The sequence below is a fragment of the Gossypium arboreum genome, chromosome 6 (assembly GCF_025698485.1).
Source record: "Gossypium arboreum isolate Shixiya-1 chromosome 6, ASM2569848v2, whole genome shotgun sequence".
In the NCBI taxonomy this organism is placed as follows: Eukaryota; Viridiplantae; Streptophyta; class Magnoliopsida; order Malvales; family Malvaceae; genus Gossypium; species Gossypium arboreum.
In genome coordinates, this window is record NC_069075.1 from 133,887,629 (window position 1) to 133,959,717 (window position 72,089).

General features: G+C 33.9%; 3 protein-coding genes and 1 long non-coding RNA gene across 9 annotated transcripts in view; 2 read left to right on the forward strand and 2 right to left on the reverse strand.

Annotated features, from left to right (window-relative positions):
• The first annotated feature begins 300 nt into the window (after positions 1-300).
• LOC108489948 (synaptotagmin-5-like) lies at positions 301-12,424 on the forward strand. 2 transcript variants are annotated; one of them, XM_017794716.2, is made up of 12 exons: positions 301-672; positions 749-904; positions 1,019-1,139; positions 1,610-1,731; positions 2,044-2,145; positions 2,766-2,840; positions 9,326-9,405; positions 9,740-9,890; positions 9,997-10,227; positions 11,019-11,315; positions 11,606-11,719; positions 11,881-12,424. In XM_017794716.2, exons 1-12 carry the CDS (start codon positions 568-570, stop codon positions 12,037-12,039), a joined length of 1,713 nt encoding a protein of 570 aa, XP_017650205.1. In that variant the 5' UTR covers positions 301-567; the 3' UTR covers positions 12,040-12,424. The 2 variants fall into 2 exon arrangements, with proteins under 2 accessions (XP_017650205.1, XP_017650214.1); XM_017794725.2 differs by lacking the exon at positions 2,044-2,145.
• LOC128294084 (uncharacterized) lies at positions 4,203-7,168 on the forward strand. Its single transcript, XR_008284309.1, has 2 exons — positions 4,203-5,889; positions 6,003-7,168. It is a non-coding gene; the product is annotated as an uncharacterized LOC128294084 (long non-coding RNA).
• A 475-nt stretch (positions 12,425-12,899) lies between the features above and the next one.
• On the reverse strand, positions 12,900-19,544 carry LOC108489962 (bifunctional purple acid phosphatase 26). Of its 3 annotated transcripts, XM_017794751.2 has the most exons (11): positions 19,360-19,544; positions 19,212-19,234; positions 18,270-18,497; positions 17,574-17,774; positions 17,192-17,303; positions 16,310-16,536; positions 14,989-15,127; positions 14,413-14,633; positions 13,850-13,971; positions 13,570-13,731; positions 12,900-13,328 (listed from the first exon to the last, which is right to left on the reverse strand). In XM_017794751.2, the coding sequence occupies exons 3-11, from the start codon at positions 18,441-18,443 to the stop codon at positions 13,253-13,255; spliced, it is 1,434 nt and encodes a 477-aa protein (XP_017650240.1). In that variant the 5' UTR covers positions 18,444-18,497; positions 19,212-19,234; positions 19,360-19,544; the 3' UTR covers positions 12,900-13,252. The 3 variants fall into 3 exon arrangements, with proteins under 3 accessions (XP_017650240.1, XP_017602766.1, XP_017650232.1); XM_017747277.2 differs by lacking the exon at positions 19,212-19,234 and having other exon boundaries at positions 19,235-19,544; XM_017794743.2 differs by lacking the exon at positions 19,212-19,234 and having other exon boundaries at positions 19,360-19,543.
• Positions 19,545-71,997: 52,453 nt separating this feature from the next.
• The window catches only part of LOC108459059 (translocase of chloroplast 90, chloroplastic), a 4,343-nt gene continuing 4,251 nt past the window's right edge, over positions 71,998-72,089 (reverse strand). For all 3 annotated transcript variants that reach the window (XM_017758433.2, XM_017758426.2, XM_053029883.1), the window contains one exon: positions 71,998-72,089. This exon is cut by the window's right edge and continues 2,660 nt beyond it. The gene's annotated coding sequence lies outside the window, so the exon portion shown is untranslated.

The window sequence follows — 72,089 nt, forward strand, 5'->3', positions numbered from 1 at the left end:
TAGCAATGTTGGAATACTTTTGTGAATTTAAAATGTAAAAACTTTTTGATATATAGTACTGAATCAGAAAAGGAAAAAGAAAAATCAATTTATCTTTATCTTGATTTAGACATTTGATTTATTTATTAGTATAATATTCAAAACCCTTACAATAATAAAATTAGTACAAAGCAGAATGTAATTGGATTTGCCGAAACGTGGCGAATTCAAAGCAAATCTTTGGAACCCGGCAGACCCCACCATACAAAAATCCAAATCCAACGTGTCGGAATATGATTGATAAAGATGTTCCAATAAGCCAAAACACTACCCAAATCACCAAAAAACTGTCCATCAACTTTTTGTCTGTCGGCAACGACCTTTCTTTCATCACTTCTCACCCGATTTCTCCGCCACGCACCCTTTCATTACATCTAATTAAAACTGTACTTAATTAATATCCTTTTATTAACCTTTTTACGCCTTTTCTTATTATTACTGTACTCTCTTTTTCTTTCGTTTCTTTTCTTTTCTTTCTTTTTCAAATCCCGATCATATCCTACAGTAATTTTTCCCTCTGTTCGGTAAATGGGATTCGTTGTCGGAGTGGTGATCGGGTTTGTCGTCGGCCTTGCTATCATAGTTCTCTTTGTTCGGAACGAGAACACTCGATCCAAGCTTCGAAATGATCTCGTTAGTTTTTTTTCTTTCTTCTCCTTCCTTCCATTTATTTCGATTTTTTTTATGAATTTTCGTTTTTTGGCCATAGGCAACGACGGTGGCTGCTTTTGCGAGAATGACAGTGGAAGATTCGAGAAAGATCTTGCCTGCAGATTTCTACCCATCTTGGGTTGTCTTCTCGCAGCGCCAGAAGTTGACTTGGCTTAATCAGCACCTTACTAAGATATGGCCTTACGTTGATGAGGTACAAAAACTTTGTTTAATGAATGGACAGAGGAGCCAAAGTTGAGATTTTTACTCTTTTTCTTTTTTTCTTTTTCTTTTTTTTGAGAAAATTTGTTTGAAATTGGTGTTATAGGCAGCATCTGATCTGATAAAGACTTCGGTGGAGCCGGTGCTTGAACAATATAGGCCGATTATATTGTCTTCTTTGAAGTTTTCTAGGTTTACTCTTGGCACTGTTGCACCTCAGTTTACTGGTTAGTTTACTGAAATATAATTCTCACTTTTTTGAAAACTTTGATTTTGATTTTAAATTTGTTATTGAGTTACCATTATTTTATTTATTTATTTTGGTTTTGATTTGTTATTTTTTAATGGATTTTCGTTTTTGCCATTTGAATTAAATGGATGGCCATTAATCAAACATAATTGTTATATGTAACAGAAAAATAATGTATCTTTTTCTTTTAAATACTGGTCCCCTTTAAAAAAAAATCAAGTACACTTTTTGTTATTTTTGTTCTGACAAACTAGACTTGCATAAAACCTAATGGAGGCTCAATGTATCCATCTTGGCTATGAACGAAATGAGTTTTTCTTTTTTCTTTTTAAATCATACATACATATATATTATGATGCTTTTATGGGTGAGTTTCGAGTGAAAGATTATAAATTTGGTTGAATCTTTAGAATTTTTGATAACCTTGTGAGCAATGTCATTCTTTAGGAGTAAGTATTATTGAAGATGAAGCTGATAGCGTTACAATGGAGTTGGAAATGCAGTGGGATGCAAATTCAAGTATAATACTTGATATCAAGACTTATCTTGGTGTATCACTACCTGTGCAGGTAACGTCCATCCTAGTTAGTTTGCTTATTTGCTACGGTTTCTTGCTTGAATGCCCCATTAAATGCCCTGTTTAGGTCATGTATTCTTGCTTCTTGAATCTAGAGCTATAATGTTGTTCATCCTTATTTTAGAAATTGGTCTGCGTGCTCTTCTACCAAATTCCTGGCCTGCTTGCTCTTTCTTGTTGAGGCTTTACATGCCCTTTTGCAATGGATTTAATCTTATAGAGCAACATCATGGCTCTCAAGTTGTTAAACTTTTTCTCCAGAATGACAGTTATTGCCGTTTAATTCCTTTTTCCTTTGGCTTAGGTGAAAGATATTGGATTTACTGGAGTTTTCAGGTTGATATTTAAGCCCCTGGTGAATGAGTTTCCTTGCTTTGGAGCTGTTTGTTTTTCTTTGAGAAAAAAGGTGTGTTATTTGTTTCCAGTAATGCAAATTAGTGCATAGTGAGCACCCCGGTTTACCCATGGAGAAGAGCATTAATTGTAGACATAGAAAGAAATGAGACTGAGAAACAAGCATACTTATATACATTTAATTACAGTGTTCCTGGGAGGTATTTGTCAAAGCATATAATATTTACATGAATGTATTTTTTTGGTACCCAAAGAAAAAAATGGATTCTGATGCTCATATGACTTCTAGTTTGCTATTTATTGAAGTTAATAGTTAAGGTCTTAGCACATAGCAATTCAATTGTACTTGCTCAGATGTAAGCATGTGTTTGTTGGGTTGGCTCCCTTTTGACACTTATAATTGATAGATTTCACTCTTGTTTCTAGTGTCACTTTTTTTGTTGCTTGATCTGGTTGCTAAATAGGAATCATAAGGTTTTTGTGTGTACAATCTCAATAAAAACTGGTGCACACCAGTGGCTTCAGTTGAACATAATATCCCTGATATCCCAATTAAGTGATTTTGATCTAGGCTACTGATCACTTGGGTTCATCACAAGCACATTACAGAGAGGCACCTGACATATGGAAGTAGTCGATATAGTTAGGTTAATGTGCTTTTTTGGCTTGCAGAAAAAGTTAGATTTCACCCTGAAAGTCATTGGTGGTGACATATCAACTATTCCAGGACTTTCTGATGCTATTGAGGTTTGTGTGACTTTTGACATTGGATTATCCTTACTACTTCAGTTTGTTCTTTTGTACTGTATCAATCAACTTCGCCAATTTTTCTTATTGTCTTTATTTTTGCATCATTGTTCCACAAACAGAACTTTTGCTTTAAATTTTAGTTTGAGATATCTGCCTTTTGTTTTTGTCTGCTCAACATAACAGTATGTCTTGGACATTTAGTTTGTAAATTTTTTCAATATGTTATGATAGAGGGCAGAGAGGAAGACTGGAGTAGACCATATAGAACAAGTGTTGTGGGAGGTACTGGTGGTGAAGCAAGAAGACTGCTCAGGAGGGCTAGAAGTATGGTGGCTGAAATAAGTTCATAGAGTTGCTGAGGATTTTGAGAGTTTAAATTACAAATGGTAGTGGGAAGTTTTTAGGATATAGTTATATGAAAGTGATATAAAACATGAGTTATATGGTCATGGCTTTGTTGGTGCATAAAGGAAAAAAATCAGTGCCTTGACCATCAGGTCTCAATTAGAGGTGTCCATGGTCCGGGCCGAGGTCTTGTTCCAAAATATTTTCAAGCCCTGGCCTGTTTTTGGGCTGGACCACCCAAAAAGCTCATTTTACTATTCAAAAATTAATAAAATATTGAAAAATATTTTTTTTAGTTGCTATTTTATATATTTTATAATTAAATTTTAATTTAAAAATACTTTTTAATTCTTTAAATTGAATTTGGGCCGGGTCAGGTTGGCCCGAAGTGCAAAAATCCTTGTCCAAGCCTGGCCCTTGGAATGTGTGGACCTACCAAAATATCAGATGGTTGTTCTATTGTTCATTCTGTTATGCCAGTTGTTCTTGCAGTTTTCATGGTATGGAGTAACTTGTTATCATCTTGGATTTGGACAGTGAAGGAGTGGTGAATTATTGAGAATTTCCTTGATGATAGCCAACCTTTTGCATGCATAAGGATTTTATTACTAGGGATGACTTTATTATTTAAGTTACTGTTAGAGTTTCTTTAAATGACGAACCTGAAACATCATATCAAGATTGTTTGTTTGCAAGTCTTCTAGATTTAACAAAATTTCCGTATTGGTCAAATCTGTTCCTGTATTATAAAACCAAATAAAAGTAATAACTTGTATCCAGCTTATAGGAGAAGCTTATAGGAGATCGGAATTTGGTTGCCCCTGAAAGATTTCAAGAGAGCTTTGAATAAAATTGTACTTCTCTTATTAACTAAAGAATTGAACTTAAATAGAGAAAAAAAAAGTCCTAATCCTAATTGGGAAAATAGTTCCTTATTCTAATAAACTACTAAAACATAAAAGAAAATAGTTCCTTATTCTAGTAAACTACTAAAAGATAAAATAAAAATATTTCTAGAATATGAATAAAACTTATCTATCCAAATAAGATTTATCTACCTAAATAAATTTAAAATATATACATATTTCAACACCCTCCCTCAAGTTGGTGCATATATATCAATCATGCCCAACTTGCTTACAAGAAAATCAAAGCTTGTCTTAAAGAGTCCTTTGGTGAGTATGTTAGCAATCTGTTGTTTTGAAGGAACAAACGGCATGCACACTTGGCCTTCTTCAATCTTTTCCTTGATAAAGTGTCTATCAATCTCAACATGTTTAGTTCTGTCATGTTGGACTGGGTTGTGAGCAATGCTAATGGCAGCTTTACTATCACAGTATAACTTCATTGGTGAAGTTATTGGTTTCCTCTGCTCTTCCATAATTCTTTTTAACCACACCATTTCACAAATTCCTTGAGCCATTGATCTAAACTCAGCCTCTGCACTACTTCTTGCTACAACAGTTTGTTTTTTGTTTCGCCAAGTCACAAGGTTTCCCCAAACAAATGTACAGTATCCTGATGTAGATCTTCTGTCTGTTATTGAGCCTGCCCAATCTGCATCTGTATAAGCTTCAATTCCTCTTTGTTCGGATTTCATGAAGAATAAGCCCTTTCCCGGTGAACTCTTCAAGTATTTTAGAATTCGAAACACTGCTTCTTCATGTTCCTCCATTGGGGAGTGCATAAATTGATTCACTAAGCTTACTGCAAAAGCTATGTCTGGCCTTGTATGTGATAAGTAAATTAACTTACCAACTAATCTTTGGTACTGCCCTTTATCAACTAATCGACCTTCTTTATTTTCAAATTTTATATTTGGATCAATTGGTGTGTCAGCTGGGCGGCAACCACTCATCCCAGCCTCTTTTAAAAGATCAATCACATATTTTTTCTGAGAGACCACAAGACCCTTCTTTGATCGAGCAACTTCCATTCCAAGAAAGTATTTCAAAGGACCCAAGTCTTTGATCTCAAACTCCAATGCTAGTTGCTCCTTGAGACGTCTTATTTAATCCACATCATCTCCTGTAAGAATGATATCATCGACATAAACTATAATAACAGCTATTCTACCTTTTTGTGAATGTCGATAGAACATTGTGTGATCAGCTTGCCCTTGTGAGTAACCTTGTTTTTTAACAACTTGAGTGAATCGTTCAAACCAAGCTCGAGGAGACTGCTTCAGACCGTATAAAGATTTCTTGAGTTTACATACTCGAGTTCCAAATTTTTCTTCAAAACCTGGAGGAGGATCCATGTAAACTTCTTCTTCAAGTTTTCTATTTAGGAAAGCATTCTTCACATCTAGCTGCTGTAAAGACCAATCAAGATTAACAGCAATTGATAAAAGAACTCTGACGGAATTTAATTTGGCCACTGGAGCAAATGTTTCAAGATAATCTATCCCGTATGTTTGAGTGTACCCTTTTGCTACCAACCGGGCTTTGTATCTATCTAAAGATCCTTCTGGTTTAAATTTGGTTGTGAACACCCATTTACAGCCCACTGTTTTTTTCCCTACAGGTAATTCCATTGTTTCCCATGTACCTGTTTTTTCAAGAGCACGCATCTCCTCTAAAATAGCCTCCTTCCACTCAGGAACCTGTAAAGCATCTTTCACATTTTTTGGTATTTGGACAATATCAAGACACGAAACAAAGGTTGAGAATGTCGAAGATAAGGCTTTATAGGATACAAAGTTAGACATGGGATATTTGACAATATTTTTAACACCTTTTCTTTTGGCAATTGGAATATCTAAATCAGAAAATTCATTGGCTGGATTATGAGCTTTACCTGGGCCTTTGATAGGATCTTGCGGGTCGGATTCTTGGTGATGAATCTGGTGGATTCCACTTTCTTGATTTCGATTTCTTCTTGAGTAAACAATTAACTCCTTTGTTTGTTCTTTATTTTCATGATCAGACTCTACACCTTCATCCTCCTTTTCATTAACATTAACATCATTAATTTTTGTGTTAATTATAAATTCGCCTTCCCCATTATTAGAATCCCTATGTTGTATATTCTTAGTCTCTTCTTGATCAATTATAGAATCTTTTTTAGTATAATTCCCTCCCTGAAGATTAGAATCAAAATAAGATTGTGTTTCAACAAATGTGACATCCATGGTAACTATAATCTTCCTATCAATTGGATCATAACATTTGTAACCCTTTTTATTAGAAGCATAACCAACAAAGACACCTTTTTTTGCTTTAGGATCTAGTTTACCTTGGTTGTGAAGATGAACAAAAACACTACACCCAAAAACTCGGAGGGATAAATCTGTAATCAATTTAGAGTTAGGAAAGTTATCTTTAAAGAGACTAAAAGGAGTTCTATAATTTAGAATTTTATTGGGCATTCTATTAATAAGATATGTAGCTGTTAACAAGGCTTCGCCCCAAATATAACGTTGTACTTGACTAGTGAACATCAAGGCTCTAGTTACTTCCAAAAGATGTCGGTTTTTTCTTTCTGCAATCCCATTTTGTTGTGGTATATTTGTACAAGAACTTTGGTGGACTATTCCATGTTTGGTTAAGAAAATACCTAATTGGTCGCTAAAAAATTCCCCACCATTGTCAGTTCGAAATACTTCTATTTTCACACCAAATTGTGTTTTCACCATAGCATAAAAAGACTGAAACACATTTTTAACTTCGGACTTATCTTTTAATAAAAACACCCAACAAAGTCGAGTATGATCATCAATAAATGTGACAAACCAACGTTTTCCTAAAAAAGTCGAGACTTTTGAAGGTCCCCAAACATCACTATGAATTAACGAAAAAGGTTTGGAGGCTTTATATTTTTGAGGTGGAAAGAATGATCGATGATGTTTAGCCAATTCACAAAATTCACAATGATATAAAGAAGGACTTTTATTTTTAAATAGATTAGGTAACAAATATCTTAAATAATAAAAATTAGGATGTCCAAGCCTATAATGCCAAATCATAACCTTATCAAAATCGAAAACAGAATTTAAACATAAAGTAGTTGTTGGTTGACTTAGATGGTCGTCTTCAAGAAAGTAAATTCCACCAAATTCTTTAGCATTGCCAATCATCCTCCCCGAGACCATGTCCTGAAACTTACACATAGAGGAGTCAAATATAACATGACAATTTGAGGACTGGGATAATTTACTGACCGATATAAGATTACAAGCTAGATTTGGCACATGTAAAACATCATGTAAAACCAAGGAAGATGAAATTTTAACGAGTGCCTTTCCGGCTATTGCCGAGAAGGACCCATATGCTACTTTGATCTTTTGTTTCTGCGCAAGGTGTGTAAGTTGAAAAAGAAAATGACGCTAGTCATGTGATCACTAGCTCAGAATCAACGATCCATGTGTTTGTTTTACAAGGCTTGACTTTGAAAAAAAAAAAAATCGATTACTGATTGGGCAAAAGAGGAAGAAGGATTATTGGATGAGTTAGGAATAGAAGAATTCATCCGAAAGTGTGGTGATTGAAAAAACTTGTGTAGATGCTCTAATTGTTCCTTAGTGAATGGAGACCCTTCCAGAGAACTTTGGCCCTCATAATTTCCATTAGTTGTTTGGAAAGCTCTGCTATCCCCTGATTGTGAACCACGACCATTGCCATTCTTTTTCCTTCCATTTGTCGGTTTCCCATGGAGCTTCCAACACGTTTCACGAGTGTGCCAATATTTTTTGCAATGATCGCACCAAGGTTTTTTCTTGTTTTCACTATCATCATTATTTTTAATAGTTACAAGAGCAGAATTATCATCATTAGCTTCAAACCCTGGCTTTAACATTACTTTTCTCCTTGTCTCCTCTCTTCTAACCTCAGAAAAAATCTCACGAAGTTTTGGAAGCGGTTTTTTCCCTAGGATCCGAGATCTCACTTCATCAAATTCTTTATTTAAACCAGCCAGAAACAAATAAGCTCTTTCATTCTCTTCTTTTTTCATAGCTTTTACACCATCTCCGGGACACTCCCATTCATCATTATAACACTGATCCAGTTCTTGCCAAAGAGACATCATCTCATTATAAAAAAGAGTAACTTCTTTTTCCCCTTGCCTAGCTTTCCACAGTTTTATTTTTAACTCAAAAATTTGTGAAGCGTTTTCTAAATCTGAATAGGTGTCTTTCACAGCGTCCCAAACATCTTTAGCAGTTGGGAGAAAAAGAAAAGGTTTACCTATGGAAGCTTCCATGGAATTAATAAGCCACGCTATTACCATAGAATTTTCTGACCTCCACTTGCTCATCTTTGGATCACCCACCTGTGGTTGCTCAACTTCTCCATTTAAATGACCTAGCTTGCCGCGCCCATCAATTGCTAATTTTACGGACTGCGACCATTCCAGATAAATCTTGCCATTCAACTTGTGAGATGTCAGTTGAAAAGAAAGGTGAGACGCCTTTGTCCCTTGAGTCATTGTACTCTCAGTAGTTGTTTCAACTGTAGAACTTTCTTCCTCTGTTTGATTGCTGGATCTCTTATCTCCAGTGAAGGCTGTTTTAACCATGATGTTACTAGAGATTTTAACCTAGCTCAGATGTCATGAAAGATTTCAAGAGAGCTTTGAATAAAATTGTACTTCTCTTATTAACTAAAGAATTGAACTTAAATAGAGAAAAAAAAGTCCTAATCCTAATTGGGAAAATAGTTCCCTTATTCTAATAAACTACTAAAACATAAAAAGAAAATAGTTCCCTTATTCTAGTAAACTATTAAAAGATAAAATAAAAATATTTCTAGAATATGAATAAAACTTATCTATCCAAATAAGATTTATCTACCTAAATAAATTTAAAATATATACATATTTCAACAGCCCCTTCCTTAGGATAACAAATAGATAGAAGGATAACAAATAGACAGTCCAAAGTGCGTATGTTAACTTAGGATTCGGCATTTCACTTGCTAGTTTTGCAACATTTTTTGAGCACTGAGATGATTAATCCAGCTTCTGTTAAACTTTAAATGTGCATATGCCTTGCATACAAGTTATAATTGATTTCTGTGGTGTCCATGATTCACATAGTGATACGCTGGGGTAAGTAGCCATTATTGAACTTTGGGAGATGGAAAGTGTTACTAATATGTTAAGGAGATTAACCTATTATTATATTGTTTCCCATGCAGAGCACAATACGGGATGCTATAGAAGATAATATCATGTGGCCTGTAAGAAAAATTATACCGATTTTGCCTGGTGATTATAGGTATGTCCTTTATTTTTCCTTTTTCTCAATAGATGATAATATAATGCAATATAGAAAAGAAGGAAGCTGAATTTTATCTGAAACTGTTGTTTGTAGAGAGGTTACTTGATAATATAAATGTATTTTCACTTGAATATAGATACTGTGTGTATCCCACAGAGAGGATGCAAGCACCTAAGAATTGGTTGATTTATTTAGGCTGTGGTGTCATTCTCTCCGCGAGCACCTATGATTTGGTTGATTTATTTAGGCTGTGTGTCGTTCTCTCTCTCACTCAACATCTAATTAGTGAAACATCTGATGGTAAAAGAAGTTGATGTCTTTCTATTTTCAGTGATTTGGAGTTAAAGCCAGTTGGAATACTAGAAGTGAAGCTTGTCCAGGCTCGGGACTTAACAAACAAAGATATTATTGGGAAATCGGATCCCTATGCTGTATTATATGTGCGCCCTTTACCTGACAAAACAAAAAAAAGTAAAACAATTGTAAGTTGTCCTTCCCCCTCTGCTTCCTCTTTGTTCTTTCCATAGAAAAGGAACTGTTTCAAAAAATTTCCAGTAGGTTCTGAAGAAATTTGTGTTTTATCTCCAGAACAATGAGCTGAATCCTATATGGAATGAACACTATGAATTTGTCATTGAGGATGCTACAACTCAGCACCTGGTGGTAAGAATCTATGATGATGAGGGGGTTCAGGCATCTGAGCTCATCGGATGTGCTCAAGTACTCTTAAAGGATCTTGAACCTGGTAAAGTGAAGGATGTCTGGTTGAATCTGGTTAAAGACTTGGAGATCCAGAGAGATACAAAGTACAGGGGGCAGGTGAGGACATTGATTACCTTCCTTTAGTAGTATAACTTCTGATTTATTGTTGGCTTGTATATATGTTTTCAGCAACTTGGACATTCCTAGAGTGGCTTTTTATTCTTTCAAATGGTGATGCATGCCGAGTAGTTTTAAAGGGTTGTATATGCAAGGGTAACTGCAATAATATAAATATCCTTTCTTATAATTTATACAAATATGTGCTAATTCCTGGAATTCTGGTGCTTGGATTCAACTATATTAATAATGGCATTCGGCATAGTTTATGCATAAATTTAATGGAATTCCTATCAACATTAAAACCAAATTTCCTTAGTTCATGCCTCTGCAAATGAGTAAAGTTATGCAGTTGGAGCCACTCTCAGGAAGATAACCTTAAAAGTCTTACCCTTGGTATGCACTAGGATTCAATCGTACTCAATATGCTAGTTACCATTCTTCTTTACTGTAAGAATCTTCTCCAAATTGTCCTCCAAACCTCCTTTGAAGAGCTGCGGGTCAAGATGATATGATCTTCAGTCTCTTCCTGCTCATCATAGAAATAACATGTAGTTAGAAAGACTATAGCCCCAATTCTTAATATGAGGAAGTCTACTTACCTATCCAAAAGAAAAAGCCAACAAATGAACCTGTGCTTAGGGAGAGACCTGGTTCCAAACCAGATTATGCCAGCATTTTTTAGCCCCAAGTTTATTCATTCATTTATTCACTGTGAAGTATTTCCGTATTGTATTTGTATGAAATGGTGATACTTATGTTTTGCTTGTAATTGTTATGTTGGTTTTTAGGTGCACTTGGAGCTTTTGTACTGTCCCTTTGGCATGGAGAATGGTTTTACAAACCCCTTTTCCTCCAACTTTTCAATGACCTCCTTGGAGAAGGTCATTAAAAGTGGAGCAAATGGAATAGAGGCAACTGAAAACGAGAAAGCAATCACACAGAAGAAAAAGGAGGTTATTATTAGAGGAGTACTATCAGTCACAGTGATATCTGCAGAAGATTTACCTATTGTAGATTTAATGGGAAAGGCTGATCCCTATGTTGTGCTCACGATGAAGAAGTCGGAGGCAAAACACAAAACTAGGGTAAGATTTTGATTGCCGAATGGTGTTGTTCCCCCTCTCTATTTTTTTTGTTTATTGTCTAGTTGGGGCTTGAAGGAGTCAGTACCATTTAGCCACTTCTTGCATCTTTGACTCTTAGTTATGACAGAGAGCTTGCCTTTTGTATTTCCTAATGCATGGCATTATAGCTAATTTTTAGTTTTAGTGAACCATCCTAAAGGACCTAGAATCTTAGAGAGATATATGCTTTTTATCCTTCAAGAATGGGGGAATAAAGAATCTTTGGTCCTTAAAGTTGTTCTCTTTGTCAGGTTGTGAATGACAGCTTGAATCCAGTTTGGAATCAAACTTTCGACTTTGTTGTCGAGGACGGATTACATGATATGCTAATTCTTGAAGTCTGGGACCATGACACTTTTGGGAAGGTAAACTCCTTTTCTTATGGAACCGTTAAATCATTCTTGTTTTTGGGTCATACAAATTTTGTTTGGTTTCTAAATCAGGCAATGCAGTAGTAAGTATCCAGCTTCATTGTTGACCCTTGAACTCTCCTTATCGCATAGTTTTGTTCATTTCAATGTTGCAGGACTACATGGGGAGGTGCATTTTGACATTGACTAGAGTTATATTGGAAGGAGAATACAAAGACACTCTCCAGGTAGAGGGAGCTAAATCAGGGAAATTGAATCTGCACCTTAAATGGATGCCACAGCCGATTTTCCGTGATTCAGGTTCTGAGTTCTAACTAGAGGGAGGGAGCCAGGGCCTGCAAATTTGGGTTCGCGACTCAAATATGCCAAGGCTGCGACTTTATTGCAGTTCATGGGGTTGGCCATGTTCAGTTTCTTGGATACGGTGAGCCGTAGATCTCAGAAAAGTTCTAGTACCCAGGTATATATTTGTAGGACCTAATACTCAAAGCTGTATATATATAAAAAATTTTACCGGCTGTATGCTTTGTGTAAAGATCGAGTTGGGAATGTACCATACGATCAAAACCATTTCCATAGTTTTACATTAGAAAAGAGGGATTTGCCCAAAGGCTATAGCTTGCACACTGGGTACAGTCAAATCAACTGAATGCTATCTTGTGATATTACTCATGGATCTATTGGGATTTTTTTTTTAAATATTTTTCCGACGATATTTGTTTTTTCAAATACTTCCAAATATTGAACTGGCCTTCTGAATATGCCTACTTGCAATCAGGTACATAAAAGTCAATTTACTCTTTGCAGTTACACTGTCCAGCAGCAGCATGAACGCTCAATATTTGAGCATCACCCGAGAGACATGGGAGATGTTTACGGGTATCGCCGAATAAAATTGAAAAGTAAAATTATCAAAAAATAGAAATGCTTCGTATGCTTTCCACCTATAAATTGGGATAGATTGGGATAGTTGAAAAATGATTGGAAAAAGAAAACATAGAGAGTTAGTTTTTATGCATTATTTTTTCCCAAAAATTATTTTCTTTTAACTTTTTCACTCGGTGGATGATTTAGATTCATATAAGCTCCACAAGAAAACCTCATGCACATTAAATTTTTTTACAGGATATCCTACAAAATCTTTGGTCAGAACTCATTTCAGCGGCATGGGGAATTTACGAAGTTCTCAATTGAAGATTCAGGAATTATCAAACAGCAAGCTTTTCACAGACCTGTTTATTTTATCCCGAACTGTGGGTGTAGCCAAAAAAGAAAAGAGAGATTTAGAATCGAAGTAAATCCACCTAATTATGAACAGTGATAATTCTAGCTACAGCATACAATTTATGAGCCATTTAAAGAGTTCATTTTGAAGCATGATTTCGAAGAAAAAGAAGAAAATGCCAAAACTCCTTAGCATCTTTGCTTACTTGATTTGATTAATTTTGGCATTTTCATCTTCTTACTGAAATTTAATCAACCAAATCTGTACCAGAGATGAAATACTCTAGTCGAAAGTTCATCTTCTCAATAAGAAGCAATACGCTTAAGCACGCTACTCAAATGATGCTTCTTCAGTTTTCTTCGTCTCAGATTGCTTGACCTGCAACAAAACACAACCTTATCTTCAAGTGAATCAATTCTCCTACAATATATATCACTCACTGCATATTTTGTTCTAAAAAGTTTGCTAATAATATCATGCAAACACTCTGAAAATGCTTCGTGCACGGGGGTAATTTCAGCAAAATTATTGGAAATGACCATTAGTTGTTTCACTGCAGACTTTGATGCTTCCTCATCTAACATGCAGCCTTATGCAGATTAAGGTTCATTGTACTCACCAGTACTGATTGTGTAATACAAACGAGTCAGTTGCCACTTTTTTCCCATCATCATTGCGGTTCCAATGGTAGAATGCATGTGTCCTATTTTGGATCTCCAGTGTCGAATGACCATAACTAGCTTCTCGGAATGCAGAATACTCTGGTTGGGGATCTAAAAATCTATAGAATCAAAAACCATTTGCTTAATTTAGCGAGGAATGTAGTTTGTAACAGATTAACTCTAAACAAGTAGCTAAATATCATTGTTGTCTTTATTGCAACATGCCATCAAACTAACCTTCCAGCTAGACCTTCTTGATTTCCACCATCTCCGACAGTGATGTAAACTGGAGCTGATTTGTCTGGTACAGGGTAACGTTCGCCACTTGATACATTGTACCTTATATTTGAGATTCGATACTGAAAATTCAGAGGAAAGAAGCATGAGCCTTCCTTCCATAAAATAGACGTTATACTGAAATAGACCCATACAATGGACAACAAATTATGCATGAAAGAGTTCAGTATAAAGAGGGTTTTATGTTGCTATTTGAGAGTATGGATACCTCTGATGAACTAAAAGCCCTTCTACATTTTTTCTTATAGATATATACTGGGAATTGTGCTTGGCAGCTCCATATTTCCAAATGCAAAGTGATCTCTCTAATTATAAATAAAATAAAATATCTCTAAAATTAACTTGATTTTACAACTTTAGCTAAGAAATTTTTCTTCCGATGAAACATCAAATTAATCATTTAAAAAGCCTGCATAAAAACTTCTTCAGATGATGCAAAATAAAAGAAGTGCTAAGAAGAACAAGAAGAAAAGGGAAGTGAAATTATAAGGATAGAATCATACAGATCTTTCATAAGCATGGACATGACCAGCAAAGATTACATCAACTCTGTGGTGGACGAACCATTCTTCAAAGACTGCTCGCATACTTTCACCCTCCATGAAATGTGCTTCATTGCTATTGTAGATTGGCATATGCATAAGGACAATAAGCCAAGGAGTCTTCTCCCGGTCAACCTTCTTTAATTCTTCACTAAGCCACTCATATTGAGGTGTGTATTTCACTATAAAAGGTGAAGTTAAATTTGATGTCAGATGTATAAAAGAGAAGAAAAAAAATAATTTCGGCCGTCTTTGAGGAGAAAATAAGTACTGGGGGTAAGAATCCAGACTCCATCCATTACTGTCCAGTCACCATTTAAAAGTATGAGTTTACAATTCATGGTTTAGTTCTACTCATGAATGGTGGTGACGAGTGTACTTATAAAGAATGGACAGAAAAGTAATAGATAGAAGCCAATCCAAGTAAATTAATTGCTATGACAATTAGTTTTGAGAAGAGGACCAGAAAGGGCAGGATGCTCAAGGCAATAGCTAATTAGGATGAATATAACAGCTGAAGAGAAGAAGAAATGGTACCAAATGGAGAGTAGCTCGATAGCACAATGATATGAGCAGATGCACGTCTAATAGCATACCACATTGGGCTGCTGCTTTTACAAGACAAATGAGGTGTAGGGTGCCGTTGGAGATAGGACTTAAAAGGGACAACTTCATCCTGCACACGTTCCAAGTGTTCTGAAAGTTAAGTACTAAACAAGATGATTATAATTGTTCTGCTGAAAAGAGTGAGTTTATAAACTTCCATAACTTTAGTAAACATCAGAAACATGTTATATATGGTGTCAGTTATGCCATTACTTTTTTTAGGTTTAATTATGAATTCCATCCCTCTACTTTACAAAAACTAATATGTTAGCCCCTCTACTTTAATTTGTCAAAATTTGATCCTTATACTTTATGGAAATGTCCAATTAAAGAATATTGCTAAACCTTACTGTTAAAAAGTTGACATAGAAATTAACAGTTCAATGATTTATATGTAAATAATTAGCAAATATCGGAAATGTAGGTTTAATTATGAATTCCATCCCTCTACTTTACAAAAACTGATATGTTAGCCCCTCTACTTTAATTTGTCAAAATTTGATCCTTATACTTTACGGAAATGTCCAATTAAAGATTATTGCTAAACCTTACGGTTAAAAAGTTGACATAGAAATTGACAGTTCAATGATTTATATGTAAATAATTAGCAAAAATCGGAAATTCAACAATTTATATGCAACAAGTCAGTAAAAATCAATATTTCAAGTTTATGTGACCTTTCAATTTTTATGAAGTATAAAGACCAAATTCTTACAAATTAGAGGGACTAATCTCTTAATTTTTTGTAAAGTAGAGGGATAAAATTCATAATTGGACCTACCTTTTACATCCAAGTGAACGCAGCCCAAGCAGGAAAAGAGGAAAAAAGAAACAAGAAAGTGAACTTAAATCTCTTCCTCCAGTTAGCTAGAACCTAGAATCAGATGTCATACATTTGAAAGATAATTGGGATGAGAGCTGGTGTAGTTTAAGGAGAAAAGATCTTCTGTTATCTCCTTAAACCAGACCAAGATCTAGCAATAAAACCAAATATTGATCTTGGGAAATGAAAGAATAAATGATTGAATCTTCAGGAAAATCCAAGGCTTTTAGGTTGAGAACAATGAACACTAAAAAGGAATGGCCTGTACAATAGCTGAGAAAAATAATTGAGGGTGTTAAGCAAATATTATTATGCATTACATAATGCATAACTAGAAGCACCATGCATGGTTGAGTGAAGTTCATAGGATCCAAAAGTAACAAATGATTTTTAGCAATAATGTGTAGGAATGCTCGTTCAATGCTTTACCATGTAAGGCATGTATTCTATTTCATGATTCCCAGCAGACCAGATCCAAGGATGATATGCAGTACTTTTCTCAACAAAGCGACCCCATGAATCCCATCTTATACCAACATCATTATACTGATATCTATCAGCATAAGAAAGATCTCCTACAAACAAGACAGTTTGTGCTCCACTCTGCATGTAATGCTCAAGGGTGGACAGTGAATTATATGTCTGACCCAAATCACCTGCAACATATTAAAGACAATTCAATCAACAAAAATTAGAGATTGAAAGGAAAAAAAAAAAAAAGGATATAGGGGAAACACATCAAAATGAGTTAATGAAAAGACATGGCATCAAAAAAATATGAAATGAGCCTGATCTGGTTAATGTGAATTGAGTTGAATATTCAGCAATGCATGAGAGAGACACTAGAAAAGTTATAAAATATGATTGATAACAGAGATGAACTTGGTTAAATGGCAAACAACAATTTCTGATCAAAATCCAGCTAGTTGGGATTTTAGGCTTCAAATAGCTGATTTCCATTTTCTTCTTTCCACAATGTACTCGTTTACATATTTCCAGCACGAAAGATCAAGTTTTGGTGGTCTTCAACAAATACACCAACATTTTCCTTGTTCCCAGTATTACATCAATAATGATTTTAATGGCCAATGGGCTACTAAGAAGCAGAAGGCTTACAGGCACTCAAGCAGCAAGAAGAGTTCAGACGTAGTTAACTGCCCTTTTTAAAAAAAATTAATGATTCTAATATGCAAAAGGATTAAACTCAGGCATTTGATTGAAATCAGAAACTTGGCCAGCACCAGAACTGCTTTGATTAACATGACTGAAAACATTCCAACATTGCTTTAGATTACAGAAGAAAATACTCACCAATGATTCCAAATTTGTAAGGAACATCTGGACCGATCTTAGGAGGTGTTTGAAACCAAAATTCTCGTGCAGAATCACCAGTTCCAATCTTGTAATAGAACTTGGTATCATACTGAGAACAACAAATAAAATGATTAAGCAACCAATTTGTTCTTATCATGGTTCAGATGACAAGGTCAATTACAATTTTAAAGCCAAACTGAACTCAAAGTCCATTCTTGTAAGTTTGTAATGGAAGAGCTAAAAGATGTAATCCCTCCATATAAAAAAATCCATGCTAAGGGCATGTAGAATAAGCTTCTAATAAAAACAGGCAACTCTCTCCATGTTGAAGAAGTTAAGCCATTTGTGCAAGTATTACTTCCCAAGTAAATATTGTTACCTCAAGACCATCAACAAGAACATGATGAATATAGCCAGAATTGTATTTATAAAAGGTGTAGTTTGTCATCTTCCCCTCTGCAGTAAATTCATATTTTCCCTTTAATGTTCCATACTGTACTTTGCTGGACCCAGGTTCATCAGGGGTGACCCATGAGATAATTACAGCTTTCCCATCATAATCTCCTTGTGTTATATGCACCTACAGTTTCAATAACATGAATGTTACATACAGGTTGGAAAAGGTTCGGAATAGAAGCCAACAAGGAATATATGGTAAGAAGTTCTGCAATTGGAAAGCATAATTCATGAGGACAAATTTAATCGAGCCATTTTCAGTGAACAACACCAATTTGACAGATATAATGCATAGATTAGTATCAAGCTTTACAAGATCCAGAAATTTGTACTCTGATTTTTTCTTATATGGTGGTTCCCTAGTATACTAAGAAAGATTACAGTCAGAGACAGCAAATGATATATTTAGTGCTGTAAGTAGCAAAGTATCGAATAAGAAAGGAGAAATAATCTTCAGTCCCTATTTAAAAAAGAAATTGTCTTCATTGTTGCATAATATAATTCTTATTCAAGCTCTGATAATGATCATTGCGAACAGAAATAGGACTAACAAATACAAATGTTGATAGACTTTACGTATCTAGCTGAAAAAAATGAAGTTAATAAAAGAAAGTCTTACTTGTTGTGGTGCATTATGACCTGTGGGAACAGCAAATACTTCATGATCAAGAGGGATGTCTTCCGATGGCCATTCCTTCCGAACAAAGACACTTGTGTGACCAGCATTCACATTATTGTCAAAGTTCGAGAGAACAAAAGATGCCAATATAAGTTGAAAAAGCAAAGACTTCATCTTGGTGACCCCTGCTACGACTCTTGATAAATCAACCAACAACCATGTGATTTACTGCATTCAGGATTAAACACCAATCAATTCAAAAAAAGTAATCAAGAAGCTTTAAGGATGCACAATACATTAAGAACAAATCACCCAGCATGTACTTCAACACAGATTTGTAAAACAAAAAAGATACTTCTTTATTCGCTTTTTAAAGTTGTTCAATTTATGAAATGCATCAAATGAGGAGATATGCTTAAAGACCATCAAAAGAGGGGAAAAATTTTGTTGACATTTTTACATCTGTTCAATTTTGCTTGTTAGGGAAGATCCAATAACAAATGACTGATATCGTTCAAAGTTCAAACCATCAAGTTTAGTAGGCGCTATAGGAGGCACAAAAATGGAGTCAGAATTCACAGCATCTGCTAAATACAGAGTCTCACCGTGGCCAATATAATTTGCAGAAGAAACTAAAATCCACTAGAAACAACTAACTTGATTGGATTACATCAAACCAACCTTCATTTAACATATAACCCAATAATATTTTACAAAAAATCAGCTAAATACCCTTTTGAAATACCATCATGTCCTCACTTTACAACATAATAAAAAAGCAAAGCATCCCAACATACAGAAAGATATAATTACTGAAACGGTGTTATTCATTAATCAAGAAGAAATTTCATTAAATAATGTTAGAACTTACAATATATCTATCAACTTGAATCACAATATCACATGAATGCAAAAAAAAAAAAAAACCAAGATTATGCTCACCTGTTTGGACCGAAAAAACACACCTTTTTTTACAACAATTCCAAATCAGAAAAGATCGCCAATACAACAAATTTAGATTAGAAGCACGAAAGAATTACAGAACCAACATCAGATTAACAAAAAAGAGAGAGATAAGAAAAGAAAGAACCTTTAGAAAAAAACAGTTGAACGAAGAGCTAATGATGGGAAATTTGTTGTCTTTGTCTTAATAATTGGTGTTTGGGTGAGGACAGGATAGGCCGAACGTGGAGGCGTACAATAGTGGAGATAGGACAGGCTGAGGTGGCGTACATTAGAGAACCGTTTTCTCGTATATTCACCATAGCTTGCGTGGTTTTAAGGAATATCGTTCTTCATTGGATTTGACTATACACGTGGCAACATGGGGGTGGACGGTGACTGTGTTGTCGGGAGTAAAAATGATTGTTTTCATTTCGCTTTTAACTATTTAAATTATATTTATTTATTCTCCATTTTTATTTTATTGTATATATTCCGGATTCAATAAAATAGATTTTATATATAATTTCAAGGATTTTAATTTATATTATAAATCCTACCACACGTGTATGTATGCAAAAATTACGGTTTTTAAATATAGATGTGTATTTGAAAATAATATACAATAAATAATAAAATGTTTGGTTTGAAATTAATTAATTGTAATAACATATAAAATATATACGATATTAAAATAAAAAAATTAGATTAAATTATGGGTAAAATGAAATTTAAATACATCGATGAGCAATATTAAATGTACTAAAATTATTTATCATGATTTTTCATCAATCGTGAGTTAGTGTTAACTTGACTTGTGACACCAACTCAATTAACAACATTATTATTAGATATCCTATTACAAGCTATGTGTGTGGAAATCATAAAATTAAAAAACAAATATGTGTTTAAAAATAATATATAATAAAGAATGAAACGTGTCGACACATTTGATGGCAAAGTTAATTCTATGGCTGAAATAATGGCCACAACTTCAGACACAATTTCATTGCTTTACTTGCCTATTTGTAGAGTTGGCAAATTTTAGAACAAAAGCATTGGATTTTCTATTTAGAAGATATGTGGATGAGTAAAGCCCATAACATGAAGATCAATTGAGATGAAATTGAAGACTTGAAGATTAGTTTCTTATGGATTAAGTTTGGTTACTTGTAGGTTAAATAAAGTCAATTTCTATAGTTGAAGACATTGGATTTCATGAGGACTCTTATTGAAATATTATCTCATGTTGATTTTGATTAGATTGTAACTCTTATGTAAGCAAAACTTAAGTAATATATAAACTTATGTTTTGTCTAGGTTAAGGTGATCATATTAAGAGTAACCGAGAGATTAAGAGCTTTATAGAGTTCAAATTTGTTCAAGTAAAGAATTGTTTATGTGTGCATTGTTTTTTTAAGTATCAAGAGAGTCTCTTGGGTTGAAAAACTAAGCTTTTAAGGGGGAATCTTAGAAGGAGAATGATTTAGTCTTTGTACAATAGTGAGGTCGCTAAATTGGTAAGTGTTAGACTAATGTTAGGACTTAAATCATTGGTTGTGTTGTGAGAAATATAGTGGATCATTGCTCTGGGTAATCGCAGACGTAGGTTGAGGTCAAATTGCGTAAACAATCTCAGTGTTCATCTTTATTTTTTTCGCACTTTTGGTTTTGTGGTTGAAACTATGGGCACAATTCTAAGCACTATTGCAATCACGGTTTCTGTTTGCATAGCAACTAACCCTTTTGCTTCTACAATTGGTATCAGAGCCTCTTATTTAACAAAAATAATGATTATCTTGGTTGATATACTTGCTTAAAATGGAATGATTGTAAAAATCCTCATCCGATCAGGTTGCTGGACTTTATCTATAGGATGCTACAACTTTTAGCGAAATAATAATAAACAAACCTGAAATCAAAAGTTCAATTGAACATTGAATAACTACATACATTCACACAAATCATGCTTTGAAAACAAAATCGGGTTTAAATTGATCTTACAAAAGCTCTAGAATCGACCCGGAACCAAAAAATGACTGTTTTGAAACTTTTACAAAAAGAAGGGCAATTGTGCAAAATAGGAGTCAGACGACCATGTGCCCAGGCCGTGTAACAAGTTGTAACCGTGTAGGACTGGAGTCACGCAACCGTGTATCCAACCGTGTAACTCAATATGGCCGTGTGGGTCAAATCGTAAATATTCAACAAAAGTTACACGATCGTTTGGTTGGGCCGTGTAACAAATTAAAGCCGCGTGAAAACTAAATGATTAATATCTACAATACTCACACGGGCGTGTGGCTAGCCTTGTGACAATTGGAAACTGTGTGATTCTAATGCACCTTATTTTATAGTGGCACATGGCTGTGTGGTACAAAATATGCCATTTTAGTGCCTACTTCATACCAAACTATCTCTAAAGCATAAATTTAAATCCAAAAGCATAACTAAACCTATTCAAAACCTGCACAAACTCAATAGAAATATGCTAATTTACCACATTTAAAATCACATTCAACCATTATACCAATATGCCTCAAATGACACCTAAATTATTCAACATATCGTAAATAAACTCAAGCCATTCAATCACTTACACCATTCATCTATTCAATATGGCTCAATTCTATATTACAATTTATGCACCAAAACCTTTCCTATATCATGCCTATATCATCCAAATTAAACACCAAATTACGATGCCTTATTTATCACCAAGACTTCACTTATTTGAACATCTCATGTTACACTCAAACATACCATTAACGTACATTTTTCCATCACATTTTCATTCTAAACAACCACATCAACATCCACATATAAGTTTGGTTAACCACATTCAAAAGTTTCGATTCAAAACTCTAAGTTAACATACCAACTTGCCAACATGCACACACACTTTTATACATCACCATCAACATTTAACTTCCAAAAAAACATATATACAATTCAACTCCTGTTTACATGTCACATAACTGAGTTTGAATGATTAAAATACTATTGGGATAGAAGTTGGATAATGTGAGCTCTAGAGGTGATTCGATAGCCAAGTTTAGCAAAATGTCAACTACAGAAAACAAAATAGAGTATGCTTAGTAAGTTCATAAGTTTTAAAACATGAAAACTCACCCCCCAACACAGTAATATATAAATTATCTGTTAAACAAATTTCCTGCCAACATATGTCACATACACAAGGTGAGTGTATTACATCCAATCATATAACATTTTATTTCATTTCATACCATTGAATTCCAAGTCATTCCATTATACAACTATACTTTATCACACTATATACATTACCATCCAATTAACATCTCATTTACAATAACCATTTAGTCCGATGAACTTTAATAAACATATACGAATACGTGGGTAACCACCCAAAACATACCTGATTGCTCAAACGAGCTATACCACCAATACACACCTGGGCACCGTGTGCTAAGCTCTTAAGCTACACATCACTCCAAAATGCACCTGATCTCCGTAGAGATAATTAGTAACAGTGATCTCCATAGAGACAAATTCGATAGTCCACAACAAATATTGGATTCTGTTACAATTAGTGAATTTCCTGTACATCTATCTCACATCTCATATAAATCCCATATAGCGCGCTAATAAATCTATTGGCATGCCAATTGTATTCTATCCTATGTTCATCTTTTCTCAGTATACATTTTCGAACATTTTTTTACAATTCAGTCATTTTTCACCTTTTGTAGTAATTTGTAAACATTTTTCAAATACATTCAAATATTTTAATTTCACAATTCAACCAAAAACATTACATAAATATACATAACTATACCGTATGAACTTATTAGGTACAAACAGCGATAGCAGAAGTGTTAGAGACTAATCCACAATTTTCTATTTTCCTCGATTATCTACTGGTTGGTCCAATTCTTGATCTATAGAGTAATTTATTTCCAATTATCAGTACCAATCACCTTAAAATATCTTATTCAATGTATATGTCAAATTAATTTAATTTTTTAAAAATTTTCTAAAATTTCACATTTTATTCAATTTAGTCCCTAAAACTGAAACTATAATATCTTTCACATTTAAACTTTGTTTTTCAATCTATTTTAAATTTCATCCTTGTATAGCTCTAAAACACCTATATTTATAGAAATTCCATGCTAATTTTGAAATATTTTCATTTTAATCCCTAAACTCAAAACTAACAAATTCCACTTTACAGAATAGTCATATTCCATATCTAAGCTTCACATTCTACCATTTAACATCCAAAAAGATTCAAAAGAAACAATGGAAACTTTTAAAATCTTTGAAAATTTTACAATTTAGTATTTGGGTTAGCTAGAGTAAACTACAATGATATCAAAAACATAAAATTTACGAAAAATGGGCGTAACACCAATCACATGCACTTGACTAAACCTTGGAAGCTTTAAAAATGGCTTCTCATGATTTAGTTTTGTATTTTAGGTGGTCAAAAAAAAGTGCAAGAAGATGAAAATGATGTTTTTATGTTTTAACCTTTTATTAAAACCATTTTAACCTTAAATTAACATATTTTCCAATTAAAATATGCCTAAACTGTCCATAATATTTCACTATGGTCTAATTTCCACATAAAATCTTGATCACTTACTAATTAGCCCTTTTAACAACTAAAATTTAATAATGATAAACTTTTATAGTTTTTACAATTTAGTCCTTGTACCTTAATTACTAATTGTTCATTAAAATTACCGGACCAAAAATCACTATAACATTATAACTAAATCATAAATATTAATAAATAATATATATTGACTTGATCATTGAAATATGGGGTTCTAAAATCGTCATTTTCGGTACCACTGAAAAATATGTTATTATACTCAAAATTTATTACTTGAAAATAGGTTCGGGTATTGAAATTTCATTGAATCTTTCATTTCCACGTAGCTTCTTCAATATTGTGACAATGCCATAGAACTTTCACTAACAGTACTTGTTTGTTACGGACTTCTTTTACTTCTCGAGCTAAAATATTTACCAGCTCTTCTGTATACGATAAATTGAGCTGTAATTGAATCTTACCGGAAGTAATCACATGAGAATAGTCTAATCTATATCGTCGTAGCATTGAATTGTGGAAAACATTATAGGTCTTTTCGAGTTTCGGAGGTAATGCCAGTCTGTAAGCCACAAGACCAATTCTCTCGATAATTTCATATGACCTTGGACTAAGCTTCCTTTTTTTGCTGAACCATAGTACTTTCTTCCATGGGGAGACTTTTAAAAACACTCTATCACCCATTTGAAACTCGATGTCTTTTCTTTTCAAATCAACATACGATTTCTGACGATCTGAAGCTACTTTTAGACAAATTTGGATAATACAGACTTTGCCTTTTGTTTCTCTAATCAAGTTTGTCTCGACCAGCTTTCTTTCGCTCAATTCTAAATTTGCTACAATGTCTTTTCTTTCACTCAGAGTTCTACACTTACGTACGTATACCATTTTAATACTGGACCGGTAGCTGTTATTATAAGCAAATTCAGCCAAAGGTAGAAATTTTTTCCAGTTGCCTTAAAACTCGATAACACAGCATCATAACATGTTTTCTAAAATCTGAATCACTCGTTTCGACTGTCCGTCTGTCTATGGTTGAAAAACAGTATTGAAATTAAGTTTAGTATTCACGGCCTCGTGTAATTTACCTTAAAACCTGGAGGTAAATCTTAGATCTTGATTAGTGATAATGGTCAGTGGCACACCATGCAGTCTAACAATATCGGAGATGTACAACTTAGTTAATATCTCGAGTGGGTAGTCGATTTTGATGGGAATAAAATGTATTAATTTCATCAATCTGTCAACAATTACCTAAATCAAATCTTTCTTTCTTGGTGTCAGAGGCAAACCCGATATGAAATCTGTTGTAACTCATTACTATTTCCACTCTGGAATCATAACAGGTTGTAACAAACCTGAAAGAGAAGGAAAAGTCTTTATATGTAACTTGGAGTGATAAGGAAACTAACTCAAAATCAAAGTTTAATGATGAACAGGTGAGTAATTTTTTTATTTAATTATAAAGGTAGGTGAATAAGATGTTTCTGATTATGAATCACTAGAGTGCAATGAAGAAGAAGCATATGATGAATTGTTGAAAGCTTACAATCTCATGTTAGAAAAATGAAATCTTTTTAATGAAAAGCTTTCAACTGAGAATGATTTTTTGAAGAAAAAAGTCTCCATGCTTGAAGGACATGTAGCTGCAAAGTTAATAAAGCTTGATAAGCAATCAAAAAGGGTTGAAAAGCTTGAAAAAAAAACTTAAAGATGCAAAAGAAACTCTTGAATAGTGCAATTGTAGCACTGACAAATTGAATGTAAAGATAAAGTTGGAAAAAAAATCAAAAGAGAGGAGGCCTAGGCTTTATAGATAAAGGGCAAGTTATTGTAGAAAGTCTTAGAGTGTTTGTCAAAGTAGGGAGTAACCACTATCCTAGAGAATGCTCTAAACAAGTAAAAGTTTAAGAGAAGCCTAGACTCCAAAAGCAATCAGCTCTATCTACCAGAAGAAAGATCATTTGTCACTATTGTGATGCTCCAGGCCATATTAAGCCAATTGCTTCAATATGCTCAAAGATTTTTATTGGAATAAAACAGTACCACAAATTGTGCCCACTACTTCTAGCATTGTTCCAAAGAAAGAAAAACTTGTATGGAGAAGAAAATATTAGCAATGTTTGTTTGTTGCGCACCATTCACTTAAAGTTTCAATCAATGATGTATGATACTTTGCAGTGGTTGTTCATGCTATATGACTAATAACCTCTCATGCTTAAGTAATTTTTTTTTTTTGAAATCTATGAGGGTAATGTTACTTTTAGCAACAGGAAAAAGGAAATGATTTGTGGCAAAGAGAGTCATAGCAAAGTGTCATAAATTTTAACAACTGCTATAAAGTTATTTTTTCATATGCAACAAGGAAAATGTTTGATCTAGAGATTAGAAGTGATCATGGCAAGGATTTTGAAAAAAAAAAGGCAAACACCTTCAGTGAATTCAGGAAACTATACAAAAGTTTTATGATTAAGAAAGAGAAGACCATTAGAGCCATTGCTAGGATTAGTAGTGATCAAGGCAATGAGTTTGAAAACCAAGAGTTTGTTGAGTTTTTTGATGTGGAAAACATTTCCCATGAATTTTCTACTTCCTAGACATCTTAGTAGAATGGAGTAGTGGAAAGGAAAAATAGAACCATTCAGAATATGGCTAAGTAATGTTGAACAACAAGATAATAGCTTATAGGTTTTGGGCCAAAGCAATTTATATTGCTGCTTATGTCATCAATAGAGTCCACTTAAGCCCAAAGACCCGCTCAATTCCATACGGATTATAGTGTGGTAAGAAACCTAATGTTAAATATTTCCATATATTTGGTAGTGTGTGTTATATTCTCAAAGACATAGAATACCAATGAAAGTGATGAAGGGGTCTTCCTTGGGTACTCAAATAGAAGCGAAGCTTACAATAAGCATCTCAAGAAGCTCATAGACTCAATTAATATTGTGGTACAATATGAAACAACTTAAAAGGTTGTTGATGGTAAAGAGGAATGTGTGACACAAACAATGTTTAAAACTGTGCTCACTGTTTCTAGCACGAAAAAGGTGATCGAAAAACCTGATCCAAAAATCCATAAAATCATAGATGTTGATGATATTAGTGATTCTATTGATGCCAATGAATTTTTTTAACCTTTAGCAAGATTTTGAAAGAATCATTCTATGGATGGTGTTATAAGACATCTGCAAACTGGTGTTTGAACTAGAGGGAAATCAAGGTCTAACTACAGAGATATGATCAAATTGACTTACTATGCTTCTCATATTGAGCCTAAGAAGGTTAAAGAAGCCATAAAAGATGTTGATTGGATCCATACAATGCAAGAAAAGCTTCAATAATTCGAGAGAAACCAAGTCTAAGAGTTGGTTCCTTAGCCAGTCTATAGTGATATGATCAGTACAAAATGGATGAGAATGGTTGTATCATAAGGAATAAAGCAAGGCTGGTAGCTCAAGGGCACACAGGTTGAAGTTATAGATTTTGATGAGACCTTGGCCCCTGTTGCTAGATTGGAGGCTATAAGGTTACTTCTAGCTTTGGTCACATATTTGAACATTAGATTGTATCAAATGGACATGCATAGTGACTTTTTGATTGACTCCCTAAAGGAAGAAGTTCATGTGGCTCAACCAAAGGGATTTGAAGACTTAGCGCATCCAGATTATGTCTATAGGTTGAGGAAGGCGCTACGGCCAAAAATAGACACCTAAGCCCTAGTATAAGAGGTTAACACAGTTTCTTCTAGGACAAGGTTATCAAAGGGGATTTGGTGAATAAAACCTTGTTTATCAAGAAATATCAAAGCCATATTGTCAATGTAAATGATGAATTTGTGAAGATGATGAAGAGTGAGTTCGAGATGAGCCTTGTTCAGGAACTGACATATTTTATTGGTTTCCAGATTAAACAACTCGATGATGGTATGTTTCTATTCCAAGAAAAGTATGCAAAAAACCTTGTCAAAAGTTTTGATTTAGATTCTGCAAAGGCTGCCAGAAAACCTATGCAAACTAGTGTAAAATTAAGTTTAGATGTTGAAGGATTGCCCATAGAAGTAAGCACATTTCAAAGTATGATTGGAAGCTTATTGTATTTTATAGCAAGCAGGCTTGACATTAGCTTTGCTGTGAATGTGTGTGCTTGGTTCCAATCCAATCCAAAGGTATCCCATGTCAAAACTGTTAAGAGGGTAATCAAGAATGTTAGTGGCACTCTAGACTATGGCATATGGTTATTTAAAGTAGTGCTATGTCCTTGGTAGGCTACAGTGTTGCTGATTGGGTAGGAAATGTGGATGATCGAAAGAGTACATCTGGTAGTTCCTTCTATATTGGTTCAAACTTTTTTTCTTGGTATAGAAAAAAGCAAAAATCATTCTTATTCTCCACAATTGAGGTAGAGTATATAGTAGCTAGGAGCAATGAGTTATTGTGCATAGCTTCTCTAGATGAAGCAAATTCTTGTAGATTATAGTATGGTAACTTCTATAGCCACTGTTTTCTCTGACAACATGAGTGCAATTAACATTTCAAATAATCTTGTTTAGCACTCAACGACCAAACATATTGACATACGTCACCACTTTATCAGAAAGCTCGTTGAAGAAGGAAATATGGAGTTGGAATATGTGAAAATAGAGAATCAATTGGCTGACTTGTTCACCAAAGCACTAGATGCTTCAAGGTTTGAAAGGCTGAGAAATTCAATTTCGGTCAGTTGTATTTTGTACGTGGTAGTTATGTTAGGAAGGCAACCAATATGCATATTCATGTTGCCAATTAAAAGTGATTTGATGAAAAATTTTAACATTTAATTTTGGTGGTCTTGTAATACCCCTACCCGTATTCATTGCTGGAATAGGGTACGAGGCATTACCAGAGTTTACGAATTAAATTTTTTTTTATATTCAATATAGCCCCTTTATAAATATCTAACCTTCCCTGCAATATTAAATCGAGACCAATCCACATCAACCAAATCAATTCAACATATTTTCAAGATAAATTCATGCATATTTATAAGATAACATGTGACAACCCGAATCAGGGCCTAATCGGAATAGTGGTTTCGTGACCACAAATCCGAGATAGAAATAATTGTTTTATAATTATTTTGGGGTTTATGATATGATTGCATGATTGTGTGAAAATTTCGTGATGAAATTCTATGCCTAAAGTGCTTAAATTGAAAGTAGGGACTAAATCGAATAAGTTGCAAAATTTGCATCCCGAAGTTTTAGTATGAAATTGTTTTGGAATATTAATTAGGAGGTCTTAAATAGAATTTGACCAATTTTAAGTTCATGGACAAAATTAGGACATGGAAGGAATTTTGAAAGTTTAGTAAGGAGGGCATTTTGGTCATTTGGATATTAAATGAAATAAAATGGGAAAAATAACACAAAATTGATCATCATCCTCCTTAGTTGCTGCCGAATTCTCCCTCTCTCCATAGCTAGGGTTTCTTCAATTTTCAAGCTCCATAGTAAGTGATTCCAAGCCCGTTTTAATGTTCTTTACGTTTTGGAATCCGGAAGCTCGATTAAGCTTATGCTAGTAATAATTTAACCTAGGGTTCACATTTGGAAAAATATCCATAGGTGAAATTTGTGTATTTTGATGTTTTATGATAGAATATGAGGTTTTAAATTATGTTAAATAACTTGTGCTACTCGGTTTTAAGTGAAAAGCGAGTAAAAGCAAGATAATCGGTAAAATACCTATTGTTCATAACTATATGATAGAGTGAGAATTTGATGTTGTTGTAGAAGAGAAAATGTTCAGCATATCATAAAACATAAGAATAAGGGCTGAAATTAAATTCCGAGCCTAGGGGCAAAATGTAATTTTGTAAAGTTAGGGGAAAAATGTAATTTTTCCATAATGTGATTTTTGGATTGAAATAAATAGTATGAGTATTAAATGAGCTAAATGTGTTATTATAGATCAAGAAAGACGCGAATTGATCTCGAGCAGGGGAAGGAAAAAGTTTTGGACTAAATTGCAAAATTTCCACATTTTGCACCAAGGTAAGTTTGTATGTAAATATTACAATAATTTCATGTACATTCTTATATTTCAGCCTATTATATAAACATACTAGCTGATGTTAAAATGTAAATCGACTATTGGAAAAATGGAAATAAATATAGAGAGAGATCCGGTTGAACATTGAGAGATCGAATGAAATAGAGGGCGTAGCTAGGTCACATGTATGATGCTGAGTGCACATCATGTGTACAAGAAAGCTACGAGACACCTGTAGTAGCTAGGTCACATCGTGATACGAGATGTATCCCATGTAGACAAGAGAGCTACGTGAAAGATAAATGTAGCTAGGTGCATGCGTGATTCCAAGTGAAGGACACCATGTAGACAAGAGAGCTACGTGAAAGATAAATGTAGCTGGGTCGCATGCGTGATTCCAAGTGACGGACACCATGTAGACAAGAGAGCTACGAGACAAATCGGCTAGGTCGCATGAGTGGTACTAAGTGTTCACCATGTGTACAAGAGAGCCGAACTAAACGAAGTATGATGGTGGGGCTGTGTGCTGAAACCATTAAATATCGAGGATTGATCCGAATTGTTCAACGGGATGGTTTTGTGGTGATATTGTGGTTTGGACCTACACTTATGGTGAATGAAATGTGGTGAAAATGATTTGTGGTATATACAAATATAAGATAAAATGAGGTTAGCATAAAGAATTTGTGAAAGAGTGAAATTAGCATTAAAACTGTTTTTAGATGGTAGCAGTGACGTGATTTTGAAAAATCACCAAAATAGGAGGAATATAATTAGAGGTTGAATGAGATGTGAAATTAAAGTTTAATGAGTCTACTTTCATATAAAAGAAACAGAGAAAGCAAAGGAATTCTATATTTTGAGATATTCACAATTGTATGTGACTCGCTCAGGATGAATACGTGATCCCCTGTTCCAACTTTGAAAAATCATTAAAAATTGTACAAAGCAAATTAAGAAATATAGTTTACGTGCCTAAATTCCTTATTGAGACTAGTTTTAAATGAAACAGACATCAGGGTTGTTTGAATTTTGTACTGAGAGATATTCAATTCGTAGTGAACAGAGGTCAGATCAGTTGAGCTGTGTAACAGGGGAAACTTTAACTAATAAACTGTACTAATCGGCTGAACCAAAAATTATAGAAAAAAATTAGCAAAAAGCTTTATGAGTCTAGATTCAGGTAAATTTTACGGATTTGAATTTCGAGTTTTGTAACTCGAGTTATGATTTATTTAGTGAATATGACGCAGCAGAGACAGCTTAATCAAAGTGGAATGAATAGTGAAGTTAAAGTAGATATACTTGAATTGTTGTGTAAACATGTTAGATTTTTTTTTATTTAGTATTTACATACTTACTTACTAAGCTATAAGCTTACTTTGTTTCTCTCTTTTGTCTTATAGTGTTCTTCGGCTTGCTCAGGAGTTAAGGATCGTGAAGATCTACCCGCACTATCATACTTTAGGGTATTTGAACTAAACGTTTTGAATTATGGCATGTATAGTAGGCTTAATTATTTTGTTACGTGTCATATTTGTCTAGGTTAAAATATTAGTTACTGATTTCGACCGGATACTTTGTACAAGCCATTAAAGTGGGCTAATATTGTTCAAGACATATGTTATACGATGCACTATCAAATTGGATGACATATTTATATCTCGATTATGTTTAATGGTATGTGTTATGTTCTGGTAATACCTTATATCATGTTCCGGCGACGGTAACGGGTAAGGGGTGTTACATAACATCATCACATATCTAAAACCAGGTTTGTTAACCATACTAATGGTTAACTTTACATTCATTTCACGTTAACATTTACTTTGTTAGCTTATACATGCCATTGATTTCCAAAATAAAGTTTCTTTATATACCGAAATCCTGAGGTTGACAGTGTGATGTGTCTCCAACCAAATCCGACCTCCGAGCTCTTAACACTACAAAACAGGGAAAAAGGAAACGGGGTAAGCACTTCGCGCTTAGTAAGCTCATGTAACAAGAATTATACTTACCTAATATTTTCAATACAATACAATAAACATCCATAAATCCATTCAATGCATTATTACCCTAATATGCTCAAACTCAACATTCAAGTTAGTACAATAATTTCCATGTACCAATAATATATACCATGATTGATGAGCTCATCAATATCATAATTTCCATTTCCTTGTTATTTTTTTATACTTATCCCGTTGAATTTATCGAATTTGATGGATTTTCAGAGGTAAACTTTTAGTGTACAATTCGGTCCGTCAATTCATATTCATGTGCACATTTCCATTTCAGAGAGCACACTCATGAACCTCAACCTTGCGGCGGGATTACCAGTCGAGCTAAATCCACAACGACAATTATTCTAATGAGCTTGGATCTGAATTACCAGTCAGGCTAAATTGAACCTAATTCGGATTACCCGTCCGGACTAAATCCATTTTACACATGTTCTTTGGAGGGCTATATCAGATAGGATCACCCGTCCGGCTAGATCCTTTTACCGTCAATTCCTTTTCAGAGATCCATCGAATTTTCCTTTCATTCAACCGGATTTCTTCCCATTTTATCAAATATATCAATGTTTCATTAATTTTCATACAATGAACACTCAAATCATATTCACATCAATAACATACAATCTCAAGCATTTAAGAATATAATTCAAGTTACGAACTTACCTTGATACTTGTTTGTAAACAATAAAAATCTACTAATCCCGAACTTTTTCCTTTCCTCAATCTAGCTTCAGATTTGAATCTTCCGGATCTAAATAAATAAATTTAATTATCAATTTAATACATTTCATGTTCATATGCAACATTCTCTATAATTCAACTATTATTTATAGTTCATTCAAAGCTGTCTACTTGAGTCATAGTCACTAAATTATTTATAACTTGAGCTACGGAACTCCAAATTAAGATCTGTTAATTTTCCCTGAAACTAGACTCATATATATTTTTACCATAAAATTTTAAGAATTTTTGGTTTATCAAATAAGTACAGTTTACTCTTTAAAGTCACCCCTATTCTGCTGTCGACAGTTCTGACCCTTCTTCACTCAAAATTAATTATCTCTTCATACAGAATTCAAATAATGTTCTTGTTTGTTTCTCTTAAAAATAGACTCATTAAAAATTCTATAAATATAAATTTAAGCCCATAATTGTTTTTATTCAATTTTTTATGATTTTTCAAAGTCAGAACAAGGGAACCCAAATTCATTCTGACCTTGTCTCACAAAATTCATTATATCTCAAAATTTACAAATCCATTGCTTACACTATTTCTTCTATGAGAAACTAGACTCAATAAGATTTAATGCCATATTTTTTTCATCTTCTAATTTGATTTATACAATTTATGGTGAGTTTTCAAAGTTAGTCTACTGCTGCTGTCCAAACTGTTTTTGTGCAAGCTATTTATTACCATTTTTCCCCTAAGCTTTTAATAAATGATAATTTCGTCCCTACTCAATTAGCCCTCAATTGAGCTGATTTTTCTCAATTAACATTTTATTATATCACCTTAAACTAGTTTACAACCTTTAGGAATCAGAATTTCAGCAATAGACTTTAATTCCAAGCATTTTCACAATTAGGTCCTAAAAACAATTTCTATTGAAATTACCTAATAAAATCATCTCATAAACAAATTAAAGCTTTAATTTCATTCTATTTCATCATAAACTTGCAGCACTCAACCATGGTGACTTTCAATTTCATCCATGAAATCAAAAACTAATGAATTTAATAGTAGGACCTAGTTGTAAAAGTCTTAGAAACACAAAAATTACAAGAAAAAGGCAAGGATTAACTCACTTGGTGCAAAAATTATGAAATACCAGCTTATAGAACCCTCCTATGGCGTTTTTAGCTGCTGGAATTAAAGAGAAATGAAGAGAAATCTAGATATTTCCTATTTAGTCCTAGTTTTATTTAGTTAATTTTGCAATATTCCAATTTTACCCTTAATTTATCAATTTTTCTGCTGATTTCATACCCTTGACGTCCAGCCCAAATAAATTTTGGGTCTAATTGCCTTTTAAATCCTTTCTCATTAGACTTTTAAGCTATTTAATAATTCTAGCAACTTTTACACCTATTACAATTTAGTCCTTTTTATTTAATTGACTACCCAAACATTAAAATTTCCTAACGAAATTTTAATACCACATTAATAACATTTCATAAATATTTATAAAATTATTTTTGACTCTGTTTTACGAGATATAGGTCTCGATACCTTGTTTTTACCCAATTTCTTCAATAATTTCTTTTTCTATCTAATCACTAAATCGGTAAAATTTTTCTATCAATATTTTCATACGATTTTCCTATCATATTAATTTTCATGAAAAAATATTGAAATAAATTTCTCTTTAAATCGGATTTGTGGTTACGAAACCACTGTTCCGATAATATTGAATTTAGGCCATTACAACTCTCCCCCCTTTAAGGATTTTCGTCCTCGAAAATTTTACCAGTAAAGAGATTTGGGTATTGTTTCCTCATTGCCTCCTCTGGTTCCCATGTCGTTTCCTCAATCTCGTGCTTTTGCCGCAATACTTTCACCAAATTTATCTTTTTATTTCTAAGCTCTTTTGTCTCTCGTGCCAATATCTTGACCGGTTCTTCACTGTAAGTCATATCCGGTTGAATCTCCACTTCTGTCGGAGAAATAACATGTGAAGGATCTGATCGATATCGTCGTAACATAGATACATGAAAAACATTATGGATTCTATCAAGTTCCGGTGATAATGCCAATCGATAAGCGACCGGTCCAATTCTATCTATGATTTCATATGGCTCGATAAATCTTGGACTCAGTTTACCCTTTCAACCAAATTGGAGGACTTTCTTCCAAGGAGACACTTTTAGGAATACCTTGTCACCGACTTGAAATTCAATCTCTTTTCGTTTAAGATCGGCATATGATTTTTGACGATCGGAAGCTGCTTTTAGACTATCTCGAATAACTTTTACTTTTTTTTCTGTTTCCCGGATCAAATCAATCCCATGTATCTTCCTTTCACTAAGCTCTGTCCAATATAACGATGTTCTACATTTTCTACCATACAAAGCTTTATATGGAGCCATTTTAATACTGGACTGATAACTGTTATTGTAAGCAAATTTAATCAAAGGTAGATACCTCTCCCAATTACCTTCAAACTCTAGTATACAACATCGGAGCATATCTTTCAATACTTGAATTACACGCTCAGATTGACCATCTGTCTGAGGATGAAATGCGTCTTGAAATACAACTGAGTACCCAAGGCTTCTTGCAATTTGTCCCGAAACGAGGCGTAAATCGGGATCTCTATCGATATAATGGAGACAGCACTCCATGTAGCCCGACAATCTCGAGATATGTACGATTCACTAGTTTATCTAAAGAATAATCCATACGTACCGGAATAAAGTGGGCTAACTTTGTCAATCGGTCTACAATCACCCAAATAGCATCTTTTTTCCTCGGAGACAAAGGTAACCCCGATACAAAATCCATAGTGATTCTTTCCCATTTCCATTCCAATATAGTAATTGGCTGAAGTAACCCCGAAGGTACCTGATGTTCAGTTTTAACTTGCTGACATATTAAACACCTTGATACAAACTCAGAGATATCACGTTTCATTCCCGACCACCAGTACATCTTTTTTAGATCATTATACATTTTATTACTCCCCGGATGTACAGACATAGTACTGCTGTGAGCCTCGCATAGAATCTTCTGTATGAGCTCTGAATTCTGAGGTACACATACCCTACCTCTGAATAATAAACAACCATTAGAACCAATCTGAAATTCAGAATCATTACCTAACTCACACTGTGCCCGTTTAACTTGTAACTTCTCATCATTCTTCTGAGCTTCACATATTAGCTGTAAAAATGTCGGTTTAGCTCTTAATTCTGTTAGGATTGAACCATCATCAGCCAATGATAACCGGGTATTCATAGCTTGTAAAGCAAACAGAGATTTCTGGCTCAAAGCATCAGCTACAACATTAGCCTTACCCGGATAGTAATCAATAATCAAATCATAATCCTTTATCAGTTCAAGCCACCTGCGCTGTCTCAAATTCAAATCTTTCTGTGTCATCAAATATTTCAAGCTTTTATGATCAGTATAAATATGAAATTTCTCACCGTACAAGTAATGCCGCCATATCTTCAGTGCAAATACAATAGCAGCTAATTCAAGATCATGTATTGGGTAATTTCTTTCATGTGATTTAAGTTGTCTTGAAGCATAGGCTATTACTTTACCTTCTTGCATCAAAACACAACCTAAACCATTTAATGAGGCATCACTGTAAATAACAAATTCCTTACCGGTTCAAGCTGCACTAATACAGGTGCTTTCGTTAATAGGTCTTTCAATCGGTTGAAACTTTGTTGACATTCATCAGTCTACTCGAACTTTACATCTTTCTGCAATAATCGAGTCATTGGAGAAGCTATCATAGAGAATCCCTGTACAAATCTCCGATAATAACCAGCTAAACCTAAGAAACTTCTAACTTCAGATACACTCTTCGGTGGACTCCAATTGACAATAGCTGAGATTTTACTTGGATCTACCCTGATGCCTTCGGCAGATACAATATGTCCTAGAAAACCCACTTCTCGGAGCCAAAATTCACATTTACTGAATTTAGCATATAACTGCTTCTCTCGCAGAATTTGCAACACAGTTCTCAAATGTTCTGCATGTTCTTCTTCATCCCGAGAATAAGCCAAAATATCATCAATGAATACTACTACAAATCTATCTAAGTACGGTCTGAATATCTGGTTCATCAAATCCATGAATACTGCAGGTGCATTAGTTAGCCCAAACGGCATAACTAGAAACTCATAATGCCCGTACCTGGTTCTAAAGGCTGTTTTTGGCACATCTAACTCCTTTACCCGTAACTGATAATAACCCAATTGAAGATCAATCTTTAAAAACACAGTAGCACCTTTCAGATGATCAAATAAATCATCAATTCGGGGTAACGGGTACTTATTCTTTATTCTTTATGGTTACTTTATTAAGCTACCAGTAGTCGATACACAATCTCAAAGACCCATCTTTCTTTTTCACAAACAGAACCGGAGTACCCCAAGGTGAATGACTCGGTCGGACAAAACCCTTGTCAACAAGTTCTTGCAACTGTGTCTTTAACTCCTTTAATTCTGTAGGAGCCATACGATATGGAGCTATGGAGATCGGAGTAGTTCCCGGAATCAAATCTATAGAAAATTCCACTTCTCTTTCTGGTGGCAATCCTGGTAATTCCTCTGGAAACACATCGAAAAATTCACATACCACTGGAACTACCTGTATCTTTGACTCAGATACCTTGGTGTCGAGTACATAAGCCAAGTAAGCATCATACCTTTTTTTGACATACCTTTGTGCTGCCATTACTGAAATCACATCAGATAACCCCTCTGTCTGATCAGATTTAACCCGGAGCAACTCACCATTCTGACATTTTAGCACAATATATTTTTGTCTACAATTTACTACCGCATCATGCTGGGTTAACCAATCCATGCCCAATATCACGTCAAATTCATCAAATGGCAGTAACATCAAATCAGCCGGGAAACAATAACCTCTTACCATCAGTAGACAATTTTTACAAATTTTATCCACCAGCACAGACTGGCCTAGGAGGTTCGAGACTTTAAACACAAATTCAGTAGGTTCAACAGGTAAATTTTTAACAATTGCAAGTTTAACACATATATATGAATGCGTAGAACCAGGATCAATTAATGCAGTAATATCAGTATCAAGTAAAGAAAATATACCAAGAATAATATCGGTCTTTGAGGCATCTTCTCCGCACGAATGGCATATGTCCTAGCAGTGCTCGTGCTTGAGACACCTGCAATATCTTCGTAGCTCTTGGCTACCAACGACATTACCGGATGGTCGAGGTGGTCTACCTCTCAAACCGGATTACTCGGCTTCGATATCTGTTCAGCTTCTTTTTCACCTCTTTCTGGACAATCTCTGAGGAAATGGTCAAAAGAACCACATCGGTAACAAGCCCCGCTCTTTAATCGACATTCACCAAAATGAGCTTTATTACAGTACTGGCATCTCGGCTTAGGAGTGCCAACACTACCAACACTGGTCACTGATGGAGTAGAAGGTCTTGGATTAGTGCGTTGAGAACCTCGCTCTCTGCCCGAATACCCAATGGCTGAAGTAGAACGATCCTCATACTTCTTCAATTTCTTTGAAGCAGAAAATTGGGATTTTCCCATCGGTCTTTTACTAAAAATTCGAGCTTCGCTCTCAGCCTGTTTCTTTTCTTTGCTCAATTCTTCTGCTTTATAAGCTCTCTCTGCCAATGTAGCAAACTCTCTAATTTCAAGAATTTCGATTAGTAGTTTAATGTCTTCATTTAACCCTTCTTCGAATCGCTTGCACATTTCAGCTTCTGACTGTACCCATTCTTGAGCATATTTACTCAACCGAACAAATTCTCTTTCATATTCAGATACTGATCTGTTACCCTGTTTCAACTCAAGAAATTCTTTTATTTTCTGATCGAGAAACCTCTGGCTGATATATTTTTTTCTGAACTCGGTCTGAAAGAATTCCCATGTAATTTCTTCTTTCGGAACAACTGAAGCTTTAGTATTCCACCAATGGTAAGCTGTGTCTTTTAGCAGTGAGACGGCACATTTCAGACATTCTTCTGGTGTACAAGATAATTCTTCCAGAACTCGAGTAGTGTTTTCTAACTAGAATTCAGCCCGTTCAGAATCATCATCAACTGCTGCTCGAAATTCTTCGGCCCCATATTTTCGAATTTTATCTACTAGAGCTTTTCCTTTTCTGACAGATTCAACACTGCACCTGTGGGATTTTTGAACCGTGAATGAGCGGAGGGGAGCTTGAACTTGCTGCATTATAGGGTTAGTTCTTAAATATTGATTAAACCATTCATTCATCATTTGAAAGAAGGTTGTTTTGCCTCCTCCCTCGACCTTCATCTCGGGCCTTTCATCGTTAGTTTCTTCTCTTTGTATGAAGCGGAGCATGACTCCCGACTTCCTCAGATTGAGCTCGGTCGGATGACATTACTATAAGAAAAACACATTTTAAATGGTCAGGAGATATCACATTATCAATAATAATTTAAATGGATGTATAGCTAATCCCGTATTTGCTACATCGGTCCTAGAACCGGCTAAACCGTAGCTCTGATACCAATAAATGTAATACCCCTACCCGTATTCATTGTCGAAATAGGGTACGAGGCATTACCGGAGTTTATGAATTAAATTTTTTTTATATTCAATATAGCCCCTTTATAAATATCTAACCTTCCCTGCAATATTAAATCGAGACCAATCCACATCAACCAAATCAATTCAACATATTTCCAAGATAAATTCATGCATATTTATAAGATAACGTCATCACATATCTAAAACCAGGTTTGTTAACCATACTAATGGCTAACTTTACATTCATTTCACGTTAACATTTACTTTGTTAGCTTATACATGCCATTGATTTCCAAAATAAAGTTTCTTTATATACCGAAATCCTGAGGTTGACAGTGTGATGTGTCTCTGACCAAATCCGACCTTCGAGCTCTTAACACTACAAAACAGGGAAAAAGGAAACGGGATAAGCACTTTGTGCTTAGTAAGCTCATGTAACAAGAATTATACTTACCTAATATTTTCAATACAATACAATAAACATCCATATATCCATTCAACGCATTATTACCCTAATATGCACAAACTTAACATTCAAGTTAGTACAATAATTTCCATGTACCAATAATATACACCATGATTGATGAGCTCATCAATATCATAATTTCCATTTCCTTGTTATTTTTTTATACTTATCCCGTTGAATTTATCGGAATTTCAATGGATTTTCAGAGGTACACTTTTAGTGTACAATTAAAGTCCGTCAATTCATATTCATGCGCACATTTCCATTTCAGAGAGCACACTCATGAACCTCAACCTTGCGGCGGGATTACCGGTCGAGCTAAATCCATCTGCAACGACAATTATTCTAATGAGCTTGGATCCGAATTACCAGTCCAGCTAAATTTAGACCCTAATTGGATTACCCGTCCTGCTAAATCCATTTTACACATATTCTTGGAGGGCTATATCAGATAGGATCACCCGTCCGGGCGATCCTTTTACCGTCAATTCCTTTTCGAGATCCATCGAATTTTCCTTTCATTCAACCGGATTTCTTCCCATTTTATCAAATATATCAATGTTTCATTAATTTTCATACAATGAACACTCAAATCATATTCACATCAATAACATACAATCTCAAGCATTTAAGAATATAATTTAAGTTACGAACTTACCTTGATACTTGTTTGTAAACAATAAAATCTACTAATCCCGAACTTTTTCCTTTCCTCGATCTAGCTTCAGATTTGAATCTTCGGATCTAAATAAATAAATTTAATTATCAATTTAATACATTTCATGTTCATATGCAACATTCTCTATAATTCAACTATTATTTATAGTTCATTCAAAGCTGTCTACTTGAGTCATAGTCACTAAATTATTTATAAATTGAGCTACGGAACTCCAAATTAAGATCCGTTAATTTTTCCTAAAACTAGACTCATATATATTTTTACCATAAAATGTTCAGAATTTTTTATTTATTAAATAAGTACATTTTATTCTTTAAAGTCACCCCTGTTCTGCTGTCGACAGTTCTGACCCTTCTTTACTAAAAATTAATTATCTCTTCATACAGAATTCAAATAATGTTCTCGTTTGTTTCTATTAAAAATAGACTCATTAAGGATTCTAGAAATATATATTTAAGCCCATAATTGTTTTTATTCAATTTTTTATGATTTTTCAAATTCAGAATAAGGGAACCCGAATTCATTCTGACCTTGTCTCAAAAAATTCATTATATCTCAAAATTTACAAATGCATTGCTTACACTATTTCTTCTATGAGAAACTAGACTCAATAAGATTTAATGCCATATTTTTTTCATCTTCTAATTCGATTTCTACAATTTATGGTGAGTTTTCAAAGTTAGTCTACTGCTACTGTCCAAACTGTTTTTGTGCAAGCTGTTTATTACCATTTTTCCCCTAAGCTTTTAATAAATGATAATTTCGTCCCTACTCAATTAGCCTCTCAATTGAGCTGATTTTTCTCAATTAACATTTTATTCTATCACCTTAAACTAGTTTACAACCTTTAGGAATCAGAATTTCAGCAATAGACTTTAATTCCAAGCATTTTCACAATTAGGTCCTAAAAATCAATTTCTATTGAAATTACCTAATAAAATCATATTATAAACAAATTAAAGCTTTAATTTCATTCTATTTCATCATAAACTTACAGCACTCAACCATGGTGACTTTCAATTTCATCCATGAAATCAAAAACTAATGAATTTAATAGTAGGACCTAGTTGTAAAAGTCTTAGAAACACAAAAATTACAAGAAAAAGGCAAGGATTAACTCACTTGGTGCAAAAATTATGAAATACCAGCTTATAGAACCCTCCTATGGCGTTTTTAGCTGCTGGAATTGAAGAGAAATGAAGAGAAATCTAGATATTTCCTATTTAGTCCTAGTTTTATTTAGTTAATTTTGCAATATTCCAATTTTACCTTAATTTATCAATTTTTCTGCTGATTTCATACCCTTGCCATCCAGCCCAAATAAATTTTGGGTCTAATTGCCTTTTAAATCCTTTCTCATTAGACTTTTAAGCTATTTAATCATTCTAGCAACTTTTACACCTATTATAGTTTAGTCCTTTTCATTTAATTGACTACCCAAACATTAAAATTTCCTAACGAAATTTTAATACCACATTAATAAAATTTCATAAATATTTATAAAATTATTTTTGACTCGGTTTTATGAGATAGAGGTCTCGATACCTTGTTTTTACCCAATTTCTTCAATAATTTCTTTTTCTATCTAATCACTAAATCGGTAAAATTTTTCTATCAATATTTTCATACGATTCTCCTATCATATCAATTTTCATACAAAAATATTGAAATAAATTTCTCTTTAAATCGGATTTGTGGTTACGAAACCACTGTTCCGATAATTTTGAATTTAGGCCATTACAGGTCTTTTCCCTACTTTTTGAGGCAAATATTTGGGAAAAGATTTCTTTTTAAATTCTTGGAGGGAAAATTTTAATGGGTTTCATGCCCAAATCAAATTGAAGCCTATAAATAAAGATCACATTAGAGGAAAATACTCACATCTATTCTTTAAATTCACCAAGCCTTAAAGAAATTCTTGTCTTCTTAATTTTCTTGCTCTCATGATTCATGTTTGAAGAACCCCACCAAAAAACTATCATGGCCAACATTGAGAAATCATCTCCCTACCAGAAGAAACACCAGTACAAGAACTTAAAAGTTTAGAGGGAGCCACTATTAAACTTGAAGTTTCTGCTCTTAAAATCCCTGAAGGTTTTCAAACAAAGCCACAAACTATGGGCACTGTCTCAAGCACAGTTTTACCTGATGATGCTACACAAATTTCATCTCATCCTAAGACTAGGCCAGGGGTTGATGAACCATCTGAAGAGACTATTGATGTAATAGCTCGATTTTCAATGGTATAAAAAAGACGATTTTGGAACCCTATTTTTGTAAATAGAGTTCGTAAAATATTAAATTAGAATATTTTTGGAGTTAGTATAAAGGAATATTAAAGTTATCTTTCAATTTTTCCTACTAATTGCTTAATTAGGGTACAAGGACTAAATTATAAATTTTTTAACGCTATAGATTTTTGAATAGCTAAAGATTCCAACTAATAAATAAATCATTTTGTGTCATCCAATAGTGGAAAATGATGTCATCATCCACTAATTTTAGTTAATTCTGATTAAGGTTTAATTAATTAATTAATTAATTAATTAATTAAGGTTTAATCCAAGTATATAAGCTAAATTAAAGAAAAAAAGGCCATTTCTCTTCATATTTTTCTTCTTGTTGTAAAGAAAAGAAATAAAACCCTTGAAGCTTCCAAACATTCGATCCTTAATTTGGTGAGTTCAATTAAGTCATTTTCTTGTAATTTTTATGTTTTTAATGTCATGAAAGTTTGATTTAGCTAACCTATGTACCAATTTGCAAAACTGTTAAATTTTTTAAAGTTTTCATTGTTGATTTCTTGAAGAAATTTATGTTAAATTAATAGATTTTAAGTTTAGATGTGAAAAAGGACAAGATTGTAATGTTTAAATTGTTAGTTTTGTACATAAGGACTAAAGTGAATAAATTGTGAAATTGAGGTGAAATATCAGTAACAACCAATAGTAAAGGATCTATAATGAATGTAATTAAGGTTGGTTATCAAACCGAAGCTCAAAATTTAAAGTTATGGCTATTTCGGTTGTAGAGACTAAATTGAATAAAATGTAAAACTTTAGGGGCATAAAAATAAAATTTTATATGTTCATACATATCATGGCATAACATGAAAATGTTTGGTATTGATGAATTAATTGTATAGATCAAGAATTGGATCAAACCAGAGATAATCAGAAAAAAAAGGCCAAAATTATCGATTAGTCCCTAAAGATTCAACTTGTTTGCTATTTTGACCAGGTAAGTTCATATGGCATTTATTTATATAGATTGATATGTACTTGATTTGTAATTATATGTGTTTGGTTGTGAATTGGTTCAAAAGGTGATATTTGGACTAAATTGTAAAGTATTGTTAATTTGTGTAATAGATGCCCATTTGAACTTAGTAAATGTTTGGATATGATTGGCATACCAATAGAGTTTTGTGCGCACTTGTACAAGGTTAATTACAGAGGATTGTCGAGGTCCAACATTTTTTGCGGATACTTAAATACATGTGACACGGGTTTAGCTCGGACAAATAACCTGATGTCGTTTTAAAGGTTTAGCTTAGATGGATAACTTAACATGTATTTATCCAGCTTGGACATGCAATCAGATGTGTCATTGATGGGTGTCGAAACCACCAAATAAAAATTCCTACGAAAAATTATACGAATCAGCAGTATAGAGCAGTAAGGTCGACTCCACAAGAATTGGTTGTCTAATTACGCCTTTTCTTGTGAGCAGAATTATTGTCATGTTAATAGTTGTGCTCACGACTAATGACGAGCTTGCTAAAATAAAGTAAATAAAGGGGGAAGTGAAAATGTTTGGGAAGTAAATAAAATCAAATACCAGCAAATAACAATTAGACTAATCGAAAATAAAATAAGTAAATGAGTTGAATTTCGTAAACAATAACATAAATTCTTAGCCTTAGACTTGGTTAATTTCAGTTCTGAATAGGTCCTTGAAAATGAGTTTTCTCCTCCAAATAATAAGCTAGTTATAGAAACTAAGAACGTCTTAACTGCCAATTCTTCTTTTCGTAGTTGATTCTAGTACGACCTGTAAACCAACCCTTACCGATTGTCTAACCGTGATACACACGATCGTAATTCAAGACCCCGACAGCCTTGCGTTCTGAAGAACCCAACTTGGATCAATGGCCTCAACCACGTGGGTCGTTTAAATCTGATCACTATCTTCCTTGACGAAAATCCCACTAGTATGACCCCGCCAGGATATGCCAATTTGTTCACGAGAATTCGAATACAGCACAGCCGACTCGACTTCCCAACTCTACGCCAAACAACTCTAACCAAACGCACACTTTTTGAATTGAAATTGAATTGACTTTAAGGGACAAATTTGTACTATCCGATATTCTGGAGAGATGAATACCATTTTGAAATATTTTTAGTTCAAATTTATTTCTCACGATTCTTCACCAGAAAGAATACCGGCCTAAATCTAAGTAGAAGTTTAGTGGAGCAAAAAAATTAATCATGCTTTGTTTGTTTATGGAAGTTCATTTAATGGAAATTATGGAAAACGGAAAGGGAAGGGACTTGGAAAATAATTAAAAAAATTTGTAAAAGTAAATAAGTATGAAATGAAAAAAAAATGGCAGAATGCTTATGAAAAAAAATGGCTACAAACGCATGAAGTAGAAAGGAATAAAAATAATTTCATTCAATTTCCAATGTAGTCAAGTGTGTTTTTCAAAGGCCATCACACACCCTATTTATATACAAACCATATACTAAAATTAGCCTAACTCACCTAACAACTAATTACATGAAATAAAATTTATATCAGTTTTTTTCTAAATATGAATTTTACAAAGTCAAAAATGTAACGACCCGAAGTTAACGGGTATTGGATGTCGAAACCATTTTTAAATCGAGTTTTGAAAAATGGGAATCGACTTTAAGAAAAACAAAAACGGGATTCGCCACCAATCTTTTTAGGTGTGATTGGATCACCTTATAAAATTTTTTGTTTTAAAACATTAATTTTGGTCTACGAAAGTCGAGAAAACGGATTCGGAGTCGAAGACGACGAGGAAGGGTTAACACCTTGTAACGCCCAAAAATTGGTACCTAATTGATTATCAAGTGTCTTTAATGTCGGAGATTTAACATTTTTAAGATCTGATCCTCTTCAGAATATTTTAATTTTGAAAAATTAGGGTTCACTTGTATCAAATGAATCAAAATATTACATCCAACAAGTTAAGAAGCAATATCTTTAAGACATTCGGAGCTAAGACAACCCTTTTGAAAATCCCTATCTTAAAACGACAAAACGCTATATCCAGTAAGTTAGGACATAACACTTTGAAATTCCAAGACAGTTGTTCGTGTTTCGAAAACCTTAAAAACTTAGAAGGGTACTTGACTGTTCAAACTCAACGAGAAAAGTCGCAACCCAGTAAGTTAGGGCACTACCTTTCTTGAGGCTTCCAAATACCAAGCATTGCCTTTTTATTTTTGAAAACTTTTGAGTAATTTGGCAAAAATGAATTTCTTTATTTAACGTTTACTCATGCAGAAGAATGGTGTTAATATATATCACAAGACAAATATACCAAAGGTAATAAATTACAACATGTTATAATTCATAATAATATAGACAAATAAGAAATAACCTAAAATAATGAAATATACACATCATAAGATGATTATGCTAAAAGATAAACCTATACAATATTAGTAAATAGAAATACAAAAACAATTCATAATAAATTAAAGAATATAAAAGTAGAAGTGGAAATCAAAATTTATAACAATAAGGAGTGACAAAATAACACTTAAAAAATACGAATGATTAAAACACCAAATCAATATTTATGAAGCGGAGAAAAAATGATAATATTTAAAAACATATATATAATAATTAACATATTTAAGTAAGTAAAAAAAATAAAAGTAAAGGATTTAATAATATATAACAATTTAATATACATAGGAAATTTTTTTTAAAAAAACTTTATTATTAAAACAATTAGAAATATCATACATATTAAATATTTTAAATAAGTAATACAAAACATTAAGATTTTTAAGAGAATAAAAATATAATAGATGATATTAAAAATGGGATTATATGCATAAGATATATATATAATGAAATATATAATAAAATATAATTTATAGATAAAATATACAATAATATAACATAATGGATAATATATATAAATAAAATTATAACTAATATTTATAAAATAAATAATATAAAAATATTTAAAATAAAAATGATTAAAATTGAATTTAATTAAAGAATTTGGGGCTAAATGCCAAAATAATAAAATAACTGGGCCTAATTAAAACTTCAGCTAAAAGCCGAGGGACTCATTGGGTAATTAAACCCTAATCCCAAAACGACATCGTTTCCAGAATGGATCTTAAAGGCTGTTAAGATTAAATTAAAACTAATATAGAATATTAGGGTCGAATTAAAAATAAAATAAAATGAAATTATAAAATTTAATAAACCAGAAGGATCAATTGGGAAATTTTCCCATTTATCGAAAAAGCGCGGATCTCCCTCGGGTCATCGGGTCAACGCGCGGATCCTCTGTTGAAATGACGCCGTTTAAATGTTTATTGAACTAAACCAAAACGAAGCCGTATCCATTGCACTATATAAATCATTTTTTTTGTTTCAAAAATCATTTTAGAAACCATTTCAGAGAAAAAAAAAAAGAAAGATAGAAAGAGAGCTCTAAAACTCTTTCAGAGCTCTGGCCAGTGGCCGTCTTGGCTCGTCCCAGAGCACCACCGCCTTCGGCCACACTCGCTTCACGCGCCACCATCTGAGCCACCGTGCCCGGCGGTTAGGGTTTTTTACAGCTCCCTTTTTTAACAGCTAATCGAAAAGGTAATTTCTTTACCATCTTTATAATGTATTTTCACTATATGCTTGTATCAAAAAATATGTAATGAAAAGAAGATAAAGAGTATCACCTCTGTTCTTCGTTAACTCTTTGATTTCCCTTTTTTATATATTTTGTATCTATAAAAAAACCGTCCCTTTACATTGTTCGATTCGTGCTTTTATAGCCACTTTATTTACAACATAAATCTTTGGTATGTTCCTATTTGCTCAATTCTCGCCATATCTTTGTTGGTCTTGTCCCTTTTGTTTCCTTTTGCGGTGAGTGAAGAAATCCGACGAGAAGATGTGCCGATATGGAGCGATGTGGGCTACTGAAGTTACTGCACCGATGGAGGGCTACCGAACGTCACGAGTTGAAGGGTCACATCGCTTGGAATGCTTGCGGCGTAAACCCTAACTAGGGTTCCCTGAAGCTGAAGGCAGATTGGGCCAATTGGGCCGATCAAATCTTGGGTTTAGAGTATCAGGGGTAGGGTGTAAATGGGTCTACTGGGTAGTTCTAATTTTGGGCCTACAGGCTATTGTAAATGGACTATCAAGGGACTGTTTAATTTTATTTTTTAATTAATTTAATTCTTGCAAGCCCGGGTAAATTTAGGCTATTACAGCTGCCCCTATTTGCTCATTGTCGTGTAATAGGAATCAAGCAAAGATTTAGAAAGACCAAATTTGACCGGTCTTATCAAATTATGGTCTTCAATCTGCTTCTTATAAACTTATTACTGTCATGTTGATATCTTCGATCTGCTCTCCGCCGAACACAGAGACGCCAAATTTGCTTTTTCGATTTGTTTTCTGACAATACAGAGATGCCAAATCATCTTAGATTTGCTTTAGCGTAAGCACGCGAAAACCAAATCAGCTATGTCTTCGATTTGCTCCTTGTAAGCACAAGGATACCAAACCATCTTGGATCTACTTCAGTCTAATCATCTGAAGGTTAGATCTGCTATGTGTCTGCTCTCCGTCGAATACGGAGATGCCAAACTTCGATTTGTTCTCTGACAATAGAGATGCCAAATCATTTTAGACTTGCTTCAGCGTAAGCACGTGAAAGCTAAATCAGCTATGTCTTCGATTTGTTCCTTGTAAACACAAGGATGCCAAATCATCTTGGATCTGCTTCAGTATAAACATCTGAAGGCCAGATCTGCTATGTGTCTGCTCTCCGTCGAATATGGAGACGCCAAACTTCGATTTGTTCTCTGACAATACAGAAATGCCAAATCATCTTAGATTTGCTTCATCGTAAGCACGTGAAAGCCAAATCAGCTATGTCTTCGATTTGTTCCTTGTAAGCACAAGGATGCCAAACCATCTTGGATCTTGCTTCAGCCAGATCTGCTATGCTGCGGCCTATTACCCTACTGCTTAGGGGATTAAGGTGCGTCGTCTTTGATAACCTGTAGAATGATTATGCCTGATAATTAGGATGCTATGATCGAAGTGAGTCGAATGTTCCTAATTAAACATGTTATAATGCAAAATGTTGTGAATATGACCCCTATCCTAGGCGTCACCACTCATTCCTTCATTTGTCTTTTCTTTTCTCAAAGTATTATTCTTGCTCAGCCTGTAAGCCTGCACCCTTCCTCAAATGCTCCGATCCACTGAGGATGTCTGTAAGATAATCTTTCCTTAGAACTGAATCGTTGGTTTTGTCCATTTTCCTTTTGGACTGGAAGAAAGAAATTCTTGGAGTTCCTTCATCCCTTACTTATGTGAATTTCTCGAACAATTGTCCTGTTTTAGTTTCTTATATTATCTAGAAATTCCAGAGTAATGCTCAAAACTTCGTTTGTGAACATATTTAGTTCATCTATCATTATTTCAATGCAACATACTTAAAGAATAATAGAAGATAAATAAATCTCTAAGAATAATTGAATTTGAATGAATTATCAAAAAAAGATACAAAGGAAATTAATATGAAAGCCTATCTTTAAGAAGAAATAGAATCTAAAGATAACAATCAGGACAAAAATTAGATGCCCTAGATATCGCCGCTTGAGCGCTTATACATCAACTTCATGAAGGCATGTGTTTAGAAGATTCAAAGTACTCTGTCGATGCCCTAGTAGGCAACGTTCTTCGTTCTTTGTTGAGCAAGATTACCAGATGCTTCAAAATTTGAGTTGCCCTTTCGAGTTTTCAACTCAAAACCCTTTTGGGCACTAGGCGCCCTTTGCGGGTTTTCACCTTGGCCTCTCCATTTTTCTCTTTTTTCCTCTTCTCTCTTTTTTTTTTTGTTAACTCTGTTTGTTTTTTCTTTTTTGATTTTTGAAACCTCAAAGAGCCCTTTGTGGGATTTCACCTTGGATTCTCCTCTCTTTTAGACAAAGTATTTTTTAACTGAGTCTGAGTTCACTGGGTTGGGTAAACTTTTCCCATCCATTTCCGTTAAGATCAATGCACTGCCAGAGAAAGCTTTCCTCATGACATACGGCCCCTTCCAATTCGGCATCCATTTCCCCCTAAAGTCTTTTTGAATAGGAATGATCTTTTTCAGTACAATGTCTCCCTCGTGGAACTCTTTTGGTCGAACTTTCTTATCATAAGCTCGCATCATTCGCTTCTGATACATCTGACCATGTCGAATGGCTCTTAGCCTCTTTCCTCAATCAAGTTCAACTGGTCATATCGAGATTGAACCCATTCAGCTTCATCTAACCTTATCTCCGTCAAAATTCGAAGAGAAGGTATTTTTACTTTAATAGGTAACACTGCTTCCATCCCATAAACTAACGAGAATGGGGTTGCCCCAGTAGAAGTTCTAACAGATGTTCGATAGGCCAGGAGTGCAAACGATAACTTCTCATGCCAATCTCTATAGGTCTCAGTCATCTTCCCCACTATTTTTTTAATGTTCTTGTTGGCGGCCTCTACTGCCCCATTCATTTTTGGATGATAGGGAGAAGAATTGTGATGCTTGATCTTGAACTGGTCGCAAACCTCTGCTATCGTTTTATTGTTTAAGTTTAATGCATTGTCAGATATGATCTTCTCAGGCATTTCATACCGACAAATGATCTCCTTCTTCAAGAATTGACTCACTGCTGACTTAGTAACATTCGCATAAGAAGTGGCCTCTACCCATTTTGTAAAGTAGTCAATTACCATGAAGATAAACCAATGTCCATTCGAAGCTTTCGGTGATATTGGTCCAATAACATCCATGCCTCATATGGAGAAAGGCCATGGAGAAAGGTGAAGGTGGTATATGAATTTTGTTCCCATAAATCTGACACTTATGGCATTTCTTGGTATAGTTGATACAGTCCACTTCCATAGTAGCCCAATAATAGCCAAACCTCATGATTTACCTTGCCATCGTGAACCCATTTGCATGCATTCCACATACATCTTCATGAACTTCTTCTAAAATTAGCTTAGCTTCTACAGCATCGACACATCTCAAAAGTACTTGGTATTTCCTTCTCTTGTACAGGATATCCCCGTCCAGGACATAGTCGCAAGTTAACTTTCTCAAAGTTCGTTTGTCATTTTCATTGGCCTGTTCAGGGTATTTACGGTCTCTTATTTATCGTAATATATCCTGATACCAAGGGTTATCATCCTTTTCTTCTTTCTCAATGTTACAACAATGAGCTGGAGGCTCGTAGACACTCATTTGAATTGATCTCATCTCTTCCTCTTTATTCACCTTAATCATTGAGGCCAAGGTTGCTAAAGCATCTGCCATCTGATTTTTGTCTCGTGGGAGATAATTGAAGGTGATGTCATCGAACTCCTCAAGTAACCCCAAAACTACCTTTCGATAATTGATCAATTTAGGGTTCCTTGTCTCCCATTCACCTCTAAGCTAATAAATTACCAACGCAGAATCTCGATATACTTCTAGGGTTTTTATATCTCGCTCTATAGCTGCTTGAAGTCCCATGATGCATGCTTCATATTCAACCATATTGTTCGTGCAATCAAAGTCCAACTTGCACGCGAACAGGTAATAATCGTCATTCAGGGATACCAAGACTGCCCTAATTCCATTTCCAACTGCATTAGAAGCCCCATCAAAATTTAGCTTCCAAGGAGAATCTTCGGTCGTTGCTATACACATTAACTCCTCATTTGGAAAATCAAATTTCAATGGCTCATAATCCTCTAGAGCCCTACTGGCCAAGAAGTCTGCTACCGCACTTCCTTTTATAGCCTTCTGACTTATGTAGACTATATCAAACTCTGAAAGAAAATTTTGCCATCTCGCCATTCTCCCATTTAGAGCCGTTGACTCCATCATGTATTTCAATAGATCAAGCTTTGAGATGAGCCAAGTGGTATGGTATAGCATGTACAGTCTTAATCTCCGAGTTGTCCAAATTAGGGCACAGCACAACTTTTCAATTGGTGGTTATCTCATTTCATAGTCAGTGAATTTCTTATTGAAATAATAAATTACCTTCTCCTTGTTCCCTAACTCGTCATGCTGACCAAGCACATATCCCATAGAATTACTGAACACAAATAAGTACAGTATCAACGGTTTATCTAGGCTAGGTGGAGATAATACTGAAGCATTCAACAAATACTGCTTGGCCTTTTCAAAAGCATTTTGGCACTCCTCATCCCAAGTACCTTGATTATGCTTTCTGAGGAGGCGAAAGATAAGATCACATTTCTCAGTTAGTTGTGAAATGAACCGAGCGATGTAATTCAACCTTCCTAGGAATCCTCGAACTTCTTTTTGAGTTTGTGGTGGAGGCAATTCTCGTATTACTCTGACTTTGTCTGAATCAACTTCTATTCCCTTTTCACTAACTACGAAACCCAATAGCTTTCCCGATCTAGCTCCGAAGGTGCACTTTGCCGGATTGAGCTTTAATTGAAACTTCCTCAACCTCAAGAATAGTCTTCTCAAAACTTCAATATGCTCTTTCTTTGTTCGGGACTTAGCAATCATGTCATCAATATATACTTCAATGTCCCTATGCATCATGTCGTGGAACAAGTTCACCATGGCCCGCTGGTAGGTTGCCCCTGCGTTCTTTACTCCAAACGGCATTACTTTGTAGCAAAAGGTGCCCCACAAGGTTATGAAGGTGGTTTTATCCATGTCCTATGGATGCATCTTTATCTGATTGTACCCCGAGAAACCATCCATAAAGGAAAACAACGAATGTCCCGCCGTGTTGTCTACCAAAGTGTCGATGTGCGGCAAAGGAAAGTTGTCTTTTGGGCTAGCTTTATTCAGATCCCTGTAATCAACACACATCCGTACCTTCCCGTCCTTCTTAGGGACTAGCATAATATTAGCCACCCATTCGGAGTACTTGACCTCTTGTAAGAATCCTGCATCGAACTGCTTATTAACCTCATCTTTTATTTTTAGAACAATGTCTGGCCGCATTCTCCGCAACTTCTATTGGACTGGTTTGCAATCCTGTCTTATCGAAAGATGATGTACTACAATGTCAGTACTCAATTCGGGCATATCTTGATATGACCATGCGAAGATATCCTTGAACTCTCGAAGCAACTCAACCAGACCATGCCTTGTGTCCTCGGTAATCAGTGTTCCAATTTTCAACTCCTTCCCTTCTTCTAGGGCTATATTTTCTATTGCCTCTTTCTCATGCAGCATAATTCGTGTCTCCTCCTGTTTTACCATTCTTAATAGATCAGGAGTCACATCACAGTCTTGAATATCTTCAAAATCCTGAGATTCCTCTAAACACATGTCTTGCTTGCGAGAGAAATCAAGAGTTGCGATATCAGTGCTCATATCATTGATATCTAGGGACCTGTGGGGGTATGAAAGAATATACAAAGAATGAATGAATTTAAGAATGATTGTTTATGTGGTATGAATGAAAGAATGAGAATTACAAAAGTTTAACGAAATATTGATTGATAAAATGAAACCATATTCGTCCAAATTGATAATAAAGTTATGTTTTATTAAAATAATAATAGATGATTATAAGCCTCTTTTCACAAACGTAATCTTACTACTCCTAGGCCCTAGAGTAACAAGCATGTTTCGAGAATTACTTTGAAAATTTCCTAAAGATTACAGGAAGGTCCTCTGCAGTCCAATTGTTCAGAGAGCTCCCCGGCTCGTAAGGGCAAATGCCCTCGAGGCTTCCTTGTTCCAATCCCTCATTGTGTACAGCATTAATCTGATGACTTTCTTCTACTAGTAACCTTCCTGACTTAAAGGATTTGGATATAGATGGGAATGTCATCGGTTCCCACTCCACTTCTCCTCTGTTCAAACGCGTCTTTCTTCTCGCTTGGCGCTTTTCAATCTCTTGCCTCCGGTGCTTATGGTCTGGCTTGAAGCCCAAACCAAAGCGATCTTTCTTCTCAATCAGTTTTGGGATTTGAACCCCTCCTTGCAACTGTCTTCCTAGTCCTTTTCCTGGCAATGCTCCCTTCCCCATCATCATTTGCAGGGCCATCCTTGTAGCTCTAGACATTTTGGGTACCGACACCTCACTTCCTTCCAAAATGAAGGTTGCATTGATGATTTCTAAAGAGCAAAAAGAACACTCAATAGCCTTTTCATTCGCCTAGACATAAGGGGCATTGCTAGTGACTGCTGCTATAATGTCCTCCTCCACATTGATGGTTATTAATCGTCCATCTGTCACTAACTTCAATTTTTGGTGCAATGAGAAGGGCACCGCTCCTGCCGAGTGTATCCATAGTCTCCCCAATAAAAAATTATAGGAGGGCTTGATATCCATCACCAAGAAATCAACTTCATATGTATTTTGCCCAATTTCCAAAAGGATGTCAATTCATCCCATCACTTTCCTTTCGGTTCCATCGAAGGCTCTTACCACATTGTGACATGTTTTCATATGCGAACTGTCAATGTTTTCAAAGCAGACCCGTTATCAATGAGTACACTTAGAATCGTGCATCCCTTGCACCGAGTAGTGATGTGCAATGCCTTCGTTGACCCTATGCCCCTAGGTGGAATTTCATCATCATTGAAATAGATGAAATTGTCAGCACTGATGTTATTTACCAACCGGTCTAACTTGTTAACGGATATGTCGTGGGTGACATATGTTTCGGTAAGTACCTTCAACAATGCATCCCGATGCACCTCAGAACTCAGAAGTAGGGCTAATCTTGATATACTGCTACCGGTCGCCTATGCAACTGCTCGACCACACTATACTCACTATGCTTAAGGAACTTTAGAAACTCCTTAGCCTCTTTCTCCTTTACCGGCTCCTTGACAGGCACTTCAACCTCTTTCCTGTTCTCAACGTCAACATCCTTTGCTTTCGTGGGCTCTATTCTGATGCCCCCTCATCATAACGCTTCCCACTTCGTGTATGGGAACCTTCGTTTTGCACGCCCCTAGACGCACTGGCTATACTCTCCCCCTCAGGTACTGTTACATTGCAGTCATAGCTCCAAGGTACCCTCTTGTCATCCTTGTAAGGGAAATGAGTGGGTTTACAGATGAAGACCTTGGGCCCGGTTTGCGCCCCCACTTCATTATTCCTCGGTAAGGAAATAATAATTCTTGGTCAGCTGATTCTTTGTCGTTCGTTTTCTAGCACACATATTTGTCTTTTGTAAGAACTACCCTAAAAAATTTGTAGCTCTTCGTTAACCATAAAGCCTTGCACCATGGCCTTGAACTCTTCACAATTTTGGATCATATGACCCACCTCTCCATGGAATTCATAATAGTCCCCTATTCTTTCTCTACCTTTTCCAGAGGTCAACATACCTCTCTTCACCATCTCCTCCCATATTACTTTCATGGGTGTCTTCACCTTAGCAATATCTTCCTTGATTCTTCCTTCCCTAGTTTCATCAATGGCATTCACTCCTTGATTGCCATGATCTGGTAACGAATTTTCAGTATTAGGGGTACTGTCGAATTTCACAACCCCCATCTTGATAAGCCTCTGGGAATTTTAAAATATTAGGGGTACTTTCCCAGAGGCACCCATAAGATTTGAAATTGAAATTGAATTGACTTTAAGGGACAAATTTGTACCATCTGATATTCTGGAGAGATGAATACCGTTTTGAAAGTTTTTTAGTTTAAATTTATTTCTCACGATTCTTCACCAGAAAGAATACCGGCCTAAATCTAAGTAGAAGTTTAGTGGAGCAAAAAAATTAATCATGCTTTGTTTGTTTATGGAAGTTGATTTAATGGAAATTATGGAAAATGGAAAGGAAGGACTTGGAAAATAATTAAAAAATTTGTAAAAGTAAATAAGTATGAAATGAAAAAAATGGCGAATACTTATGAAAAAAATGGCTACAAACGCATAAAGTAGAAAGGAATAAAAATAATTTCATTCAATTTCCAATGTAGTCAAGTGTGTTTTTCAAAGGCCATCACACACCCTATTTATATACAAACCATATACTAAAATTAGCCTAACTCACCTAACAACTAATTACATGAAATAAAATTTATATCGTTTTTTCTAAATATGAATTTTACAAAGTCAAAATGTAACGACCAAGTTAACTGTATCGGATGTAAAACTATTTTTAAATCGAGTTTTGGAAAATGGGAATCGACTTTAAGAAAAACGAAAACGGGAGTCGCCGCCAATCTTTTTAGGTGTGATTGGATCACCTTATAAAATTTTTTGTTTTAAAACATTAATTTTGGTCTACGAAAGTCGAGAAAACGGATTCGGGAGTTGGTTACGTACGAGGAAGGGTTAACACCCTTGTAACGCCCAAAAATTGGTACCTAATTGATTATCAAGTGTCTTTAATGTCGGAGATTTAACATTTTTAAGATCTGATCCTCTTCAGAATATTTTAATTTTGAAAAATTAGGGTTCACTTGTATCAAATGAATCAAAATATTACATCCAACAAGTTAAGAAGCAATATCTTTAAGACATTTGGAGCTAGGACAACCCTTTTGAAAATCCCTATCTTAAAACGACAAAACGCTATATCCAGTAAGTTAGGACATAACACTTTGAAATTCCAAGAAAGTTGTTCGTATTTTGAAAACCTTAAAAACTTAGAAGGGTACTTGACTGTTCGAACTCAACGAGAAAAGTCGCAACCCAGTAAGTTAGGGCACTACCTTTCTTAAGGCTTCCAAATACCAAGCATTGCCTTTTTATTTTTGAAAACTTTTGAGTAATTTGGCAAAAATGAATTTCTTTATTTAACGTTTACTCATGCAGAAGAATGGTGTTAATATATATCACAAGACAAATATAACAAAGGTAATAAATTACAACATGTTATAATTCATAATAATATAGACAAATAAGAAATAACCTAAAATAATGAAATATACACATCATAAGATGATTATGCTAAAAGATAAACCTATACAATATTAGTAAATAGAAATACAAAACAATTCATAATAAATTAAAGAATATAAAAATAGAAGTGGAAATCAAAATTTATAATAATAAGGAGTGACAAAATAACACTTAAAAAAATACGAATGATTAAAACACCAAATCAATATTTATGAAGCGGAGAAAAAATGATAATATTTAAAAACATATATATAATAATTAACATATTTAAGTAAGTAAAAAAATAAAAGAAAAGGATTTAATAATATATAACAATTTAATATACATAGGAAATTTTTTTAAAAAACTTTATTATTAAAATAATTAGAAATATCATACATATTAAATATTTTAAATAAGTAATACAAAACATTAAGATTTTAAGAGAATAAAATATAATAGATGATATTAAAATGGGATTATATGCATAAGATATATATAGAATGAAATATATAATAAAATATAATTTATAGATAAAATATACAATAATATAACATAATGGATAATATATATAAATAAAAATACAACTAATATTTATAAAAAAAAATATAAAAAAATATTTAAAATAAAAAAGGATTAAAATTGAATTTAATTAAAGAATTTGGGGCTAAATGCCAAAATAATAAAATAACTGGGCCTAATTAAAACTCCAGCTAAAAGTCGAGGGACTCATTGGGTAATTAAACTCTAATCCCAAAACGACATCGTTTCCAGAATGGATCTTAAAGGCCGTTAGGATTAAATTAAAACTAATATAGAATATTAGGGCCGAATTAAAAATAAAATAAAATGAAATTATAAAATTTAATAAATCGAAAGGATCAATTGGGAAATTTTCCCATTTATCGAAAACGCGCAGATCTCCCTCGGGTCATCGGGTCAACGCGCGGATCCTCTGTTGAAACGACACCATTTAAATGTTTATTGAACTAAACCAAAACGACGCCGTATCCATTGCACTATATAAATCATTTTTTTGTTTCAAAAATCATTTTAGAAACTATTTTAGAGAAAAAAAAAAGAAAGAAAGAGAGCTCTAAAACTCTCTCAGAGCTCTGGCCAGTGGCCGTCTTGGCTCGTCCCAGAGCACCACCGCCTTCGGCCACACGCGCTTCACGCGCCACCATCTGAGCCACCATGCCTGGCGGTTAGAGTTTTTTACAGCTCCTTTTTTAACAGCAAATCGAAAAGGTAATTTCTTTACCATCTTTATAATGTATTTTCACTATATGCTTGTATCAAAAAATATGTAATGAAAAGAAGATAAAGAGTATCACCTCTATTCTTCCGTTAACTCTTTGATTTTCCTTTTTTATATATTTTGTATCTATAAAAAAAAACCGTCCCTTTACATTGTTCTGATTCAGGCTTTTATAGCCACTGTTTACAACATAAATCTTTGGTATGTTCCTATTTACTCGATTTCTTGCCATATGCTATTGGTACTGTCCCTTTTTGTTTCCTTTTGCAGGTGAGTGAAGAAATCCCGACTGAAGATGCGCCGATGATGGCGCGATGTGGTATTGGGTTACTGCACGATGGAGGGCTACCGAGCGCCACGAGTTGAAGGGTCACATCGCTTGAATGCTTTGGCGCAAACCCTAACTAGGGTTCCTCAAGTCAAGGCGATTGGACCAATTGGGCGATTAAATCTTGGGTTTAAAGTATCAGGGGTAGGGTGTAAATGGGTCTACTGGGTAGTTCTAATTTTGGGCCTACGGGATGTTGTAAATGGACTATCAAGGGACTGTTTAATTTTATTTTTTAATTAATTTAATTCTTGCAAGCCCGGGTAAATTTGGGCTATTACATCGGAAAAGTGTATTTTTGGATCACTGCTTTCGTAAAATGGATTCGTAAATATTTATTAGAAATATTTACGAAGTTAGTTGTGAAGTTAATTAGATTTTGGCTAGGTGAATTAGCTTGAATTAAGGTTAAGTTACTGTAAGCACTAGATTGAATATAGGGGAATAGTTGAATTATAGAATCAAGAAAAGTTGAAGGACTAAATTAGTAATTAAGCCATAGGGGCCAAATGTATGGTAAAAATTAAAACATGTGTAATAAATATTATACATACATTTGTAATACATGTATGTATTTACTTAATATTATTACTAAAATAAAAAAATAAAATAAAATAAAACAAAGAAAAAGAACATAAACAAGAATAGCAAACAAAAACAGGGAAAAATAAAGGAAAGAAAAAAAGAAGGGAAAATTAGGGTTTTAAGGTTTCAAGCCTAAGTGGTAAGTCAATTTAGCCCATTTTCTTGTAATTTTGATGTTTTTGAAATCCTAGAACAAAATACTACTTGATTTATGTGGAAATTTTGAAAGTTAGTTGATTTTTAGATGTGGTTTATGTTGAATTAATTGAAGAATTAGAGTTTCAATTGATAGAATTTTAAGTTAGAATTGAGGTAAGGATTGAATTGTAAAGAAAATCATAAGTTTTATGTAGTAGGGACTAAATTAAAAGAAATTTAAAATTAGGGTTTTATGGTGAAATTAGAGAATTGAAATTAGTTTTAAGTGATAATTGAATGAAAAATAATTAATAAATTGTAAATAAAATAAAATTAGTTTTCATTAAGGATTAAATTGGAAATTATACAAAAGTTGAAAGTAAATTGAAATATTTAATATCAAATTGTAGTATATTGATAATTTTTAATTGTTTTGATTTCTGTATCTAACATTGAGCCGGAGACATCGGCTAAGAAATGGAAAGAAAAAGTCAACGAGGATTAGCTCGGAAAATTAAGGTTCGTATTTCTGTAATCCAAAAATTAAAATTATTTGTTGTATTTATTATTATGTATGGTAAGTGAAATTGCGGTGAGTTTGATATATTGACATTGAATTGAAGTATTTTGTGAAAGTATGTGTATGATTGAAAAGCGTATTGAATTGGAATGGTTTGAAATTGTATATTGATTGGAAATTGAATTATGTATTGAAATATCTTATTAACAATGTCGAGCTAAGTCGGATATAGTTGGAATGTCATAGGATTGGAAGTGTTCAGGGATACTTCGACTTCGAGTCCATGAGGCACTATGTGTCGTATTATTATTGCTTCGGATAAATCCGATGAGGTACTGAGTATCGTATTGTTTCACTTCAGCATGGCCGACGAGACACTGAGTGTCGTACCAGTGTGTTTGGGTTGGATCTGCGTATCCGTCTGAGTCTGAGTTGTGTTAATAGGGATATATGAATGAATTGACCAAATGATTGTCATTGAATGACATTGAATAAGAAATGGATATTGATATTGAAATTGAAATTGAATAGAGAATTTAATTGTGACATGCTACTGAATAACAATTGTGAGATTGAAATAGGAAATATAATTTTTGAAAGTGATATGAATGATGAGTTCATGAAATTGATTATTGATTGAATGATTTTTATTATGTACGATATGTACTTAAACATTATAAATTTTTACTTATTAAGTATTCGGATTATAGAAATACCTCTGAGTTTATACTTAACATACGATTGTTTTCCGCGTGCAGGTTAGGTTAAAGTCAGATCATTGAATCAACATCCAAAGCCAATCTCGAACTCAAAGAGGTGAAGTATATTTCTTTTGGTAATGGCATGTACGTAGGTTGTCATATATATGCCATTTTGAGAAATGGTTGTAAGTGATGATATAAGATGATTTTAGTTGATTATATGTATAAGTTTATGAGTTATGTTGAGATTATAAAATGGCATGTTTTTGTTGAAGTATGAATGAATTTAACATATGCAAAATTTTTGGTTGAAATTTTGTATGAAGTTTGAATTGGTTTAAATGAAGTTAAATGAATTAAATTAGTAAGTATTTCTAAAATATCTATGTTGGTACATTGTTTAAGTCATTAGGTTGATTATTTGACATGTTGTAGATGTGTTTGAATGTGTTTTGAATTGATTCTAGTTGATTTGTATTGTTCGGTAATGCTCTGTAACCCTATTTCGGTGACGGATAAGAGTTAGGGGGTGTTATATTTAGTGGTATCAAAGCTATTCAGGTTTAGCTGATTCTCTGACTAAATCAAGCTGGAAATTGAGTTTAGAGGTACATGCCATAATTGAGTCAAAATTGAGTCGGGATTGGATGCTGATATTTGTATGTTTCTATTTTATAGTGAAAATGTCAGATGAATACATAGATGATACTATCAAGAAATGTATAGTGGGGATGATGAATCTCGGGAATTAGATGAAACCGAGTCAGCAACACCGAGTGTAAATCCAATGGGAAATCAACCGCCTAATGTCAGAAGAGGTAATGTAAGAGAAAGAGATAATTCTGAACTACTTAGAGTGATAACTAATGCTTTCCAACGAGTAGCGGAAACTGCCACTGGAACAACATCTGCTCCTGCTACTAGTCAAGCACCAATTAAAGAACTGCGTAAGTATGGTGCTATTGAATTTCAGGGTTTGAAAGGGGTTGAACCCTCCACTGCTGAAAATTGGATAGAATCAATAGAAAGGATTTTGAAGCAACTTAAATGCACTCCCTGGGAAAATTTATTGTGTGATGTTTCTTTACGTCGAGGGGAAGCCTATGTCTGGTGGGAATCGGTAACCCGACATGTGCTAGAAGAACAGGTAAACTGGGATTTCTTCCAAAGATAATTTCAGAAGAAATATGTGGGTGAACTGTACATTGAAGACTAAAAATAAAAAAAGAGTTCTTAATGTTAAAACAAGGTGAAATGTCAGTAGTGGATTATGAACGAGAATTTTCAAGACTCAGCAGATATGCTGTGGAATATGTGCCAACTGAATCCGATAGTTGTAAGAGATTTTTAAGAGGTTTATGTGATAAGCTAAGAGGGCAATTGGTATCTCTCAAAATTACAGAATTTGCAGATCTTGTCGAGAGAGTAAAAATGGTTGAACAAGTATTGGGTTTAGATAAAAAGCTTGAAATTACTCGTCCACCTAGGAAACGTACCGGAACTACTAATTCAACTCCGCAACCTAAAAGATCTAAAGAATTACGTGGTAGCTGGAGACTGAGTTTTAGGATAGAAAGAAGTGATAAAAATCGTGGAAGGCAGATGAAAGTTTCTACTGGTAGTAGTGTTAGAGGTCTATCTCGAAATATAGAACTTTCAGAATGTGAACACTGTGGACATAGGCATCGGGGTGAGTGCTAGAAATTGACTGGGGGTTATTTCTGTTGTGGGTCTACTAAGCGCTTTGTAAAGGACTGTCCAAAGAATAAAAATGTTGTACTAGGTACATCACAGAGATCCAAATTTGTTTCCAGATGCCAAGGATTAGGCCGAGGTGGTTCAGATATTAGAGGAGGTGCTAGAAGAGGAAGTGATATTGCCACCCAAAAATCAGAAGCTAGAGTACCAGCACGAGCATATGTGGTTCGGACTCGTGAAGAGGGGAATGCATACGATGTGGTAACAGGTATATTTTTATTGTATTCAGAACATATTTATGTTTTAATAGATCCGGGATCATCACACTCATATGTTAATACAAAACTGGTTGAATCGTGAAATTTAAAAATTGAAATGTCTAAAGTATCTATAACAGTGTCTAGTCTATTAGGGCAAATTGTGTTAGTGAATCAAGGGTGTAGGAGATGTCCATTAATAATACAAGATAAAATTTTCTTTGTTGATTTGTTAATAATTCCATTTGGTAACTTTGATATAATCTTGAAATGGATTGGCTATCTAAGCATGGGGTGATTTTAGACTGTTGTAAAAAGAAATTCACTGTTCAAAATGAGAGTGGTGATAAGATTGAAGTTAATGGTATTCGAAGCAGCAGGTCAGTTTGTATTATTTCAGCAATTCAAGCTAATAAGTTAATTCATCAGGGTTGTGTAGTTTTTTTAGCCTATGTTATCAATTCAGATTCTGTTGTGAGCCAATGTAGTAAAATTCGGACAGTCTGTGAATTTCTTAATGTTTTTCCTGAAGAGTTGCTAGGATTACCCCCTGATAGGGAAGTTGAGTTTGTAATTGAAGTTTATCCAGGTACAGATCTGATATCAATACCCCCATATCGTATGTCTCCTACGAAATTAAAAGAATTAAAAGTGCAGTTGCAAGACTTATTGGATCAAGGATTTATTCGTCCAAGTACTTCACCTTGGGGAGCCCCAGTATTGTTTGTTAAGAAGAAAGATGGTTCAATGTGGTTGTGTATTGATTACAGGTAGTTGAATAAAGTGACAATCAAGAATAAATATCCGCTACCTCGTATTGACGATTTATTTGATCAGCTGAAAGGAGCTTCTGTGTTTTCAAAGATTGTTCTGAGCTCGGGTTACTATCAATTAAAGGTGAAAGAAAATGGTGTATCGAAGACAGCATTTCAAACAAGGTATAGGCATTATGAATTTTTGGTGATGCCATTTAGCTTGACAAATGCCCTAGTTGCTTTTATGGATCATACGAATCGTATCTTTTAACCTTATTTGGACCAGTTTATGGTGGTTTTTATTAATTACATTCTGGTTTATTCGAAGTCTGAATCTGAACATGAGCAGCATCTCAAAATCATTTTGCAAATATTACGAGAGAAGTAGTTATACGAGAAATTGAGTAAATGTGAATTTTGGTTGTCCGAGGTTGTATTTTTGGGACATGTGGTATCCACAGAAGGAATTAGAGTTGATCTGAAGAAGATTGAAGCAATTGTTCAGTGGAAAGTACCGAGAAATGTGTCTAAGGTACTTAGTTTTCTAGGTTTGGCTGGTTACTACCGAAGATTTGTAAATGGATTTTTTAAGATAGCTTTACCGATGACAAAGTTGTTGCAAAAGAATGTTCCGTTCATCTGGGGTGATTAGTGTCAGGAAAGTTTTAAGAAATTGAAACAAATGATGACTGAGGCACCAGTTCTGACATTGCCAGAGTTGGGAAAGGATTTTGTTATTTACAGTGATGCTTCTTTGAGTGGTCTCAAGTGTGTCTTGTTACAAAATGGAAAAGTGATAGCTTATGCTTCTCGTCAATTGAACCCGCATTAATATAATTATCCAACATATGATCTGGATCTTGCTGCTGTGATCTTTGCTTTGAAAATATGGAGACATTATCTATATGGTGAAAAATGTTACATTTATACAAATCATAAAAGTCTCAAATATCTTTTGTCACAAAAGGAGTTAAATTTGAGACAACGTCAGTGGATAGAACTCCTGAAAGATTATGACTGTATCATTGATTATCACCCGGGTAAGGCTAATGTGGTAGCCGATGCATTAAGCTGAAAAGCAGTAATTAAATTATGAGCAATGTTTGCGCAACTCAGTATCAGTGATGATTGAAGTTTATTGACTAAATTAAATGTTAAACCAGAGATGTTTGACCGAATCAAGTCAGCTCAATTAGAAGACGACAAGTTAATGAAGAAAAAAAGAAATGGTTCAGAACAACATGGTAGAGAATTTTAGCATTGATGATCATGATTGCCTGAGATTTTGTAATCGAATATGTGTTCCAAATGTTCCAGAATTGAAAGAATTGATACTTCATGAAGCACATGATAGTCCTTTTGCAATACATCTAGGAGGAACAAAAATGTACCATAATCTGCGAGAATCATATTTGGTGGCTAGGTATGAAAAATGATATAGTTGAATATGTGGCTAAATGTTTGACTTGTCAATGAGTCAAGCCAGAATGTCAGGTTCCTACTGGACTACTTTAGCCTATTAACATTTCTGAATGGAAATGGAACTGTATCACGATGGATTTTGTAACGGGATTACTATTGTCAGCCAGTAAGAAAAATGCTATTTGGGTGATTGTTGATCAGCTTACAAAATCGGCTCATTTCATAACAGTAAGAAATGATTGCTTACTCTAGAAACTTGTTGAAGTTCATATTCAGGAAATTGTGAGATTGCAAATTTCAATATCGATAATTTCAGATCAAAATCCACGATTTACATTGAGATTTTAGAGGCAATTGCATAAATCTCTTGGTACTCGGCTCAGCTTTAGTACAACTTCTATCCACAGACTGATGGACAATCTGAATGAGTTATTCAGGTTTTAGAAGATATGCTCTGAGCTTGTGTCATTGACTTTGAATCAGGTTGGGAACATTATTTATCGTTGGCTGAATTTGTGTATAATAATAGATTCTAATCGAGTATTCAGATGGCTCCATATGAAGCTCTATATGGTTGAAGATGTCGATCACCTGTGTGTTGGATGGAATTGAATGAAAGAAAAATGATTGGGCCAGAGTTAATTCAGGAAATAGAGGATACTGTCAAGAAGATTCAAGATAGATTGAAAACAGCCTTTGAGAGACAGAAAACTTATGCAAATTTGAAATGTCGGGATATCGAATAATCTGTCGGTGATAAAGTATTTCTTAAAATATCACCTTGGAAGAAAATATTGAGATTTGGTCGAAAGGGAAAATTGAGCCCTCATTTTATTAGGACATATGAGATTGTGGAGAAAGTTGGGTCGGTTGCATATCGTTTGGTTTTGCCTCCAGAATTATAGAAAATTCATGATGTTTTTCATGTTTCTATGCTCAGAAGATAACAATCAGATCCCTCTCATGTTATCTCTACAGAGGATATTGAAATCCGACTTGATTTGTCACATGAAGAAGAATCGGTTAAGATATTGGCTCGAGAGGTGAAAGAATTGCTTAATAAGCGAGTTTCCTTAGTGAAAGTATTGTGGAGAAGTCATAATATTGAAGAAGCAACTTGGGAACCAGAAGATACTTGAGATCATAGTATCCCAACCTCTTTTCAAGTAAATTTCGAGGACGAAATTTATTAAGGGTGAAGAAATGTAACGACCCGAAGTTTACAGGTATCGAAAAAAGTGTATTTTCGGGTCACTACTTTCGTAAAACAGATTGGTAAATATTTATTAGAAATATTTACGAAGTTAGTTGTGAGGTTAATTAGATTTTAGCTAGGTGAATTAGCTTGAATTAAGGTTAATTTAGTGTAAGCACTAGATTGAATATAGGGTAAAAGTTGAATTATAGAATCAAGAAAAGTTGAAGGACTAAATTAGCAATTAAGCCATAGGTGTCAAATGTATGGTAAAAATTAAATACATGTGTAATAATTATTATACATACATTTGTAATACATGTCTGTATTTACTTAATATTTAAGTTAATAGTAATTATTATAGCCCATTTTCTTATAATTTTGATGTTTTGGAATCCTAGAACAAAATACTACTTGATTTATGTGGAAATTTTGAAAGTTAGTTGATTTTTAGATGTGGTTTATGTTGAATTAATTAAAGAATTGGGGTTTCAATTGATAGAATTTTAAGTTAGAATTGAGGCAATGATTGAATTGTAAAGAAAATCATAAGTTTTATATAGTAGGGACTAAATTAAAAAATTCAAAATTAGGGATTAGAGAATTGAAATTAGTTTTAAGTGATAATTGAATGAAAATAATGACTAAATTGTATATAAAATAAAGTTAGTTTTGATTAAGGATTAAATTAAAATTATACAAAAGTTGAAAGTAAATTGAAATATTTAATATGAAACTGTAGTATATTGATAGTTTTTAATTGTTTTGATTTCCGTAGCTAACATTGAGCCGGAGACATCGGCTAAGAAATGGAAAGAGAAAGAGAAAGTTAACGAGGATTAGCTCGGAAAATTACGGTTTGTATTTCTATAATCCAAAAATTAAAATTATTTGTTGTATTTATTATTATGTATGGTAAGTGAAATTGCGGTGAGTTTGATATATTGACATTGAATTGAATTATTTTGTGAAAGTATGTGTATGATTGAAAAGTGTATTGAATTGGAATGGTTTGAAATTGTATATTGATTGGAAATTGAATTATGTATTGAAATACCCTATTAACAATGTCGGGCTAAGCCGGATATAGTTGGAATGCCATAGGATTGGAAGTGTTCAGGGATACTTCGACTTCGAGTCGATGAGGCACTATGTGTCGTATTATTATTGCTTCAGATAAATCCGATGAGGTACGGAGTACTCGTATTGTTTCACTTCGGCATGGCCGATGAGGCACTGAGTGTCGTACTGGTGTATTTGGGTTGGATCCATGCATCCGTCTGAGTCCGAGTTGTGATAATGGGGATATATGAATGAACTGACCAAATGATTATCATTGAATGATATTGAATAAGAAATGGATATTGATATTGAAATTGAATAGAAAATTTAATTGTGACATGCTACTGAATAACAATTGTGAGATTGAAATAGGAAATATAATTTTTGAAAGTGATATGGATTATGAGTTTATGAAATTGATTATTGATTGAATGATTTTTATTATATATGATATGTACTTAAATATTATAAATTTTTGCCTATTAAGTATTCGGATTAGAGAAATACCACTGAGTTTATACTCAGCGTATGGTTGTTTTCTGTGCGTAGGTTAGGTTAAAATCAGATCGTTGAATCAGCATTCAAAGCTGATCTCGAGCTCAAAGTGGTGAAGTATATTTCTTTTGGTAATGGCATGTACGTTGGTTGTCACATGTATGTCATTTTGAGAAATAGTTGTACGTGATGATATAAGATGATTTTAGTTGATTATATGTATAAGTTTATGAGTTATGTTGAGATTATAAAATGGCATGTTTTGGTTGAAGTTAAATGAATTTAACATATGCAAAATTTTAGGTTGCAATTTGGTATAAAGTTTGAATTGGTTTAAATGAAGTTAAATGAATTAAATTAGTAAGTATTTGTTAAATACCTACGTTGATACATTGGTTAAGTCATTAGGTTGATTATTTGACATGTTTTAAATGTGTTTGAATGTGTTTTGAATTGATCGTATTTGATTTGTATTGTCCGGTAATGTTCCGTAACCTTGTTTCGGTGACGGATAAGGGTTGGGAGTGTTACAAAAAAAATCTAATGAGCCCTTAAATGTCTCTAAATTTTTTATTTGCCCTTTCTTTTATTTCCTGTGCTTCAATTTAATCCTTTTTTGCTTGTTTTTAAATTAAAACATCCGAATTTCATTCCTGCCAGAATTTAAATATAAATTCACCAATCTAGCAGGAGTTATTTTAAGAATTAATTGATTTAAACACGTAAAATATGCAAAATAAACATGCTATTAGTCATTATAAAGGTTTAGCTCAAACGGGTAACCTAACACAAATATATTTCGCTTGGAAAAGCAATTGGTGTAGCGGAGATATCTATGCATCCAAGTCTGTTTACTAAATTTCATCAAGCGATGCAATTCATATGAAATGAGAAATTGGGATGAGATAGAACGATCTTGATGTTTATATATAGAAATGTTGACTTTAACTTGAATATTCTATTGGAGTAATGTCATGAACATATATGTGATTACATTATCCCTTGATTGAATGAGATTGAAAATTTGTTATACATAATTACTTGAACTAGTATGATAAGAAATTGAGATGTTATTAGCCTACCATAATTTGATATGTCAAATTAGGCTTCCCCGTTATACTTAAAGATTTTGTTTTGGGGCAAATTAGCGTCTTTTTCATAGTTTAGTGTAGATTTTAGATTTCCAATTTAATAAGTGTAAATATCTCTTTTTACACATTTTGAAACCCAAATTGGCCAATTGTGCCATTGGAGGCCTAATGCCTAATTGAGTGTTGTAGGTACTTGACAGTGGCCTGAAATTGCACAAAAACATCACCGAAAAAAGGGTATCATGACATCAGATAATGGGAATTGTGATACCTCAAATAGGCCCAGGATGAAGACCACCTACTGTGGTATCATGATATCCACTTTGGGTGTCGCGATATCCACCTTCCAAGAGGGACCCCATTTCAAGATTGATTATGATATTGCGATATCCTACTCTGGGTATCGCGATATCCACATCGTGAAGGGGACAAAAAAAATCTTAAGGGTAGTTTTTCTCCAATCGAAGCACCAATCAGATGAGGCCCGTTCAAGGGCATTTGTCAATAAAATTGGGTAATTTTTTTTTGCTAAAATAACTTTTTTTGGCTGAGGAGAGAGAGATATACACAGTAGCCTTAGTTTAGCTTAGTTTTCTTTTTAGTTCTCTTAGGTTTTTTTCTTTATTTTTAGGGTTTCTTAGTTATCATCTTCCTTAGATGTATAGTTATTTTTTTGCAACTTTTCTTCTTGTTCTTATTGTCCTTTAAGTTAGTTAAGTCAGTTATAACTGTAGCTAGGGTTTATTTGCACTTTTAGTCCATTTCCTTTGCTTGTAATGACATTTTAGCCTTCAGTTTAATATATTTTAGTTTCTTTTAGTTTAATCTATTAAAGACTCCAACTTTTATGTTTCTTGTCTTTCATTTTACTATTGAATGTTCATCTACGCTTTTCTTTTAAGTTTTATAGATTAAAAGTACGAACTTTCATCTTTTTCTCAAGCTTTATATTAAGCTGTCATTTCCTTTTCTTGCATGTTTGCTAGCTTAGTTTTTAGTATGGATAACTAAACTTTAAGGGGTTGGTTGATGGAGATGTGGGTAAGCTTATTTTTGGATGAGGGACTAAGTTACAAATAAATTGGACTAAATTGAATAACCTAAAAACTTAGGATTAACACCCCTAAGAGATTATTTAGACAAGTGAGATCGAGAGATAATCTTTTTGAGCACCAATTTTAGTCTCGGGCTAGCTGATGAGATCGAGAGATAAGCTGGACTAATTTGTCTAATTTGGTAAAATGGAGAATGAGAGATAAAACGAAACCACTTTAGGAGTTTAAGCAATTTAGATCCCTAATTAAAATATTAGTGAACCACATCGAAATCAATCAACCACAGTTTGTTATTCATTGGTTAATTTAGTAACTTTGCATATTTTACAATTTAGTCATTATGTTAATTAGTTGATAAATTAGTGTAATTATTCTTGATTTCATGACTTTTCGTACTTTAATGTTTAGCGATTAGTTAATTACTCTTTATTTTGCATGCTTGTAGCTATAATTTGCTCAATCGTCGACTCTCTTGGGTTTGATCCTCGGAATACTTTATACCCCATTGTACAATTATATTACAACTAACCTGTCACACTTGTAGACACCGCAGGTAGTATATTCTGATTATTTTTTATTGTCTTTAACTATTGATCTCCTCTTGTCATTCGTGAAGGCGACGCGAGAACAATCAATTATATGGTTTGATTACATGTTAAAGCTCACATTGTTGTTGTTGTGATTTGTCATGTCTAGTAAGCTATGCCAAGCTAAGTTGCTTATTGTGCTTAATTGAAAGCTAAGGTAAGCTTTGTTTAATTCTCATGAACTTACTAAGCATCTTATATGCTTACCTTATTTGTTTTCCCTTTTCCTTGTAGATCATCACCTTGTGGAACACGCCAAGCCGAATCGTATCAAAGCTCACACTATCCTATCATCGAATCAGTATTTTTTTAGTCATTTTGAGTCAAGGGTTGTGGCATGTATATATAAGGTGTCTTGAAATTATCTTGATGTATATAAGTTATGAATTGAAAAGCTTGATATAATCTGATGCTTATGGTAATGCCTAATTAGAATGTATATTTTGATTAATGTGCTTGAGGTATGAATGATATATGGAGTGGTTAGATATGGTTAAGTTGAGTATTCATTGAATTGGTATGTTTGAATTATGAAACAGTGAATGGTTAAATGGGTTGATGTTTTAGGCCTAAAAGCTATTACTGTCAAGTGTGCACTTATGTGCATGAAATTGAAGTGATTTGATTTGTTTCATTGTGGTAAGGACTAGGTAAAGATAAGGGTTTAGATGTTTTGGTTGGTATACCTAATGACATTGAAATGTTAGGTACAATTGATGGTTATGTGTTGATTGTTTTGTTAAGATTTTGAACTTGAATATTTGAACTTGATTTGTATGTTTTAGGTATTTTTTTGAGCCATTTGAAATTGGTACTTGATGTATATGTGATAAGGTTTGGTTGGAAATATTGAAATAGGTACCAAAAACAGGGGCCATGTGGTGACATCAAATTTTGGACGTCGCAACGTTGCCATTGCACTGAGTGACGTCGTGACAAGTTGAGACTTGTTGTCGCGACGCGACATATTGTGATGGCTACGTTGTGATGAAAGCTAGATGAAGTTGCGACGTCAATCCATGCATTTCTAAAACTTTGCAATTTGGTCTTATTTCGTGCTTGAGAGCTTTCATAAGCTCGATTAAGACTAGAAATTGATTGTTTATAATAGATTGAATGTAATCGGCACGTAATTGCATGTGTGAATGATTAGTTACTGTGAATTGACTGTAATTACTCCGCCAACTAATGTGGCATCCTATAGCTCGAACCCGACAATCAGGTCGGACGAGAGGTGTTACAATTGATGCTGCAAAAGACCCGGAAGACCAAGCAAAAACAAGCCATGAAGAAGCCTTTGAGCCAACAAAGATTATTGCCCAAGTTCTTACAAAGATCAATCATACACTCAACATTATATTACATCTTTGGTAAAAAAAGATTTGTCAAATTATCACTAGAATGAATTTGTTGAACTTTTATATCGCCTTTCTTCTCAAAATCATGAGGGAAGAATAATTTTGGTGAAATATTGATTAAAGGAAAAAAGTATAACATGTTTTAGACTCTCTTAATGGCAACATCACATTACATCTTTAAGTCAATGCACTCCAAATATACTAGTTTTTCTAATGTTGTGGTTGACAATGCCTTGATAAAAATATTTGTAAATTATCACTAAAATGAATTTGCTGAACTTCTATTTTGTCTTTCTTCTCAAAATCATGAGTGAAAAATAATTTTGGTGAAATACGTTTTGTTCTATCACCATTCAATTGAGCTATACATGTTGCATTATCTTCGTATAAGATAGTTGACATTTTTTCCTGTAAAAAAAAATTACATATGTTCTAGATATTCTAGGTTAACAATCTTAAATATCCAACATCAACATAGTCAACTAATAGAAATCTTTAATCAATTAAATTAAACAACCCATACAAATGACTCCTCTAAAATATTTAAATACATGTTTAATTTCATTCTAATATCTACGTTATAAAGAAGAAGAATTAAATCTTTCTAACAAGTTTACAACAATTAACACAACTCGAGCCGGTTACTTTTCATTGCACATCTATTAGTATCTTAGCCTCGTTAAATAAGGATGTGATGGGTGTTAGCTTTGCCGCCAACATATCACCCTAGTCTACACTTTTAATTTATAAATGTGACTCGATTCTGCGAAAATTAACTTATCTTCATCCGTACAATAATTTTGTCAAATGTATCAAGAGAACGTGGACATGGTTGTACCAAATTTTACCATATATAAAGAACGAATATAAAGTCTTTTAAATTATTCACAACATAAGATTGTTGGCATTCACTAAACCTTCAAATTCTCATGATAAATATTTGTTTATTATTATTAAACACCTTCGACTTAGTTTGGACCGATGAAAATGTTGTTTTATATTTGGGTGGGAAGGGGAGAGATTGGACAATCGAACCTAGTTTTTAGATAGTCTTTTAAAAGCTCAACAATCTGCTATATCAGCTAAGTAGCAGATCACAGTTCAGCAAGTAAATCAAACATGAAAAAGTTAATTAGTTAAAAGTCATCACTCAGAAAATTTTATATACTGCCATTCAACTCAACAAGAATGTAGCTTTTAACAACATTGAACTTATTAGATCAA

Excerpts from the sequence above, each read along its gene's own strand:
- LOC108489948 (XM_017794716.2), top strand. The coding sequence starts at position 568 with ATGGGATTCGTTGTCGGAGTGGTGATCGGGTTTGTCGTCGGCCTTGCT. Across the intron at positions 1,732-2,043 it reads GTGTATCACTACCTGTGCAG|GTGAAAGATATTGGATTTAC; the intron begins GTAACGTCCATC and ends CCTTTGGCTTAG. Across the intron at positions 11,720-11,880 it reads ACCATGACACTTTTGGGAAG|GACTACATGGGGAGGTGCAT; the intron begins GTAAACTCCTTT and ends TCAATGTTGCAG.
- LOC108489962 (XM_017794751.2), bottom strand. The coding sequence starts at position 18,443 with ATGAAGTCTTTGCTTTTTCAACTTATATTGGCATCTTTTGTTCTCTCG. Across the intron at positions 17,775-18,269 it reads GTCATAATGCACCACAACAA|GTGCATATAACACAAGGAGA; the intron begins GTAAGACTTTCT and ends TTGAAACTGTAG. Across the intron at positions 17,304-17,573 it reads TTCTTGTTGATGGTCTTGAG|TATGATACCAAGTTCTATTA; the intron begins GTAACAATATTT and ends TGTTGTTCTCAG.